At 41.5% G+C, this 72,089-nt stretch overlaps 2 protein-coding genes and 2 non-coding genes across 4 annotated transcripts in view; 1 reads left to right on the top strand and 3 right to left on the bottom strand.

Annotated features, from left to right (window-relative positions):
* TRNAT-UGU (transfer RNA threonine (anticodon UGU)) overlaps nt 1-69 on the top strand; it is a 73-nt gene extending 4 nt beyond the window's left edge. The window contains exon 1 of the tRNA in view: nt 1-69. This exon is cut by the window's left edge and continues 4 nt beyond it. This is a non-coding gene — a tRNA (tRNA-Thr).
* Nucleotides 70-3,580: 3,511 nt separating this feature from the next.
* TRNAL-AAG (transfer RNA leucine (anticodon AAG)) lies at nt 3,581-3,662 on the bottom strand. The gene has a single exon. It is a non-coding gene; the product is annotated as a tRNA-Leu (tRNA).
* A 25,071-nt stretch (nt 3,663-28,733) lies between these two features.
* On the bottom strand, nt 28,734-29,681 carry LOC133062819 (olfactory receptor 2V2-like). Its single transcript, XM_061152189.1, has one exon. It carries the CDS (start codon nt 29,679-29,681, stop codon nt 28,734-28,736), a length of 948 nt encoding a protein of 315 aa, XP_061008172.1.
* A 21,165-nt stretch (nt 29,682-50,846) lies between these two features.
* On the bottom strand, nt 50,847-51,794 carry LOC133062294 (olfactory receptor 2V2). The gene has a single exon (XM_061151130.1). It carries the CDS (start codon nt 51,792-51,794, stop codon nt 50,847-50,849), a length of 948 nt encoding a protein of 315 aa, XP_061007113.1.
* Nucleotides 51,795-72,089: the final 20,295 nt, after the last annotated feature.

Genomic DNA, 72,089 nt, shown 5'->3' with positions numbered 1-72,089 from the left:
CCATAGCTCAGGGGTTAGAGCACTGGTCTTGTAAACCAGGGGTCGCGAGTTCAAATCTCGCTGGGGCCTATATAAGTTTTTTTTTTTTCCACCACCACTCTCTCTCTGGAGAGGGGAAGATGCGCTTGCCAACACGACTTTCCGCCATACTGAAAGCCTAGACTTAAATTAAGCAGATCTGAGTGTTTTTGACCCTCAAGTGGCCGCCACTTATCGCTCCTTCCAACCCTCCTGTAGCCTTATCTCTTTAAGAACTAGACCCACTGCTCCCTTGGACTTGCGATCGCAGATTCCGCTGGCTCAGCGACCCTTCTCCCCAGCGACCCTTCCCTCGCTTCCTTCTGCACTTCGTCTTGGCAAGTTCATAGCGAGTCTTTTTGTTCCCCTCCCGTCACTCCACTCGGGCCAGAGGCTTTGCCGTGTTCTCTAATTCGGTCTCCTTCCTTGCTTGGGGAGCACTTGTGAACGCCCACACCCACCTCCGTACTCTGGGAATCTATAATTTTAGTTGAGAGTAGGGCTGTGTTTAAGACCCCGCGTCGTCTGCTCTTGGTCCCCGCGATCTGGCTTCTTCAATGAGGTGGCTTTCCGGTAGGGTAGTCACTTGGGGGTTGAAGAATCCCAGGAGTTCGGACCGCACAAATGCCCCATCTTGCCAGCGTGGGGCAGGTGTATTCCGCTCTTGACGCAAAGCGTGATTCTTTGGATGAGATCTGCCTTGTGTGAGGGAGAGAAGCGGGTCTCTCCTCTGTCACGCGCCCCACCCATCTCATTTACCCTTCCTGGGCGTCTACCCAGGTTCCCGCGAGCAGTTTTCTCTTCTCTGGTTATCCGGCCCGGGCTCTATTTTTCCAAAACTGATCCAAGCTAGACCTTACGTTGATTGGCGACTCATTCCGGGCTTTTCTGAGGGTCCTAACCCGCCGGATGGCGCGGCGGGATTAATCACGTCTCTGCCTCTGCCAAGACCCCCACCCCCTGCCATGGGTCATGCCTGCGAAGGCCACGGCGGGCAGGCACCCAAGACCTCCAGCGGGCCTGGTTCTGCCCATTGGGCAGGGCCCCCATTGTTCACTTAGGATTTAGGCTTATTTTGTGCACTTGATTTCCATTCACGGCATTAATAAATCAATCAGACAGGTCATCATGAATTACTGCTCTTGGTTTGTTAAAAGGAAAACCAAAAGTTTTTTTGACAGTCTAGCCCTCATCGTCCCCGACTCTCTTCAGGGACGCTCAGGCTTTCCCGGCTTCTGTGCCCCGCCTCCCGTTCTCCAGACTTGCGCCTTATTTGGGCTCCACTGGGAAAAGAGGAGTCCCCACAGTGGAAGGGTGCCCCTGTCTGCTGCCCGAGAAACCTTAGCAATGAGGCGCTCGTTGAGATTCCAGGGGATCTGAGGGGCCAAGAGATACCGAGAATTGATGCTGAGTGAACTATCTACAGCTGAGACGGCGGACGTGGATATCGTCGAACTGGGATAGGTCGGGCGTGAGAGAGTCCGAGATGCACAGAACAGTTTCAACGTGCCAGAAAGAAAAGTTGGTTTTCCCAGTGGGTAAACGAGTCCACATAGCATCATACCAAGGAATTCTTGAGCGGGGGGCAGGCTGTTTTGTCTACAGGTTACAGTTTTCGCCTCTGACGCGAGAGGTCCCAGGTTCAGACCCCAACGACCCCTTTTCTTCTTTTCCTTTGTCTCTTTCTTTCTAAAAATTTCTCATGTGGACAGTTTTGGTCCTGGACGGGTAATGGGCATTACCAAGTGTTCGGGGATCGGAAAGAAGTACGGGTAGAAGAAAGAGTGGGTGAGGCGTTTCAGAGCCCATGGTTCCCGGTGAGAGACTGGGGGTAGAGCCTCCCGCGGGTGTTTACATTGATCGGGTCGTGGAACATCCTTTCCCACCACAGAACTGTATATTCACTGATCCCACCAGTTTTCCTAAAAATCAATAGTGTCACAAAGATGACCAAGCTCAGACGTTTCTGTATTGTAGTAGTTATTACCTTCATCTAACAGGTGAAAGGTCTCCAGTTTGAAACTGAGGGGAAACAAAGTTGGTAGCATCCTGAGGGTTTTTTTTTTTTTTTCCCTACTATTGGAAATTTATTACTTTGAGGTAAATTTGGTCCTAGTCCAGGACGTCCCAGTCCAAGACATCCCATCATCACCTTTACCTGATTACAGAGGTGTACACTTTTCCAGGGAAGAGAAATTTAACATTTACACCTCTGGATTCTCATACTCAAGAGGCATTAATCCATTCAAGTGGTGTTAACCCACCCCACTTTCAGTTTGAGACTTTGCACTCACTGAGTTGGGTTATTTTGCTTGTTTTCAGTCACTCAGTCGCGTCCAACTCTTTGTGTCGCCATGGACTGCAGCATACCAGGCTTCCCTGTCCTTCACCATCTCCTGGAGCTTGCTCAAACTCATGTCCATTGAGTCAGGGATGCCATCCAACCATTTCATCCTTTGTCATCCCCTTCTCTTCCTGCCTTCAATCTTTCCCAGCATCAAGGTCTTTTCCAATGAGTCAACTCTTCGCATCAGATGGCTGAAGTATTGGAGCTTCAACTTGAGCATCTGTTTTTCCAATGAATACTTAGGGTTGATTTCCTTTAGGATAAACTGGTTGGATCTCCTTGCAGTCCAAGGGACTCTCAAAGTCTTCTCCAACACCACAGTTCAAAAGCATCAATTCTTCTGCATTCAGCCTTCTCTATGGTCCAACTCTCACATCCATACATGACTACTGGAAAAATCATAGCTTTGACTAGATGGACCTTTGTCAGCAAAGTAATATCTCTGCTTTTTAATATGCTGTCTAGATTTGTCATACCTTTTCTTCCAAGGAGCAAGCATCTTTTAATTTCGTGGCTACAGTCACCTTCTGCAGTGATTTTGGAGCCTAAGAAAATAAAATCTGTCACTTTATTTTCTCCTTTCTGTTTGCCATGAAGTGATGGGACTGGATGCCATGATCTTCCTTTTTTGAATGTTGAGTTTTAAGCCAGCTTTTCCACTCTCCTCTTTAACTTTCATCAGGAGGCTCTTTAGTTCTTCTTTGATTTCTGCCCTTAGGGTGGTGTCATCTGCGTATCTGAGAGTGTTGATATTTCTCCCAGCAATCTTAATTCCAGCTTGTGCTTCATCCAGTCCAGCATTTTGCATGATGTACTCTGCATATAAGTTAAATAAGCAGGATGACAGTATACAGCCTTGTCTACCCCTTTCCCAATTTTGAACCAGTCTGTTGTTCCAGCTGTTGCTTCTTGACCTGCATACAGTTTTCCAAGGAGGTAGGTAAGGAGGTTTGGTATTACCATTTCTTTAAGAATTTTTCATAGCTTGTTGTGATCCACACAGTCAAAGGCTTTAACATAGTCAATGAGGCAGAAGTAGATGTTTTTCTGGAATTCTCTTGCTTTTTCTATGATCCAAGGGGTATTTCGCTGAAAGCTGGCAAACGGAGTCTCATCCTCAGAATAAAGGGAAGGTCGCGATTGAGCGACCAATATGCATAATCTTTTTTTGTGAAGGACTGAGGGGGCGGGGGAAAAAGGTTATTATCAATGAGCTGGCAGCGGTGGGATTCGAACCCACGCCCCCGAAGAGACTGGAGCCTTAATCCAGCGCCTTAGACCGCTCGGCCACGCTACCGCACTGCGGTATGGGTTTTTTGGTATTGTTTTTCAATTTAGATAACGTCACCAGGCTCCTGAGGGAAATCATGTGTTCCGGTTCCTCTACAGGTCGGAGCGACCAACCACACCCCAACTAGCAGAATTAGACTGGCCAGAGTCACGGGGCGGAATCCGCACCCTGCGCTCCTCTGACAAAAGATGAGTCGTGAAGGCCAGACCACCGCACACAATGGTTTTGGGAAGAACACTCAAGTCACTCCGGCATTTCACTTTTGGCAAGTGGGCGTGGAAGTAGGGGAAGACTTCTACACTATCACTTGTTTTATTTTTATATTTTAACTGTGAACTTGTTGTTTTTATAAATTAAAAACAAACAAACAGAAAGGAACCCTGCACTACTTCTCCCGGTTCTTTTTTGTTTACCCAATAACATTTTTTGGTAATAACACAGACACATTCAGAAGTGGTTCATTGACGATCGCGCGGCCACCATCTCAGAAGCCTCCATCCTTGCAGTTTTGTTGCCTGATGTTTCCACCCTTGAAACAAATGTTCCACGTGGAGGTATAGTGCCTTGACAAAACAAGCTTGAATGCACACTGTTTGGAGACCTCCCCGCCTCCCCACCCCTCACCAATCATAAAAACACATTTCTTAAAAAATAGTAAATCCCAGAAAAATGTATAGAAAAAAAATCCCCTCACAAGCCCCAAACTCAGAGATAACCATCAATATTTGGTGAACTAATCTCCAGTTTGATTTTCTGTTGATTTTCACCTGCACCAGTGGAGAAGGAGGTGACAGAGGATGAGACGGTTGGATGGCATCACCGACTCTACCGACATGCGCTTAAGCAAACTCCAGGAGATAGTGTAGGACAGGGAAGCCTGGCATGCTACAGTCCATGGGGTCGCAAAGAGTCCGACAGGACTTAGAGACTGAACAACAGTGAGGCTATGTCTTTACTTGTGATCATGCTACAGATATAGATTTGAATTAAGCTTTTTTAAAAAATTATCTATCTCCAGGCCAGTGCATAACTTATGACAAGCTTAATTAGAGGAGACAGGGAGACTTCAGATACTGAGGTAGATTTCTGGGCAGGTTTAAAATCTTTAAGGGTTGACAGACATGAGTGTTCAGGAAGTCTCTTTTAGATGTACGGCTTTCCTTTCACTTGACAATTTTCACTTAACAGTTCTTACATTATGAAGTTGAAATAGTCTTTTACCTGTAGAGTAAATGAAAAACAGAGAGCGAGAGAAATAAACAATTTCTCTAGAGTACAAAAATGTTAGAAATAGTTTGTTTTCCTTTCACAAACATCTTAATGTATAAAATTTGAAACTTCATTAAGGAAGTCTTAATTTTGACTTTTAAAAATTGTCAAGACAATGAATTTTCTTGATTTATAGATCACAGTAGCTTTCTAAACGTTTAAGATACAAGTACACACAAAATCTCAGATGCTCTTGGAAACACATTTTTGGATATAGCACACACGATATATATGTCTTTGGGGACTTGATTATCTTTTTGAGATATTGAAGAATACTCAGTTTATCTTACATTACAAATTTAGCCTTTGATAACCACAACTTGGATGGATCACGAAGTGGAACCTTCAAAGGTTTCTCAATATACCCTCAGTCTGGGGAATTCCCTGGTGGCCTAGCAGAATTGCACTCATCTCACATGCTAGCAAAATAATGCTCAAAATTCTCTAAGCCAGTCTTCAACAGTAAGTGAACCATGAACTTCCAGATGTTCAAGCTGGATTTAGAAAAGGCAGAGGAACCAGAGATCAAATTGTCAACATCTGTTGGATCATTGAAAAAGCAAGAGAATTCCAGGAAAACATCTATTTCTGCTTTATTGACTATGCCAAAGCCTTTGACTGTATGGACCACAACAAACTCTGGAAAATTCTTAGAGAGATGGGAATACCAGACCACCTGACCTGCCTCCTGAGAAATCTGTATGCAGATCAAGAAGCAATAGTTAGAACTGGACATGGAACAAAAGACTGGTTCCAAATCGGGAAAGGAGTATAAGGCTGTATATTGTCACCCTGCTTATTTAACTTATATACAGAGTACATCATGAGAAATGCTGGACTAGATGAAGCACAAGCTGGAATCAAGACTGCTGGGAGAAATATCAATAACCTCAGATATGCAGATGACATCACCCTTATGGCAGAAAGTGAAGAAGAACTAAAGAGCCTCTTGATGAAAGTGAAAGAGGAGAGTGAAAAAGTTGGCTTAAAGCTCAACATTCAGAAAATTAAGACATGACATCTGGTCCCATCACTTCATGGCAAATATATGGGGAAATAATGGAAACAGTGATAGACTTTATTTTGGGAGCTCCAAAATCACTGCAGGTGGTGACTGCAGCCATGAAATGAAAAGATGCTTGATCCTTGGAAGAAAAGCTATGACAAATCTAGACAGCATATTAAAAAGCAGAGACATTACTTTACCAACAAAGGTCCATCTAGTCAAAGCTATGGTTTTTCCAGTGGTCATGTATGGATGTGAGAGTTGGACTATAAAGAAAGCTGAGCACCAACGAATTGATGCTTTTGAACTGTGGTGTTGGAGAAGACTCTTGAGAGTCCCTTAGACTGCAAGGATATCCAACCAGTTTATCCTAAAGGAAATTAGTCCTGAATATTCATTGGAAGCTGAAGCTGAAACTCCAATAATTTGGCCACCTGATGGGAAGTGCTGAATCATTGGAAAAGACCCTGATGCTGGGAAAGACAGAGGGCAAGAGGAGAAGGGGACGACAGAGGATGAGATGGTTGGATGGCACTGCCGACTCAATGGACATGAGTTTGAGTAGGCTCTGGGAGTTGGTGATGGACAGGGAGGCCTGGCATGCTGCGGTCCATGGGGTTGCAAAGAGTCGGACATGACTGAGTGACTGAACTGAACTGAACTAGCAGAAAGGACTCTTTGGAATTGCCACCAAAACCACGGGTTCAATTCTTGGTGCTGTGAGACCAAGGGGAAACTTCTTATTATTGAAGCACTGGCAGATAACTGTTTGGAATGAACCATAGAGACAATGGAATGCTGAGTCTTTTCCGACTAGGTTCCTCCTATAGCATCGTTTAACTACTATCATATAGATAGCCTAATCATCGTTTTTCAGTCAAACGATTGACAATCATGAGTGAAAAAAAGCTCTTTGATAAAAGCCAACTGATCAAATGAGGTCTTCTCATAATGCATCTGAAACCCGCCATCCAGAGCTTCTTCTCTTGCTCTGGATGTTCTCAGAAACATTTCATTGGCTTCTTCAAGGGCTGCTGAAATTCTGTAGTCTGCACCACTTGATTGCTCCCCTTCCAGATAGTCCTAGTCATCAAGTTCTCAGCCTTCCTCATGTCCGCCTACTCCCATCCACTCTTCTAGAAGCCAGGGCTGGCAATCTGGCCTGGCTGCTCCCCAAACTTGGATCAGTTAGCAAAACCCCAGTCCCTCTCTTGCTCTGCTGTTGGCTGTGTCTCCTCCTCCTGCTCAATTGGGCCTCCTGGTCAGCTGTGGCGGGTCTCCTTTGTGGGTGGTTCGGGGATGCTCCTGGCTCCAGCTGCCTACCTCCATCTGCGGGTCAGTCTTGCCATGTATCAGGTCCGTCTGCATGCCAGTACTCTCTTCATAGAGCTGGGACTGCTCGTACATTTCCAATATTGTGCAAGTGGCTCAACCACCCAAAAGGCGATTATAGCAAGAAGGGAGCTACGCTTTGAGACAAGTTTTTTTTAAACTCAGATTTTTGTCATTTAAAAAAATGACAGATTTTTGTGTCATTAAATATTCCAAAATCTCATTTGTCTTTTTTTTCCTGATTGTGAATATTCAACTTTAATTTAGAATCTAGAATCTAGATGGCACAGTCCTACATTTCCCAGAGTGCAAAACTTCACTTGAAAGCTCAATTTCTAGAAGACAGAAGTAGCCAGATTTCTGTCCCTGGCCCCTGACTTTGAATGGGAGATTGAAAGAAAGGATGGTAACCAATACTAGAGTAGAATACACTGAGATAACTGCTGTATTGTGTGGCCTTATTCTTGGTGCTTATGTTAAACCTTAATGTAAAGATTATGGTGTGATTTTTAGAACTGTATAGCTGTCTGTTTTTCAGCCAACATGTGTGTATTTCAGGCCTCATGGGCTTGCAGAGATATGGCCTTGGCTAAGTATTTTGTGTTTTAATATTAATAACATGAACTTCCACTCAATCATTTTAATAACAGGGCCTTCCTCTGCTCTACAGGGAGGTCCTCAGTGTGGATTAGAAAATGTGTCTGTAAAACTACATGGAATCATTAATTGACCACAGCCCCTGACAATAGCAGAGCTTTTGCTATCAACACATTCCTTCCCTGATGGCTCAGATGGTAAAGCATCTGCCAGCAATACAGGAGACGTGGGTTCGATCCCTGGGTCAGTAAGAATCCCTAAAGCAGGGAATGGCAACCCGCTCCAGTCTTCTTGCCTGGAGAATTCTATGGACAGAGGAGCCTGGTGGGCTACAGAGCTGGATGGGACTGAGCAACTGAACAGACTGACTGACAGTCTGAAAGACGGCCCTCACCAGAACTTGACTTCATTGGTACTCTGGTCTCAGTCTTCCAGCTTCCAGAACTGTGAGAAGTAATTTTTTTCTGTGTATAAGCCACCCAGTCTGTGGTATTGTATTACAGCAACCTGAACAGACTAAGACAGGCTTACAGCTACAAACAACAACATGAATGATTTCATTGACATTAATATTGAGCACAGTAAATTGGATGTAAAACAGTTTGTACGGGCTTCCCAGGTGGCTCAGAGGTAAAGGATCCACTTAACAAGCAGGAGACCCAGGTTTGATCCCTGGGTTGGGAAGATCCTCTGGAGAAGGAAATGGCAACCCACTCTAGTTTTTTTTTTTTTTTTAATTTTTATTTATTTGGCTGTGCCAGGCCTTTGTTGTGGCATGTGGGATCTAGTTCCCTGACCAGGGAACAAACTCATGCTCCCTGCATTGGGAGCTCGGTGTTCTACCCCCCTAGACCACCAGGGAAGTCCCCACTCCAGTATTCTTGCCTGGGAAATCCCATGGACAGAGGAGCCTGGTGGGCTACAGTCCACGGGGTCACAAAGAGTCAGACTTAGCAATTAAACAAAAACAACAAAACATGACTTTGTGACTAAACAGCAACAAAAAAACAGTTTGAATTCTGTTGATTTCATACATATGACACTCAAGCATGAGTAAAATGAATCAGTGGTGACAGAAGTTAGAAATTCTGTTACTGTGGGGAAGGAAGTACTGATACTGACAAGTGACATGAGGAAAGTATTCTGGGTGCTGGAAACGTTCTGTATTAATCTGGGTGACACAGACACAGACACTTGTGTATTCACTTAGTTGTGCACTTACGAGTTTTGCACATGTAAGAGTACACAATAAAGATGTCTTTGCACAAAAATTAAAAAGTAAATGAGTTAATTAATGAGAAAAACCACTGCAGTAGTTTTTTATTACTACATAACAAATTTGCACAAACTTAGTGGCTTAAAACCACACAAATTTATTACCAGATAGTTTTTGTGAGTCAGGAGCCTGGCGACAGGTTAGTAAGGTCCTCTCCTCATGGCTTACCAGGTAAAATCAAGGTGTTGGCTGTTGCTGCTAAATGGCGGAAGGCTCAGGTTCCATCCCAACCTCACTAGCTGTTGGCAGAGTTCAATTCCTTGCTGCTGTAGGACTGAAACCCCCATTTCCTTGTTAGCTGTTGGCTGGGGGCTCCTCTCAGAGCCCCTCTGCTGGTTCACTGGCCCTCTCACAGTAGGGCAGTTTACTCCTCCTTTGAGGTCATGGTAAGGCCTCTCTTTAAGACTTTACCTTCTTCTAAAGATTCCCACTGGTTAAGTCAGGCCCACCCAGATGATTCCCCTTTTGATTAGCTCAAAGCCAACTGACCAGTGACCTTAATTACCTCTGCAAAATCGCTGCTTCCATAAAACATAACATGATCCTGGGAGTGACAATCGGTCATAGCCACTCATGGGAAAAGGATTATACTAGGCATGGGCACCATTGTGGGGACCTGTATCTATAGATACATCACATTTTATCACATTTTCTTTATCCATTCATCTGTGAACAGACATCTTGGTTATTGTGAATAATGCTGCAATGAACTTGGGGGTATAGCTATCTCTTCCAGATACTGATTATAGTTTGGAAATATACTCAGAAGTGGGCTTGCTGAATCATATCCTAATCCAGTTTCAGGCAGCAGGATCCTGTTGGATAATGAACAAATCACCCAAAATAGATTTCCCTGTTGTTACCAGAGACCTTCATGTGGTTATACCCATGAGCACATTTTAGTTGCCGTCTTTCTCAGTTCTCTGAAGAATTGAAAGTATGATTCTTTCTGGTATTATTCTTCAATGAACTTGAAGTATGTCTTCACATCTGGTTTCCTCCATCTCCTGGGCCTCAGTGTCTCTCTTCCTCTATCTGTTGTAAATGTTGAAATCCTGCAGGACTTAGGCCCTCTGCTCTTCCCAGTCTGTTCTTCCCCCCGGAGACTTCATCCACTGTCGCCTCTCGGTTTTATCTCCAACCCAGATCTCTCACTTTGCTTTTGCTTTCATTTCCACGCTGTCGGTCAGGTGTACAAACTCCAGCTCCACCTCTTCATTTCTCCAACCAGCTACATCTGCACATAATACACCCCTCCCCACTTTGCTTTCTGGAAGTGCTGCCAGCATCCTCCCCGGGGTTCAACCCACAAGCCCACAGGGCAGCTCCACCCAACACTATTGCCTGCATCATCTCTCTCCAGGATTGTTGATACACCCTTCATCAGGAACCCTCACAACACCTCCTTCCAGAACATCAGAAAGTTGTCCATTTCTTCTCTGCTTGCTCCATTAACCAAGCTCAAAGGGATGTGTGGACAAAGCCCAGAATTTGCAGTAAGAAATAAAACACAATTGACACTGGTGATGGGTGTTAGGCAACAAGGGGGAAAACCAGAAAGTAATAGGTGAGCAGGTACCCAGCATGACAAACTCTCCTGGATAGAATCCTTTCAAACCGTATGGGTAATTTCTTATCTCATTGAAGAAATCATTTAGATGAATCTTTTAGATAAAATAATAATTTTAGCTAAATAACGATCATCTAGATAAGAGCATTCTTAGTTTTTCTAATAGTGATATTCACAATTTGACAGAAGGAAACTCTTCTGTCAAAGCTTGAGGACTCAATTCTGCGGGTTCTGGTTCTATTCCCAACAGACAGAGGGAACCCCTTGCTGTTGGCGCCCTCTACTGCCAATAAGCGGTAGTCGCAATCTTGGAAGAGAATTCTTTGGAGGTGAGGGGGCGGTTCTGTGAACCAGGATGGGAAAAAAGAACAGAATTCGTATTTTTCCTAATCACTAAGTGAAATAGAGTATTTCCATTCTTAATACAGGAAACAGACACAGTAGGAGTAACAGGACCTGTGACTTCACTGCCAATAGAAATTGCAGATGTTTTCACATCGCATCATAGTTGTTGTAAATACTCCTTATCATTTATGCTCCTTAGTATTTGAAAAAATTATGGTAATTATTAGATATGCTTCTGGATCTTGTTATTAAGTGTGTTTATAAAGCAGCATATTTATTTATATACTGAAAATTGATTTAAAAATATTTGGTAACTGGTGGCTCAGACGGTAAAGCATTTACCTGCAATGCAGAAGACCCTGGTTCGATCCCTGAGTTGGGAAGATCATCTGGAGAAGGAAATGGCAACAGTACTCTTGCCTAGAAAATTCCATGGATGGAAGAACCTGGTGGGCTACAGTTCATGGGGTCCCAAAGAGTTGGACACGACTGAGCAACTTCACTTTCTTTCTTTCTTTTCAGTAGAATTGGGTTCTTTTAAGATGCTATGTATTTTGTACATATAAAACATGATTCTGAGAGAAGGTCCATAATGTTCACCAGACTTACCAAGGGGTTCATGATTCCAAAAATGTTGAGACTCTTGGAAATAGTGCAAGAGAGGTGGAACGAAACCCCCTTTAATAAAAGAGCAGTGACTTTCCAAGAACCAGGAGGGCCCAGAACCCAGGGTGGTCAGGGAGAGTTTCACACTTGTAAAGTAGGAAAGAGGTGCTGGTGGTCTCCACTAGCACACTGCTGGGGAGAAGTTGGTGGAAACTGGCATGCCATCTGGGACTGGCCAGGGCTAGAGTTGAGTCTACTTCTGCAAGAAATGTCCCTCGTCAAGAGTATGGGCTGGTCAGGATTTGCTTGTTGAAGGAATGAAGGATTATTGCAGCCCACACTTTTACTTTTTATTCATTCATATACTCAATTCATTCATACATTTCTGTGACCTGCTCCTGTTCTAGGCCCTGCTCTAGATCTTAAGCATAAAGAGATGTGTGCCTTAGAGAACTCATGGACTTGTAGGGAAGATAGGGTTTCATACTGAGAGACAAGTAAATGTGTCCTAAATGGAGGGGGGAGAGGCAGAAAGCTGCAAAGGGAGAAGTACAAGTTTTCAGGCACATGGGACAGTCAGAGTGCAGCAGAGGCAGCATTCATGATTCTGGTGCACCCAGGTGCATTCTTACACCAGACCTCACCTGCGGCCCCAAGGTGGAGTCGGGTGGGACAGGGTGGGCAGAGGTGGGGGGTGGAGTGAGTATTGCTGGAGGTGCATACTCAGAGAATAATGGGTCACAGGTTCAAGGACAGGGTCTGCTACATAAATGCAGGGCACAGAGCACACAAAAAAGAAAAAAATGTAGGGACTCTTGTTCAAACAAGCAAGAAAGTTTAAGATACTAAAGCTAAAAGCATAAATGCAAGGCTTTCCTGTTGGGAGCCACCGGGATGTGCCCAATCCATCACAAGGTCAAGGGATGAGAGAGGAGCTTGCAAGGCAGTTCTTCTCCTTGGGGTTTTCCCGGAGACAAGGTCACGGGATGAGAGAGGAACCTGCAAGGCACTTCCTCCCCTCGGGGTTGTCCCGGGGGCCCGGTATGTCCCTTTCCTCTTTCTGTCCTACTGTTGTTGGGTTTTCTATTAATTCTTGGAAATGTAACATACAGTGATCAGGCCTCCCTGGAAAAGTCCAAGCCTATTTAGAAATGCTCGTGATTGCTCCGACTGAGGACACGACCATAAACATCAAGTCAAAAAGGAAAAGGCCACAGGCATAGTTTGCTGCTTGCTTGGAAGATTATAATGTTCTAGATTAGCAAAGAGTAGAAACATTTAGATTCAGAAGTAGATGTACTGCTTCAGTTTACTTGCTCTTTGGTCAAGAGGGTTTTCATTGTTGCCATTTCAGTGCTGCTATTTGTCCACTGTTTCCATTCCCTTAATAAACATAGAATATTATGGGTATTTTTGTAGAATTAGAAAATGTGTAACATAGGATTTCAATAGCATAAAAGATTTATATTAACCAGCCTCACTGCCATTACCTCACTATTAATAGAGGTGTTTTGCTGCTTCAGAGGTGTTTTGCTGCTTCATAGTTGAAGATTTTAGACTGACATTTCGTGGTCTTAGACAAAGAAAAATGTCAGGGTTCTCACATGGTACTATTCTCAGAAATGTCAAACATGTTTTTGTAACCCTTCCCATGTATTGTTTTATTATCCAAAGAATTCATACTATATCTGGAATCTTTGGAACATTGTTTTTGTCAGAGTGAAAATGTTAGGCCATTGAGGCAAGAAGACTAATGTACGGGACATTCTAGGAAAAAACCCTATAATCGGGAATGTTCCAGATAAATACATAGGGGAAAAACATGGGGAAGAAAAATATTGATGGAAGCACAAAACCAATATCTGATGTAATATGTGGTGACTTAAGGGGGAGGTAATGTTCATTCTATAAAAACTGAGCTGTCCTAAAAATCAAAAAGCCTTTCCTTCCACGCAACCTTCTGTGTGTGTCTGTCTCCTTCCTCTCACTCACCCCTTGGGTACTCCTGGACCCGCTGGGGCTGGACTCTGGCCACTCACCCCTTGGGTACTCCTGGACCCGCTGGGGCTGGACTCTGGCACTTTCCCTCTCTTCTGTGGTCTTTCTCATGACCTGTCATGGTGGATTTTGTTTTTTTGTTTGTTTTTTGTTTTGCTAGTCAATGTCATTCTAAGTAAAGAAAAATTAAAAACCTAAATTATTAGCATGGGCTTTCTATTCACCTTTTTATTATGCAATGCTGGTTTTAAATGCAGATAAAAGAACATTTCACTCAAATACAGAATTGCCAAAATCCCACATGATCCTCATTTGGTAGCTCATAAACGCACAGGTACTTCATTCTTATTGTAACAGTGGAAACACTACACCAAACTAGCTCAACTATTTTTATTTCACTTCTTGAAATGACATTCTACCTTCTGCTTACTGACAAGAAAGGATTGAAGGAGTAGTGGGTCTCCCTATCTTTCCCTTTCCTTGTCTCTCCTTACTCAGTCCTAAGGTAACAGCTTACCTTGAATTCAACTTTGAGTTTTACTGAATTCCCGTGCATTGTGGGCCCAAGAGATATTGCTGATTGTGTACAAATGGGATGGCAAGGAACACGGGACACATAACGCACAACAGTGCATAGATCTCTGTTCATAGGCATGCTTCATTGTCCTATTGGACTTCAAAGATCAAATCATAAAGAATTTCAACACTGCAGGGCCTTAAACCAAGCCACCCTCTTATCTGCTGTGGCCTTGAAGAGTCTTGTGAATAATGCTGAGTCATCTCTGGCACTGGGGAAGAGGAAGAGTGCTAGGATGCACGATATGGCCTTTGTGTCTGGCTTTTTTCACTTTTTTCTTTTTATGGCTGAATAATATCACACTGTATAGCTATGAGTGTGTGCTAAGTCACTTTAGTCGTGCAATCCTATGGACTATAGCCCACCAGGCTCCTCTGTCCATGGGATTCTCCAGGCAAGAATACTGGAGTGGGTTGCCATGCCCTCTTCCAGGCCCAGGGATCAAATTCACATCTCTTTAGATCTCCTGCACTGGCAGGCAGGTTCTTTATCTAGCATCACCTGGGAAGCTCTTTATAGCTGTACCACATTTTATTTATTCATTTGATGGACATTTGGGTTGTTTCCACTTGTTCGTTATTAAGAATAATACTAGTATGAGTATTACATGTATAAGTTTTTGCATGAACACACGCTTTTCATTCTTTTTGGTATGAACCTAGGAATGAATTGCTGGGTTGTATAGTAACTCTGTGTTTGACTTTTTGATAGCAGAGTTAAACTTAACACATGACAATTCCAGTGCTACCATTTATATGAAATCTCCAGAAAAGGAACATCCATAGAGACAGAAGCAGACCAGTGGCTGTCTGTGCCTAAAGGAAAGAGCAAAGATTAACTGCAAATGGGCATGCAGGAAATTTTTATTATAATGGAAAACTTCAAATTGGATTGTGGTGATAGTTGCAGAAATCGGTAAAAAAGATTGAGTAAAGAATCACAAAACTGTATACTTACAGTGAATGAACTTTGTTGCACATTAATCATACCTCAAGAAAGCTGTTACGAAATGCTGAAACAAAAAACCAAAGCCGGCACGGGTGACAATTGTAGTGTGCAAAATTATTTAAATGACCCAGAGACACACTGTTCATGTAACACTTTAATGTAGCTTAGCGGGTATGTATCTTGCACCTTGAAAGTTGAAATTTATTGATGGTATTGCTTGCGATGAAGCTAGAGTAGTTATATAAGTAACAAAGATATGAGTAAATGTAAAGAAATGTCAATTAAATGAAGTGAGCAGCCATTGTAAGATTGGAGAAGTTGAATGAGAGTGATGGAAGTCATCCAATGTGAAATCGCCAAAACAGAGAACTTACCATGAGATAGTTTAAAAAATGAAAACTGAATGTCACAGAAATCAAATAATCCAGTTTATGGTGAAAACGAGCACATCCACCCCATGGTGTGTCTGCATGAGGTGCCAGTTTATGTTGATGTTTTGTGCATGATGTGAAAGCTATTTACTGGTGCTTGAACAAATAGGAGATTTTCACCTTTTATATGCTATAACTGTCTTTTTTGGTTTTGGTTGTGTTGGGCCTTTGTTGCTGCACTGGGCTTTCTCTGGTTGCAGTGAGCAGGGGCTACTCTCTAGCTACGGTTGCCTTTCTTGTTGTGACTCTTGGTCTCCAGGGTGGGGGGTTGAGTAGCTGTGTACATGGGCTTAGTTGCCCAGTGGCATGTGGAATCTCACCAGAGAAAGGATCAAACCTGTGTCCCCTGCATTGGTAGGTGAATTCTAAACCACTGGAACACCAGGGAAGTCCCTGTAACTGTCTTTTTAAATTAAAATTCAAAGGGTTCTGTTTATAAGCACTCAGGACTGCAGAGAAGTTGTAGTGTTAAGAGTGTGTGTGACTTCTGGACTGCTCCCACCTGGGGTGGTGTCAGGCCTCCTCTCTGCATCGTCACTATCAGGGTGGATCCTGGGCAAATTAGCCATCATCTAGAGGCCCCAGATTTCTCATCTGTAGAACAGATGATAGTAGTGTCTTTCTTATAAGGCGATGAGGAGGGTTAAATGAATTAACAAGGGCAAAGCACATGTTGAGAAATGCTTACTGGATCAGCAGGTGTGCCAGGGTAGCTTTGTTTTAGATTCAGGGGATACAGCTGGAAGGCAAGGAGACAGAGGAGTACCCTGCTCTCCAGAGCTACAATCAGAGGGGTTGGGGGAGGGATGGTTGCACAACAGGAAGACACAATCTACAGACCAGCAAGAATGGAGGATGGCTGGGAGGAGGACATCTGAGATAGGACCAGAGGAAGCACTGGGAGGGATTAGAACAATGGAAGACAAAAGGGGGAAGTACTGAGGGGCCTGGGCTTCCCTGGTAGCTCAGACAAGGTAAAGAATCTGCCTGTAGTGCAGTAGACCTGGGTTTGATCCCTGAGTCAGGAAGATCCCCTAGAGAAGGGAATGGCTACCCACTCCAGTATTCCAGCCTGGAGAATCCCATGGACAGAAGAGTCTGGCAGGCTACAGTCCATGGGATCACAGACAGTGGAGGGGACTAACACACAGGGGCCTGACGTGGGTGGATGTGTGGGTGGGGGGCTGTTGGGCCCAGGTTTCTGTGTATTATCATCAAGGATACTAAGGAAAAAATAGAAGTGTTGTAGTTGCCCCATTTTCCTGCAGCTTAAGCTTCTGCTTTTCTACTGTTACAATTTATGTAAAGCAGATGGCCCTGAGCCTTTCACTCTGAAAGCTCTTTTAGGAGCTCTTTCAGGTGGGACATGGACCAAGGAGCGTTGAGGTCATCCTGGGGTCCCTTTGAAACCTGCTCCTCAGGCTTTAGGTATACCTGCTCGGAGTGCAGAGTCTTCTCTCTCCTTTTTCCTGCTCCTTGTGCCTCACTCCAGGCTCATTAACAGGAAAGTTTCAGCAAGCAAGCTTCTGGGAGAGGCAGGCGTCCCTTGGGACATAAAGGTCCCTGGTCTTGCTGAGAAACTTAACAAGGATGGAAGTTCGATAGAAGGAATCCCTCCCTGTCTTGGAGTCTTGGCTGCTCCCAGTGGGAAAGAACTCACGCATCTGGTGGAAGCCACATGTCCTTGGCAACAGCTCCAGGGAGATCTGCCAGGGCTCCAGGGTGCAGGACAGTTGCTGCTCTTCCCATCGTAGGAGCAGGGACTTCCCCTCTCTGTTGCCAGGCGAATGTGCCCCTGGCATTCCTTTCTCCCCTGACATGCCATGGCTTGCACTGCTCTCCTTGAAGGGCTGTTTAATGGGAGCATTGTCTGAATCATCCCCTCCTAGTGCTGGTTTGAGGATCAGAGGGAGCTAGGTGTGTTCACTGGTTTTCAAAACTTAACTGACTGTAAATATGATGTCCCAAATTAGGTAGGATAGGATAAGATGAAGCACATGACAAAAGAGGGATTGGGAAGGGGGTGACATCTTCCACCTGGGGACTGAAGACAGCTTTCTGGAGAAGGTTTCAGACTAGCTCCCCATGTACCCAGTTCATCTGACATGGAGGTGTTGACTTGAAAAATATTCTCAACCTGAATTTGAGAATCATGTTTTATTCGGTGGGAAGTTTTAGGACTTCAAGCCCTGGAGAGAGCATCTCAAGTAACCCTGAAAGAACTTCTCTGAGGAGTCCACAGGGGAGCTAAGTTATACAGAAGTTTTGCAACAAAGGGCAGGTAGGTGGAACATCAGAAGATGATTATTAGTTAAAGAAAACCAGATATCCCAAGTTAAGGAATGTTGTGCTTTTCTGTTCATTGGAAGATGCAAGAGTCTGAGCTCACTGAAATCATTTCTTTGATATGCTCCTCAGCTGTCTGGGGCCAGTATCTTGTGTTTTCATATTGGAGTTTCCTCAGGGTTCACCATAGGGAGTAGCTGCAGCCTGATGACCACTAGATGGCAGGCTTTCTTTGTTTCCTTTCTGAGTTCCCTCAGGGCTCACCCTTGGGATGACAACAATCCCTGATGACTGTGACTTCCTTTGTTTACTGATAAGGCAGGAAATATTCTGATGCTCAGAGATCAGCCTCTGGCTCAGGTTCCCTTGACGTTTTTCCTGGCCTTCAGCCACGCTGGAAAGGAACCTGAGAGCTCTGAGGTCTTTTTGACCCCCAGAGGTTGAACTGCCCCACAGAGGCACAGTCCAGACTTAGCGGGGGGAGCTTTGCTTTGGAAGTTTCACAGGAAAGGTCATTTCGGAGTCTGGCATCCATGGGACAACTATGTTGGATGGTCTCTGCCAATTTGGAACTCCATGTGGATTCAGTTCCAGGGCTGCATGGCCTTGGAGACCTGAGCAAGGGGTGTGGGGATATGCTCTGTGATGCCAGCCAGCCATCCCCATCTCTGAGCTTGTTTTCACACCTGTAAAATGAGAGGGTAGGATAAGTTGATCTTGAAAGGTCCCTTCTGGCTTTGAAATTCTCTGCTCTTGTGGCATTTAGATTTGTCTTATTTCCAATAATGTCTCTGCTGAGCATCCTGTCCATTATCGGGGTGAGTGAAAGGCCAAAATCAAGAGGTCATTTTCTGGACTGCCTGAGAACTGTTGGAAAAGTTGGCCTTGACACGTAATGAGGCACCACCCTTAAACTGCGCCCAAGCACCTCCCCACCATTGTTCTTCGGTTTACCCAGTCTGGGCCTGGGACCCAGTTCAGAAAAGAAGCAGTCTGTCACCAGAGCTGCTCCAACTACTGGTTCCTTTGCTCTGGGTTGGGACAAATCCGGCCGTTGTCTCAAAAGGATCCACATGGGGGTCCCTGAAGACAGGGAGGGCCTGGGACTGCCCTCAGGTTTTCTCACCCTACTCCCTTTAGGACAGAGTTGGGGTGAGTGTACCAGAAATGTTCTCATCAGTTAGTCCTCAAAAGCAAGAATTCAGGGGGCAAAATGTAGATGAATGGTGTAAAGTGCTGCAATGAACAGGAGGGAGCCTCAGAGGTTATATTTCAAAAACCCACAGCATTTTTTGGTGGGGTGGGAGTGTTCATTATCTGGGTTTTCTTTTCTTTTTTTTTTTCTTCGAAATTTTAAAAAAAATTGAAGTATGGCTGATTTACAATGTTGTGTTCGATATAAATCTCCTTTATCAGATTCTTTTGCATTATAGGTGTCAACTGGGAAACACACACAGCCTAAAGGTTGAGAGATATGTTTCATTCAGTAGACATTTTTAGGACATCAAGCCTGGGAGGCAGCATCTCAAGTAACACTGAGAAAACTTCTTTGCAGAGGCAAGAGGGGAGCTTGGACATATGAGTTTTGTAACAAAGAGCAGATGGTTGAATAAAAGGTTACTGTTAATAAAGATAAACTAGATATCTCAGGTTAAATATAACGTTTTTCTGGAGAAGACTATTGAGAGTCCCTTGGACTGCAAGAAGATCAAACCATCAATCCTAAAGGAAATCAACCCTGAATATTCATTGGAAAGAAGATGCTCAAGTCCAATATTTCAGCCACCTGATGTGAAGAGTTGACACATTGGAAAAGACCTTGATGCTAGGAAAGATTGAGGACAGGAGGAGAAGGGGACAACAGAGGATGAGATAGTTGGATGGCATCACCGACTCAATGGACATGCATTTGAGCAAACTCTAGGAGTTGGTGACGGACAGGGAAGCCTGGCATGCTGCAGTCCATGGGGTTGCAAAGAGTCGGACATGACTATGCGACTGAAATGAACTGAAACTCAGCTATCTGGGGCCAATATCTTATGTTTTCGTATCCTGAGTTTCCTAAAGCTGCACCCTTGAGGGGTAGCTGCAGACTGGTAACCCTAGAAGGCAGGCATTCTTTGTTTTTTTCCTGAGTTCCCTCAGGGCTCTCCCTCGAGGTGACTGAAATTGGTGATGACTGTGACATGCTTTGTTTACTGATGTGGCAGGCAGCATTCTTTGTCCACAGAGGTTATTACAAGATATTGAATATAATCCTATCTGGAAAAAAAAAAATCCCATCTGGGTCTTACCTGAAGCCTCTTTGCTTCTTGATCACTGACCTCTCAGTTCAGTTCAATCACTTAGTCGTGTCTGACTGTGGCCCCATGGACTGCAGCAATCCAGGCTTCCCTGTCCATCACCAACTCCCAGAGCTTGCTCAAACTCATGTCCATCGAGTCAGTGATGCCATCCAAGCGTCTCATACTCTGTCATCCCCTTCTCCTCTTGCCCTCTGTCTTTCCCAGCATCAGGGTCTTTCCCAATGATTCAGCACTTCCCATCAGGTGGCCAAAGTATTGGAGTTTCAGCTTCAGCATCAATCCTTCCAATGAATAATCAGGGCTGATTTCCTTTAGGATTGACTGGTTGGATCTCCTTGCAGTCCATGGGACTTTCAAGAATCTTCTGCAGCACCACAATTTGAAAAGTTTCAAGTCTTTGGTGCTCTGCCTTCTTTATGGTCCAACTCTACATCCATACATGACTGCTGGAAAAACCATACCTTTGACCGGATGGATATATGTTGGCAAATTGATGTCTCTGTTTTTTTTTAATATATTGTTTAGGTTTGTAATAACTTTTCTTCCAAGGAGAAAGTTTGTCTATCAGTAGGGAACAGTAAAATAAACTGTGGTTTATTCACACAATGGAACACATTGAAGTTCTCCAAAAGAATGAAAGAAATTGTTGCTTTGGGAGGTGAAATAGACAGCAGAAGGAGGAGGAGAAAAGGAGACATTTTTCACTGTATGTCTTTTTCTGTTTTGTATTACCTTTTAAAAATGCATACAATAATTTACATTAAAAATGCACTTGGGGAAATGGGACAACGAGTTGAGGGCTTCATAGAAAGAACAGACTCTTCTTTCTTTATGATGCCTTAGTGATTGTCGACGACAAAATGCACTAGAAAGCTAAATAGGTTATTTTATTCAGACCATTATAATACAGAGAATGTTTAGTAATGAGGAAAGTCTCAAAGAAGAGGGAGAAAACTGGGGTTTTATAAAACAAGAAAGTCATTGAGGAAGAATGGAGGCAGCTGTTACACTATATGAGAATGAAGTTGTCTTTCATGGTTAGTCCCTTAGCCATTTGTGGAAACACAAAAAGGTGGAGGGGTTGCTTAATCATTCTTAGTTTTAGGCAACTCATGAGCCATCTCATCCAGTTTCATGGCTTTAAATGTCATCTGAGCTCTGAGTTAAAAGTCATCTGAAGTTTGGAAATATGGCTGGAGGATAAACGCATATCTTTTCAATGTCGTTTTACAAGCTCATCTAAGGTTTATTTAATATTCTAGTCATATCCTTTCAATATCTGTGTTTCACAGGATTATCAAAGGATTATTTAATATTCTAGAATTTAATATTCTAATATGTATGTTTGACTTTGCTACTTACTATTTGATTGAAGTTTAGACATTGTGAGGTTCTACCCTGAACTTGTAAATTTCTGTCAGTTGGAAAAAATAATCTCAAAGATTTAACATATTATTCTGTAGCACACTGACTTTTTAAAAAACTCTTACTTTCAGTTCAGCTGAGTTGAGTCGCTTAGTCATGTCTGACTCTTTGCGACCCCATGGACTGTAGCAGGTCAGGCCTCCCTGTTCAGCACCAACTCCCAGAGTTTACCCAAACTCATCTCTGTTGAGTCAGTGATGCCATCCAACCGTCTCAACCTCTGTTATCCCCTTCTCCTCCAGCCTTCAATCTTTCCCAGCATCAGTGTCTTTTCTAATCAGGTGGCCTTTTCAAATCACCTCTTCACATCAGGTGGCCAAATTATTGGAGTTTCAGCTTCAACGTCAGTCCTTCCAATGGACCCTCAGGACTGATCTCCTTTAGGATGGACTGGTTGGATCTCCTTGCAGTCCAAGCAACTCTCAAGAGTTGTCTCCAACACCACAGTTCAAAAGCATCAATTCTTTGGCACTCAGCTTTCTTTATAGTCCAACTCTCATATCCATACATGGGGAAAAACCATAGCTTTGACTAGATGGACCTTTGTTGGCAAAGTAATGTCTCTGTTTTTCAATATGCTCTCTAGGTTGGTCATAACTTTTCTTCCAAGGAACAAGCATCTTTCAATTTCATGGCTGCATTCACCACCTGCAGTGATTTTGGAGCCCCCCGCGCAAAATAGTCTCTCACTCTTTCCACTATTTCCACTGTTTCCCCATCTATTTGCCATGAAGTGATGGGACCAGATGCCATGATCTTAGTTTTCTGAATGTTGAGCTTTAAGCCAACTTTTTCACTCTTCTCTTTCACTTTCATCAAGAGGCTTTTTAGTTCTTCTTCACTTTCTGCCATAAAGGTGGTGTCATCTGCATATCTGAGGTTATTGATATTTCTCCCAGCAATCTTGATTCCAGCTTGTGCTTCATCTAGCTCAGCGTTTCTCATGATGTACTCTGCATATAAGTTAAATAAGCAGGGTGACAATATACAGCTTTATACTCGTTTTCCTATTTGGAACCAGTCTTTTGTTCCATGTCCAGTTCTAATTGTTGCTTCCTGATCTGCATACAGATTTCTCAAGAGGGAGGTCAGGTTGTCTGGTATTCCCATCTCTTGAAGAATTTTCAACAGTTTGTTGTAATCCACAGAGTCAAAGGCTTGGGCATAGTCAGTAAAGCAGAAATAGATGTTTTTCTGGAGCTCTCTTGCTTTTTCAATGATTCAGTGGATGTTGGCAGTTTGATCTCTGGTTCCTCTGCCTTTTCTAAATCCAGCTTGAACATCTGGAAGTTCACAGTTCACGTACTGTTGAAGCCTGGCTTGGAGAATTTTGAGCATTACTTTACTAGTATGTCAGATGAGTGCAATTGTGTGGTGGTTTCAGCATTCTTTGGGATGGCCTTTCTTTGGGACTGGAATGAAAACTGACATTTTCCAGTCCTGTGGCCACTGCTGAGTTTTCCAAATTTGCCGGCATATTGAGTGCAGCACTTTCTTTTTTAAAAAAATTTATTTATTTTAATTGGAGGTTAATTACTTTATATTATTGCAGTGGTTTTTGCCATACATTGACATGAATCAGCATGGGTTTACATGTGTTCCCCATCCTGAACCCTCCTCGAACCTCCCTCCCTCATCGCATCCCTCTGGGTCATCCTAGGAGTGCAGCACTTTCACAGCATCATCTTTTAAGATTTGAAATAGCTCAACTGGAATTCCATCACCTCTACTAGCTTTGTTCGTAGTGTTGCTTCCTAAGGCCCACTTGACTTTGCATTCCAGGATGTCTGGCTCTAGGTGAGTGATCATACCATCGTGATTATCTGGGTCATGAAGTTTTTTACCTTACCTAGCATTTTATCCTGTCAGCTCTTTATTAGATAGCCCATACTGTCAACTCTTCAGTTACTCTTTGAACCGTCTTTACCATCCTGTTGCTTGCTTCATCAATTAATATACATGAAATAAAATACTTGACATGTTTCTTTTATGTTTATATTAGAGTCAGGTTTTTACCTTTCAAAAAATTATTCTTGGACAGCTTTGGAGGTCCCATATACTTGCTTGAGTGGACTCACCTGAGGGAGCAGGTAAACTTTGCTGAAGAAGTGTACCTCAGGGCTGCTTAAACCCAAGCATGGCTCCCAGAATAATGATTCCCTCGGGGCTAAGAATTTTTTCTTTGCCAGCTCTCTGGTTTTTATTTTCTTATTGTTCTTGATGTTCTGTATTTGTGTCTTTGCTTTTGTTTTAGTTCTTGGGAAAGATCAGTTCTGTGCTGTACATGACTGATAATTGATTCTCCATTGATGGCAGCAATAATTGAGAATCTGTTTCCATGCATTTGCTGATATATGCTAGATGGATGATAGGGAAAAATAATTCTTATTGTATGTGTTTGTATTTGCTGTTTAACTTAAGGCCAGGCCCTGTGAAGTTCCATGTTAACTTGTAGATTTATGTCTAGTAGAAAATACAGCTACAAAGGTTATGGTTTTATTGTCTTATAGGACTTTCACCATTTGTGTACCTTAGAAATCCTATTCTAATATTCTTTGATTTTTTTTAAAGGAAATTTTCTGATAACCCACGCAAACTCAGTTGCTTTTAGCACTGATTTTACTGTCTGATAGCTTCCCTGGTGGCTCAAATGGTAGAGTGTCTGCCTGCAATGCAGGAGACCTGGGTTTGATCCCTGGGTAGGGAAGATCCCCTGGAGAAGGAAATGGCAACCCACCCTAGTGGTCTTGCTTGGAAAATTCCATGGACAGAGGAGCCTGGTAGGCTACAGTCCATGGGGTTGCAAAGAGTCAGACATGATTGAGCAACTTCACTTTTCCCATTCACTAATGAGTTAAATAGAATTTCTGATTCACGTTCATCTGACATTGGATGAGAACTGTGAGTTTTTTTAATTAGAAAATACAAGCACCTGCTTTATAATACAAGAGCAGCAGAAAGGGTTTTCAGTTTTCTAGAAGAAAAGTAACATGTTTGCAAGATGAAATGTCTATATTTATTGTTCTGAGAGCTCTCCACCACACTGAAGATATTTCATCAAGGACAACTGCTATCAGAGCTGCTGTAAGACATGTGTCTCACTGCAGATAGTGTCACAGTCAACTCCTCAAACAGAAGATTGAAATGATACTTCTGTTTTAGAAGATTTTGGTGTTAAGAACTTTTCAATGTGGATAACACAGCCTTACTTCTTGAATTTAAGAAACACCGTGAAACTAATCTATCAGTTTTTCTCTGATACCGCCTGCCAGAATGCGCTGCAAAGAATCTTTTTTCCATTCTTACCACTTCTGAGTGAGAGAAGAGGGAAGGGTGGAAAGGTTCCAGTGTACTGATAGACAATTCAGCTGATGTTCTGTGTTTCACTTCCTTTCTGCTTGCAGTCATAGGCATTTGTCTTGGCAGCTGCAGCAGTTTGATGAGGAAAGGAAGAGGCAGCCCATCAATCGCCTTTTCTTGAAGCCATATTTTTTGCATCTAAAGAAGAGATTTGCCTTAGAGCTCCCCAAAGTGACAATCTTTGGGCAACCATCTCTATCTTTCTCTTGGGTGATGATCTCCAGTATCAAACTCTGGGCCTCTACCAATCACACAGCATCCCTGGTAAGAGCCATAGTTGCACACATTGCATATGCACATCAGGGAGCAGGATGCATAAAGGACTCACAGAGACTCACAGATCACACACTTGCCATCACATTTTCCACATGATTGTCCAATGGTTCGAGGTGGGGAAAGTGGTACCTTCGAGTCAAGACCCTAATGATGGGAACCCTGAACTCCTCAGGTCTCAATACCATCCCTACCCAGACAGTGGGGGACAGGAGGCTGTCTCACTGACACCAGCCTGCTTGCAACAAGAGCAAGAATTGTGTTTTTGACTGTACAAAAGCCCAAAACTTTGACAAGTTCATCCAGAAAAAGGATGCATGATTCAATCCTCCCCTTAACAGTTTTTTTTTTTAAATCATCAAGTTATCTTTTATATATTTATTTATTATTTATTTTCTATTGGAGGATAATTGCTTTACAACGTTGTGTTAGTTTTTGCTGTGCAACAATGTGAACCAGCTATAGTATAATATATCCTTTTCCTCTTGAAGCTTCTTCCCACCCACCCATCTTACCCCTTTACGTCATCACAGAGGACTGAGCTGAGCTCCCTGTGCTGTGCAGCAGCTTCCCACTAGCTATCTATTTTATACGTGGTAGTGTATATATGTCAGGGCTACTCTTTCAATTCATCTCATCCTCTTCTTCCCCAACTGTGTCCACAAATCTGTTTGCTATGTCTGCTATGTCTGTATCTCTATTCCTGTCCTGCAATAGGGTCATCAGTACCGTTTTTCTAAATTCCATATATATGCATTAATATACGATATTTGTTTTTCTCTTTTTGACTTATTTTACCCTATATGGGAGACTCTAGGTTTATCCATCTCCCTACAACTGCCTCACTTTCACTCCTTTTTCTGGCTAAGTATTTTGCTTATGTATCACAACGTCTTTATCCATCCATCTATTGATAAACATCTAGGTTGCTTCCATGTCCTAGCTATTGTAAATAATGCTGCAATGAACATTGGTGGGGGGTACATTTGTCTTTTTGAATTATGGTTTTTTCAGGGCATATGCCCAGTAGTGGAATTGCTGGGTCATATGATAATTTCATTTTTATTTTTTTAAGGAACCTCCATACAGTTCTCCAAGTGGTTGTATCAATTTACACTTTACTTGACAGTTTTTAAGATAATGAATAAAGAACACTTTAAAATATCTGATGACAGAGATGGTAAATGAATATATTAAAAAAGGGAGAATGTTTTGTAGAAACTTGCTAGTCAATAACACCAAGAAGTTCCGGAGGGTCAGGAGGCATTGTTCCAATCTAGAGCCTGGTGTCCTTGGTGAACTGACTCCACAATCAAGGGGGAGCTGCTCTGATCAGTCAGTTGGGTTTGCAGGGAAACCAGTATATCTTCATCACCTTGAAGAAAACGGGCCTGGAATGGAAGGAGGGGCCTAGGAAAGGTAGAATAGAGAAATTTCCAGGAGAAAGAAAGTCTTGCACAGTCAGAATTCTCCTAGAATATCTCCTCTTATCATTTGAAAATAAGAGTTGATGGAGGTGTTTGGGGTGCCCAACCACAGGGTTGTAGAAATGTTTTGAAGATATGTACTAATTGGTTAAAATGGGAAGAAAATAGATCTGAAAGAAGGAACCCAGAAAAACCTGAGACAGCTTCATGCTAAAACCCTGGCAGAATATTTAGGGGTTAAGAAAAAGCTTTCAGAAACAAAAATTGTAGCACAAGGAGGACTTTCATCCTCATCCATAAGGGGAGCACTGTGGGAGTGGACTGGACTAGGAGGGGGCGCCTGTTACTGGGAGCCATTGAGGAAGTGGAACAAATGCCTCACTGGGCCAGGTCCACCTCTGGGCTCAGAGATTTTATTCTTTGCCACTCCTCACTGCCATCCATCATTTCCCCCTCTTATGTGACTAAGGAAAGTTACTTCTGTTTTCACAAATTTCCAGAGACCCCACACAAGCTACATCATTCCCCTCAGTTTGCAAATTAAACTCCAACAGAAGGAAGCCTCTTGCAAAGTTCTCTTTTCATCTCATTTGCTCCAACAAACAAACTCTCCCTGGGGGATGTGGAGAGGAAAACTGGGGCATGAGGGCAAGGGACTTAACTAATCTGAGGTCCAGTTTTCTTGCCTGCAAAAAGTGAATGATGTTCACCATGAAATGTTTATGGTGACGTTAAACTGAGTCATCAAGTCAGCTCTCCCTGGTGGGTCCTAAGAATCATAATTACTATTAGTGTCATTACTCTCCATTCTCTCCAAGACTGAAAACAGAAAACAGAGCAAATGCCTTCCTGTGGCTTGGTCCAACTGCCAGAACCCAGTTCTATCCGCTCTCTTCTGTCTGCATGCAACTAAGAGTATTTTTTCCCCAGGAAAAGATGGTTTTATTGCAAATGTGTACAAGAGCTGGTCCAGAATTTAGCTATATGAATACAAATAATCCCAGTGGTTCAAATAAAAATGTGTGAAAATAAATTTGAAATAACAGATCAAATTCTTCCATTTATGTTTCAATCTTAATCCCCCAAAGAGAAATAATATAGCTAATTTTCCTCTTTTATTGATAGAAACTGAAATTATAAAATATGGCTGATTCAATGGAAATTTGCTATATGACTCAGGGAACTCAAACTGGGGCTCTAACAACCAAGAGGAGTAGGAAAAAGGGTAGCCGGGTGGGCGAGAGCTTCAAGAGGGAGGGGGCATATATACACCTATGGCTAGTTCATGTTGATGTGTGGCAGAAATCAAACCAATATTGTAAAGCAATCATCCTTCAATTAAAAACAAATAAATTTAAAAAATGATTTATTACATTGGAAGTTTGCATATGTATATATATAATATTTATGCATATTTTAATGTGAATATACCAATAAGCAAGTACTTACTTCTTTCATCATGAATCTAAAAGACTGCGTTTTTATTCTTTGAGAAAGTCATTATAATGATTCTAGTACTAGGGTGAAGCATTCACATTCTCTAGAGAATTTTACTAACTTCTTTTTTTGTCATCTAGAAGTATCTCATCTAAGACAGTAGTGTGAAGGTATATTTGTATTAGATATATAAATAAAAGACAAGTGATACCTGTGTAAACATATAAGAAACAAAGAACTGTGTTTGGCATATAGTAGGCTCTGACTCTATGGCGGAGATTACCAGTGAGGAAGTTAGGGTCAGGGCATTCTCTGATAGTATGAACAATTTCAATTTAAGAGACCAAAATCCCAATGTCTTATTTCCACACTGCTCTTGAGTTTACAGAATCCTGCATTCCATTTTAAACAATATGATCAGTCCAAAAAGAATGGAAGGTGAAAGCCTTTTTCTTTATTTCCCATCAGAGTCAGATAATAGTTCCTCGGGATTTAAAAAGACCTCTCCAAGGCTTCAGGTTTCATGATTCTCTCATTAATAAGATAATTGAGCCTCACATAGAGTTTATTTATCCAACATTACAGAGTCACAATATCTGGCCTGAAGTTCAGGTTTGGTTGCCAATTCTGCAATGGTCCAGCCCCTTCTTCAGGGCTCCCATCACCTCCTGGTTTCTCAAGCTATAAATGAGGGGGTTGAGCATAGGAGTAAGGACTGTGTAGAAGATAGATACCACCTTGTCATGGCTTGGGGCCCGGTAGCTCCTAGGTCTCAGGTAGATGAACATGGCTGCCCCATAGAAGAGAAACACAGCTGTCAAGTGGGAGGAACATGTGGCCAGAGACTTTTTACCAGCTTGAGCAGAGCGCATGTGGAGCACAGTTCTCAGGATGCGAGCATAGGAGGCCACGATAATGGAGAAGGGAAGAAACAGCATGATGATGCAGCAAACAAAAGCAAAGTTCTCAAAAATAGATGTGTCTGCACAGGCCAGCTTCAATAAGGATAACATCTCACAAAAGAAGTGGTCCACCTCCCTCAAGCCACAGAAAGGTAATGTCATTACTACCACCATCTGGATCAAACCATCTATTATCCCAAAGGCCCAGGAGCTCCCAACAATCTGGAGACAGGCCCTCTGACTCATGAGGATAGGATAGTGAAGTGGATGGCTAATGGCCACATAGCGGTCATAAGCCATGAGTCCCAGCAAGAGCCCTTCAGATCCCATGAGAGAGACAAAAAGACCCATTTGTATGCCACAACCCACAAAGGAGATGGACTTCCTGCCAGACAGGAGGTTGACCGCCATCTTAGGCACATTTGTGCAGACCAACATCAGGTCCATGAGGGAGAGCTGACTAAGAAAGAAGTACATGGGTGTATGAAGTCGAGAATCCATGTAGATGAGGCAGATGAGGAGGACATTCCCACAGAGGGCCATTATGAAGACCATCATGACTGCTGAGAAAAGAACAAGGTCAGTGGGACTGTGGGAAAAGATGCCTAAGAGGACAAAGTCATCTGAAGATGATTGATTCAACCATATCTCCATGGCTTAGTTGATGTTCCTTGTTACCTGAGAACATGGACAAAAAATATTGGATTGACTGAAATTTATTTATTGACCTCTATATTCCACATCTTCAGGCAGCTGTAATGTTTGTAACTCATGAATGTCTAACAACATAAGCTTTGGGACATTGAAGCAGGCAACCCTTCATATCCCTAACACAGCAACAGGAAAGTTTCTAGTTTACAGAATTGGACTGCATAGCTGTATTGGGATGTATATGTGCAACAAGAATGGAAAGAATTATTTTATCTTTCATAGGTTTTTTGGTAAATTTCCTTCAACAAAGTATTGGCTTTACTATATTACACTGCACCTTTGATCAGAGATCACGTTGACTTGGTAAATTATGTCTAACAGGGCTTGAATCATTTAATTCTTAAGAGACAATTTATATGTGTTATAAAAAGAAAGGGAATGAAGCATGAGTTGATCTTTAGTCTACATCTTTCTTTTTGCTCATAGAGTTTTGTTATAATAACCACTCTTTAGTACTTTAAATATATATAGAAAGGAAGGGCTCTCTAGTGCCCCACATGAGAAGGAAGAGTTGCAGCTGGATGCCATTGTTGTCAATTATATTGGGAGTGACAGAAAGGTCACAAGGAAGAAGCAGTGACTTGGTCTCCAAACCTCTTAAGAAGAATGAGAGCCTGACTGACTCCAGTATCGGGGCTTTAGTATAATGGTGCTGAAATTAAGGGCAGATAATCCTACTTTAGTATAATGGTGCTGAAATCAAGGAGAAGGAAATGGCAACCCACTCCAGTGTTCTTGCAGGGAAAATTCCATGGAGAGGAGCCTGACAGGCTACAGTCCCTGGGGTCGCAAAGAGTAGTGACTGAGCGACCAAGTACAGCGCGGCACAGCACAGTACAGCACATGTATATTTTCCTAGATATTTCCTGGTATTTGGTCCAGAGTTTTTTTTTCTAAATATCTTATTGTATAAAAGAACAGACATGGTCTGGTTTTACATGGACAAAAACCAAATTGAGAAAAGAAGTAATGCATAATATTAATAAAACGATAAAGCTTTCTTGGTGATATTCACAATATCTGAACCCAAGGCAAATAAAAGAATAAATGGGGGCTTTCCTGGTAGCTCAGACGGTAAAGTGTCTGCCTACAATGTGGGAGAACCAGGTTTGATCCCTGGGTCAGGAAGATCCCCTGGAGAGGGAAATGGCAACCCACTCCAGTATTCTTGCCTGGAAAATCCAGTGGACTGAGGATCCTGGTAGGCTACAGTCCATGGGGTCACAAAGAGTCAGACACGACTGAGCGACTTCACAACAATTATAAAACAACTGAGTGGGGGTGTTCAGGACAAGATGGCAGAGTAGGGAGACCCCTAAGCTCATCTCCCCTCATGACCAAATGAAAAAATAACTTTTAAGAGAGCAACTGTTGATGAGAAAGACCAGAATCTAGCAGGAAAGATACTCTACAAGTAAACATATAAAGAAGGAACCATAAGGAGACAAGTAGGAGAGGATGACACATGATATAATCAAGACCATAACCCCTGGGTGAATGACCCATAAATGGGAGGATAATTAAAACTGTGATGATTTTCCTCAAGGAGTAACAGGTTTAAACCCCACATTAGGCTCCTCAGCCTGCAGGTTCTGCCCCAGGAAGGCGAGCCTCCAGAACACTTGGCTGTGAAGGCCGTCAATGTTTACTTTCAGATGTCACAGAGGGTTGTGGGAAATAGAGACTTCACTCTTAAAGGATACACCAGAAGTTAAACAGACCAATGTCAGCTCTGAGATACTTTGGACTTGACAGCCAGCTGCTCTGGTATCTAGTCCAGATACCTGGGTCTGCACTAGTTCTGGGATATTTTAGAACCCACAGCCAGGAAGAAATAGAAAATTTTAACAGACCCAGCACAAGCACAGAAATCAAAACTGTAATAAAAAATCTTTCAACAAACAAAAGCCCAGGACCAGATGGCTTCACAGTTGAATTCTACCAAGAATTTAGAGAAGAGCCAACACCTATCCTAATCAAACTCTTCCAGAAAATTGCAGAGAAAGGTAAACTTCCAAACTCATTCTATGAGACCACCATCACCCTATTACCAAAACCAGACAAAGATGCCACAAAAAAGAAAACTACAGGCCAATATCACTGATGAACGCAGATGCAAAAATCCTCAGAAAAATTCTAGCAAACAGAATCCAACAGCACATTAAAAAGATTATACATCATGACCAAGTTGGCTTTATCCCAAGGATGCAAGGATTCTTCAATATTTGCAAATCAATCAATGTGATACCTCACATTAACAAATTGAAAGACAAAAACCATATGATTATCTCAATAGATGCAGGGAAAGCCTTTGACAAAATTCAACATCCATTTATGATAAAAAAAAAAAAAACCCTCCAGAAAACAGGCATAGAAGGAACATACCTCAACATAATAAAAGTCATATGTGATAAACCCACAGCAAATATTATCCTCAGTGGTAAAAAATTGAAAGCATTTCCCCTAAAGTCAGGAACAAGACAAGGGTGCCCACTTTCACCACTACTGTTCAACATAGTTTTGGAAGTTTTAGCCACAGCAATCAGAGAAGAAAAAGAAATAAAAGGAGTCCAGATAGGAAAAGAAGAAGTAAAACTCTCACTGTTTGCAGAGGACATGATCCTCTACATAGAAAACCCTAAAGACAGCACCAGGAAATTACTAGAGCTAATCAATGAATATAGTAAAGTTGCAGGATATATACACAGAAATCCCTTGCATTCCTATACACTAACAATGAGAAAACAGAAAGAGAAATGAAGGAAACAATATCATTCACCATTGCAATGAAAAAATAAAATACTTAGGAATAAAGCTATTCTAAAGAAACAAAAGACCTATATACAGAAAACTATAAAACACTGATGAAAGAAATCAAAGATGACACAAATAGATGGAGAAATGTACCATGTTCTTGTATCAGAAGAATCAGTATAGTGAAAATGAGTATACTACCCAAAGCAATCTATATATTCAATGCAATCCCTATCAAGTTACCAACAGTATTTTTCAGAGAACTAGAACAAATAATTTCACAATTTGTATGGAAACACAAAAAACCTCAAATAGCCAAAGCAATCTTGAGAAAGAAGGATGGAACTGGAGGAATCAACCTGCCTGACTTCAGACTATACTACAAAGCTACAGTCATCAAGACAGTATGATACTGCCACAAAGACAGAAATATAGATCATTGGAACAAAACAAAAAGCCCAGAGATAAATCCACGAACCTATGGACACCTTATCTTTGACAAAGGAGGCAAAATATACAATAGAGAAAAGACAATCTCTTAAAAAGTGATGCTGGGAAAACTGGTCAATCATCTGCAAAAGAATGAAACTAGAACATTTTCTAACACCATACACAAAAATAAACTCAAAATGGATTAAAGATCTAAATGTAAGACCAGAAACTATAAAACTCCTAGAAGAAAACATAGGCAAAACATTCTCTGATATAAATCACAGCAGGATCCTCTGTGACCCACCTCCCAGAGTAATGGAAATAAAAGCAAAACTAAACAAATGGGACCTAATTAAACTTAAAAAACTTTTGCATAATGAAGGAAACTATAAGCAAGGTGGAAAGACAGCCTTCAGAATGGAAGAAAATAATAGCAAACAAAGCAACTGACAAAGAATTAATCTCAAAAATACACAAGCAGCTCATGCAGCTCAATATCAGAAAAATAAATGACCCAATCAAAAAATGGGCCAAAGAACTAAACAGACATTTCTCCAAAGAAGACATACAGGTGGCTAACAAACACAGGAAAAGATGCTCAAAGTCATTCATTATCAGAGAAATGCAAATCAAAACCACAATGAGGTACCATCTCACGCTGGTCAGAATGGCAGCTATCAAAACGTCTACCTGGAGAGGGTGCGGAGAAAAGGGAACCCTCTTACACTGTTGGTGGGAATACAAACTAGTACATTGTGGAGAACAGTGTGGAGATTTCTTAAAAAGCTGGAAATAGAACTGCCATACAACCCAGCAATCCCACTGCTGGGCATACACACTGAGGAAACCAGAATTGAAAGAGACACATGTACCCCAATGTTCACTTCAGCACTGTTTACAATAACTAGGACATGGAAGCAACCTAGATGTTCATCAGCAGATGAATGGATAATAAAGCTGTGATACATACACACAATGGACTATTACTCAGCTATTAGAAAGAATGCATTTGAATCAGTTCTAATGAGGTGGATGAAACTGGAGCCTATTATACAGAGTGAAGTAAGTCAGAAAGAAAAGCACCAATACTGTATATCAATGCATATATATAGAATTTGGAAATATGGTAATGAAGACCCTATATGCAAGATAGCAAAAGAGACATAGATATAAAGAACAGACTTTTGGACTCTATGGCAGAAGATGAGGGTGGGATGATTTGTGAGAATAGCATTGAACCATGTATATCACCATATGTGAAATAGATCACTAGTCCAAGTTTGATGCATGAAACAGGGCACTCAAAGCCAGTGCACTGGGACAACCCTGAGGGATGGGGGACTCATGTACACCCACGGCTGATTCATGTCAATGTATGGCAAAAACCACTACAATATTGTAAAGTAATTAGCCTCCAATTAAAATAAATAAATTAATTAAAAATTATAATAACTAATCATAAACACCATTAAATATATACCACTATGGAAAAAAAAAAAAACCCACAGCCAATCATGTTATAAACAGACCCTACACCAAAACAAGCCAACATTAGATCCAGAATCCACTAGATCCCTGCCCCAAAACGACCTCAGAATCTAGTTCTCCCTCAAATGAGCCAGTACTAACCCCAGAAGAAGAGAAAAATGTCTAGAGGACATATTTTAAGATATAATAGCTGAAAACTTCCCTAATCTTAGAAAGGGAATGGACATCCAAGTCCAGGAAGCACAAAGGATGCCTAATACAGTCAATCCAAAGAGTACCACTCCATGACACATTGTAATTAAAATGGCAAAAATTAAGGATAAAGAGAGAATATTAAAAGCAGCAAGGAAAAAGTAACACGTTACATATAAAGGAACTACCATTAGGCTATCGGCTGACTTTCAGCAGAAACTTTACAGGCTATATTTAAAGTGATGAAAGGTTAAAACCTTCACCAAGAATACACTACTTGGACAGGTTCTTATTCAGATTTGATGAATATTTCAAAAGTATTACAGATAAAGGAAAGATAAAAGCCCCTGTTGCAGCCTGATGGAGCAGAGACCAGAACCTGCCCCATGACTCAAGGGTGAGGCAAACTGCACCCTCCTGACTGTCCTAGTAAGCATGCCAAAAGGACATACTTGGGGTGGGACGTGCTCTCCTCCACTTCACTGCCTGCCCCTGTGTCTGTTCCCATGGAAACAAAGCAAGATGTTCCTGATTAACCGAAGAGTGTTAACTTTACTCCCGCTTTATGGTGTGCTGATCAAACTCCCCAGTATAGCTATTTCTTAATGATGTCACGTGATTTCTATCAATAAAAGTGTGGGCTGAAAGGAGCCATCTGGTCTTCCTGCCACGGAGAGCAGGAGGGCCCTCTGACTCCTCTTGCCAGATTATATGTGAATGTCTTTTCGTTACGTGCTCGCCTGGGTTTCAGGTCTTTCTCACCCACTGTGCTGGACGTGGCAAGCCCCTTCATAGATCACAGCCTAGTCTTCACAAACGGGCTTGCATAACTCAGTGAAGTTATGAGCCATGCCATGCAGGGCCACCCAAGACAGACGGGTCATAGTGAAGAGTTCTGACAAAACATGGTCCACTGCAGAAGGAAATGGCAACTGACTCCAGTATTTGTGTCTGGAGAACCCCATGGACAGTATGAAAAGGCAAAAAGATATGACATCAGAAGATGAGCTCCCCAGGTCAGAAAGTGTCCAGTATGCTACTAGGGAAGAACTGAAGGCAGTTACTAATAGGTCCAGAAAGAATGAAGTGGCTAGGCTAAAGTGGGAATGATATTCAGCTGTGGATGTGTATGGTGGTAAAAAGTAAAGCCTGATTCTGTAAAGAACAATATTGCATAGGAATTTGGAATGTTAGGTCTATGAATCAAGGTAAATTGAAAGTGGTCAAGCAGGCGATGGCAAGAGTGACATTGACATCTTAGGAATTAGTGAACTAAAATGTACAAGCATGGGTGGATTTAACTCAGATGACCATTACATCAACTACTGTGGGCAAAAATCCTTTAGAAGAAATGTAGTAGACCTTATAGTCAACAAGAGTCCTAAATGCAGTACTTAGGTGCAATCTCAAAAATGACAGAATAATCTCAGTTCATTTCCAATGGCAAACCATTCAACATTACAGTAATCCAAGTCTATGCCTCAACCACTAATGCCAAAGAAGCTGAAGTTGACCAGTTCTATGAAGACTGACAGCACATTCTAGAACTAACACACACAAAAATGCGCCCTTTTCATCATAGGGATGCAAAGTAGGAAGTCAAAAGATACCCTGAATAACAGATAAGTTTGGCCTTGGAGCACAAAATGAAGCAGGACAAAGGCTATCAGAGGTTTGCCAAGAGAACTCACTGGTCATAGCAAACACCGTTTTCAAACAAACCAAGAGACGACTCTACACATGGGCATCACCAGATGGTCAACACTGAAATCAGATTGATTATATTCTTTGCAGCTGAAGATTGAGAAGCTCTATACAGTCAGCAAAAATAAGACTTGCAGCTGACTGTGGCTCAGCTCATGAGCTCCTTACTGTCAAATTCAGGTTTAAATTAAAGAAAGTAGAGAAAACCACTAGGCCATTCAGGTATGACCTAAATCAATCCCCTGTGTGGATCAAATAAACTGTGGAAAATTCTGAAAGAGATGGGAATACCAGACCACCTGACCTGCCTCTTGAGAAACCTATAGGCAGGTCAGGAAACAACAGTTAGAACTGGACATGGAACAAAAGACTGGTTCCAAATAGGAAAAGGAGTACATCAAGGCTGTATATTGTCACCCTGCTTATTTAACTTATATGCAGAGTACATCATGAGAAATGCTGGGCTGGAAGAAGCACAAGCTGGAATCAAGATTGCCAGGAGAAATATCAATAACCTCAGATATGCAGATGACACCACCCTTATGGCAGAAAGTGAAGAAGAACTAAAAAGCTTCTTGATGAAAGTGAAAGAGGAGAGTGAAAAAGTTGACTTAAAGCTCAACATTCAGAAAACTAAGATCATGGCATCTGGTCCCATCACTTCATGGGAAATAGATGGGGAAACAGTGGAAACAGTGGCTGACTTTATTTTGGGGGGGCTCCAAAATCACTGCAGATGGTGATTGCAACCATGAAATTAAAAGATGAAAAAATAAAATAAAATAAAAGATGCTTACTCCTTGGAAGAAAAGTTATGACCAACCTAGATAGCATATTAAAAAGCAGAGACCTTACTTTGACAACAAAGTTCTGTCTAGTCTAGGCTATGGTTTTTCCAGTGGTCATGTATGGATGTGAGAGTTGGACTGTGAAGAAAGCTGAGAGCAGAAGAATTGATGCTTTTGAACTGTGGTGTTGGAGAAGGCTCTTGAGAGTCCCTTGGACTGCAAGCAGAGCCAGTCAGTCTATCCTAAAGGAGATCAGTCCTGGGTGTCCATTGGAAGGACTGATGCTGAAGCTGAAACTCCAATAGTTTGGTCACCTCATGCAAAAAGTTGACTCATTGGAAAAGACCCGGATGCTAGGAGGGATTGGGGGCAGGAGGAGAAGGGGACGACAGAGGATGAGATGACTGGATGGCATCACCAACTTGATGGACATGAGTTTGAGTAAATCCGGGAGTTGGTGATGGACAGGAAGGCCTGGCATGCTGCAATTCATGGGGTCGCAAAGAATTGAACACGACTGAGCGACTGAACTGAACTGAACCAATGATTATACAGTGGAGGTAATGAATAGAGTCAAGGGATTAGATCTGGTAGAGAGAGTGCCAGAACTATGGATGGAGGTATGTATCGTTGTACAGGAGGCAGTGACCAAAACCATGCCCAAGTAAAAAGAAATGCAAGAAGGCAAAGTGGTTGTCTGAGGAAGCTTTACAAATAACTAAGGAAAGAAGAGAAGCAAAAAGCAAGGGAGAAAGGGAAAGATATATTCAACTGAATGTAGAGTTCCAGAGAAGAGCAAGGAGAGATAAGGCCTTCTTAAATAAACAATGCAAAGAAACAGAGGAAAGTAATACAATGGGAAAGACTAGAGATCTCTTCAAGAAAATTGGAGATATCAAGGGAACATTTCATGCAAGGATGGGCATAATAAAGTACAGAAATGGTAAGGACCTAACAGAAGCAGAAGAAACTAAAAAAAGGTGCAAGAATACACAGAAGAACTATACAAAAAAGGTCTTAATGACCCAGATAGCCATAATGTTGTGGTCACTCACCTAGAACCAGACTTCCTGGCCTGTGAAGTCAAGTGGGCCTTAGGAAGCACTACTATGAACAAAGCTAGAGGAGGTGATGAAATTCCAGCTGATCTTTTTAAAATTGTAAAAGATGCTGCTGCTAAGTGCTGCACTCAATGTCAGAAAAAATGGAAAACTCAGCAGTGACCACAGTATTGGAAGAGGTCAGTTTTCATTCCAGTCCCAAAGAAGGGCAATGTCAAAGAATGCTTAAACCAATGTGTAATTGTACTCATTTCACATGCTAGCAAGTTTATGCTCAAAATCCTTCAAGCTAGGCTTCAGCACTATGTGAACTGAGAAATTCCAGATGTACAAGCTGGGTTTAGAAAAGGCAGAGGAACCAGAGGTCAAAGTGCCAAAATTCACTGAATCATGGAGAAAGCAAGGGAGTTCTAGAAAAACATCTACTTCTGCTTCATTGACTACACTAAAGCCTTTGATGGTGTGGATCACAACAAACTGTGGAAAATTCTTAAAGAGATGGGAATACCAGACCACCTTAACCTGTCTCCTGAGAGACCTATATGTGAGTTAAGAAGCAACAGTTAGAACCACACATGGAACAACTTATTGGTTCAAAATTGGGAGAGGAGTATGACAAGTCTCTATATTGTCACTCAGCTTATTTAACTTATATGCAGAGTACATCATGTGAAATGTCAGACTAGATGAATCACAAGCTGGAATCAAGCTTTCCAGGAGAAATATCAACAACCTCATATATGCAGATGATACAACTCTAATGGTAGAAAGTGAAGAGGAACTAAAGAACTTCTTGAGGGTGAAAGAGGAGAGTGAAAAAGCTAGCTTGAAGCTCAACATTCAAAAAATTAAGATCGTGGCATCTGGTCCCATCACTTCATGGCAAATAGAGAAAAAGTGGAAACAGTGACAGTTTTATTTTCTTTGGCCCCCCAAATCACTGCAGATGGTGACTGCAGCCATGAAATTAAAAGACGCTTGCTCCTTGCAAGGAAAGCTATGACAAACCTTTTTGTTGTTGTTCAGTCACTCAGCCATATCTGACTCTTTGTTACCCCATGGACTGCAGCATGCCAGGCTTCCTGTTCTTCACCATCTCCCGGAGTTTGCTCAAACTCTTGTCCATTGAGTCAATGATACCGTCAAACCATCTCATACTCTGATGTCCCCTTGTCCTCCTGCCTTCAATCTTTCCCATCATCAGTGTCTTTTCCAATGAGTCAGCTCTTCACATCAGGTGGCCAAAGTATTGGAACTTCAGCTTCAGCATCAGTCCTTCCAATGAATATTCAGGATTAATTTCCTTTAGGATTGACTGGATCTCCTTGCAGCCCAAGGGACTCTCAAGAGTCTTCTCCAGCACCACAATTCAAAAGCATCACTTCTTCAGTGTTCCGACTTCTTCATGATACAACTCACCTCCATACATGACTACTGGACAAACCATAGCTTTAACTATGCAGACATTTGTCAGCGAAGTGATGTCTCTGCTTTTTATTACACTGTCTAGGTTTGAATTGTGATGCTGGAGAAAACTCTTGAGAGTCCTTTGGACAGCAAGGAGATGAAACTAGCCAATCCTAAAAGAAAAGAGTTCTAAATATTCATTGGAAGGACTGAAGCTGAAGCTGAAGCTCCAATACTTTGGCCATCTGTTGCAAAGTGCTGAATCATTGGAAAAGACCCTGATGCTGGGTAAGATTGAAGGCAAAAGGAGAAGGGGGTGACAGAGGATGAGATGATTAGATGGCATCACTGACTCAATGGACATGAATCTGAGCAAGCTCCAGGAGATTGTGGAGGACAGGGAAGCCTGGCATGCTGCAGTCCATGGGTCACAAAGAGTCAGACATGACTTAGTGAATGAACAATAATAGTAACAAGATTTATCTTGAGGTGGCTCCACTCCGAGATTACCCATGTAACTGTGTGAAGTCTTGCTGTCTCTTTACAGGGCTACTTCACAATGTGACAGTTGGTTTCTTCCAGGGTGAGTGGTGCAAGAGAGTGACTACAAGCACTCTAGATAGAATATAACCTAATATTAGAAGTGACATCCCAAGAGTGCTGCTGAATTCTATTCATTATAGGTGAATCACTAAATCTAGCTCCAAGTTACTGGGAGAGCAATATACAAGGCATGAATATCATGAATCAAGGACCACTGAGACCATCTTAGAGGCTATGTACCTTAGCCTTTCACAGTCCATCTCAAATCTTGACCACTGATATATATAGACTCATTAATTTTAACAAGTGATCTCTTCATTAAGAAGAATGGTGGTTTGCAACTTTTCTAGAAAATAAAGAATCAAAGATGTTGAGTTTGTCCATCTATCTCTCACCTGGTGAGAAGAAAAAGGCTCTCTGTCTGGTTCTAGTTTCAGGCTATTCACAAGCAGTAAAAATAAATTCATCTGTTGCATCTTACAGCACTCATATTCATTTTCATTTGCCCTCATAGTGATCTTGCAATGAAGGTACAGTGATTTTATTAAAATAGACCCTCTTTTACAGTTGAGAAAGTTGAGGAATAGGCTGGATTGCTCAAGTTTGCATGGCTCATAAATGCAAAACCAAAACATGAGATGGAAAGTTCTGGAAAATTTAAATCATATGCTGTTTTTGAGAAAAATGTCTTCACAAGGAGAAGCTGTCTAATCTTGGAAAAAATATTATTTAGGAGCTTCTATTTTCACCTTTCTCTTATTCTTTGTTTACACAGCATCCTTCAGATCCATAATACAGTCTCTAAGAACTGGAGATTCTTTTGCTCAAGAGCAGTACTTGTTTCTTGTCAGATATAGTTCTCATCACAGATGAATGCATGATCACTTATGGTTATTAAATTCCCATCTTGTGAGTTGGTTAGTATAAACAAAATTCCCCCAACCTAAGTGAAATTACATTTACATTTATGACCCTGTGAAACTTGGGGAAATACACTGGGGTGATGATCAGTAGGGTGAGGTGGAAGAGTCAAGAATCCATCTGCCTGCCTGTCTCTCCAATGGACACCAAAATTTCTAGTGGATCCCAGACCCTCATCCCCATTCTCAACCCTAGATTTCCAGTTCCCTGCAGAATATATACAATTCCTGATACTCAAACAAAAAACAACCAAACCCATCTGCATATCCTAAAAAAGTAATATCTCCTTCTCTTATCTTATTTCTTTAAAATACCACTGTCCCAATTATTCAAGCTCAAAATGACCCACGTTGGATGCCCCATGCACCTTAATCTAATCCCTTACCTGTTTCTGTCAATGTGCCCTTAATGGAGACTCTTGCTTTTTACACACCTGGCCTCTATTTTCATCCCTTGCATTTCCACTGTCTTCTGAGTATCAAAGTTTTGCCAGCATTCATGTAATATCTCCAACCTGAGTGCCTCTTTGTCACCACAGGCCACAGGCACTTCACAGTGTACCTCTCTGTGATCACTTCACTTCTCAAGACTGTGAGCAGAGATCCCCTTCTATCCCACTGAAGGTCTATGTGGTTTGCTTTCCCTTTCTAGCTTTTCGTGCTAAACCACCTCTTAGGTGAGCCTTACATTCCACCTGAACTTACACCTGCATCTTGCCTAACACTACTTTTCTTTGCCCCTTTTGATTTTACACATGCTGTTCCATTCATCTGGCACATCATCCTTCAAACTCTTCCTCTGAAAACATTGTTTTTCAGGGTTCAGCTCAGATTTGCATCTGCTATGACGATGCCCTGATGGCCCGCATACACCAGGTGATTCCTTACTCTGTAGCCTCCCACATCACATTCATTGACCCAAGAATGCACTCCTTAGGTTGCATAAGGTGTCTTTGTTTCTCCACTCAACAATCAGAGGGTTAAACTATCGCCTGAAACTTAATCACTCAAGATAATGTCACTCTTGTGCTTATGATATGCCAATGGCTTGGCTGTGCTACATTTTATTCATATGGATTTGTTTGTTTGTTTACCTCTTCTCCAACTAAAATCTATGTTCTTTATACCACTTTTTCCCAACAGGGTGATCTCTGGTTTCTAGCATAGTGACTGGTATATATTATGTTCTCAGTAAATACTGTTGAATGATTAATTATAATATGCAGATCCCTCAAGAAACTAGTGTAGTTTCTCTCATGCTTATCTTTTTCTGCTCTCTAACTTCATCCCTTTCTCTGGGTGTTAAATTTCTTTAAAATAGAAAAATCCTTTCCCTGGGATTTTAGTTACTGTCTTGACTTTTCTTCCTAGAAATGACACTGTAAAGAAGAAATCTTGTGTCTGTGATATTCTTTCAGGGATGGGTTGACTCTATGTCTCATACCAGCCCTCCCCTTGAGCCTCTTCCCCAACTCACCTTTTGTTTTCCTGCTTTAGACCACTCTTCCACTTAGGAACCCTTTGCTGAGCACCCCAATCCAGACAGAAAGAGGAAATGAAAAAAAACAATGAGAAATCAAAGAAAGAAAAATAGAAGTAGATCAAAGAAAGAAAACTAGAAAAAAAGGGTGAGGAAAGACATACTATTACATAGTGAATGCCTACCCTCCTTTAAAAAATAAAAAAGTCACCTCTGCCTGAGGAAACAATAAGATGAAGAAATTCTGATAAGAAAGTAAAAATGGGGCAAAAAAAAGGTAGCAATCAGCAACAGAAACTGCAAGAAAGATAGGGGTGGATGACAGGAGAAAGACCCTCACTATTCTCCAGGTGGATTCCCTGGAAGAAAAAGTATTCAGCAGGTTCCCTGTGGAGATTTCAGCATCAAATTCATTTTATTGTCCTCCTCTTGTATGTTTGCAGTTATGAAGTCAGAGAGGACAGGGAGGAGCCCCCAGCTCTGACTTCTTTCCTCAGCCTCCACCAATCTCTTGGCCAGGCTGTGGGTGTCCTTGTCACCCTCAGGCTCCCTACAACTTTCTAGCTTAGATAGTGAGGCTCAGACAGACAACAGTCTCTGCTCAGCAAAAAGAGAAGGGAAAAATGGACTTAGTCAAGGAGATGGTGTTGGGCAGATGGAAACAGAGTCAGGATCTGGGTATCTGAGCTCACCCTCTGATGTCTGTCCACCTGCCATAGGTTGCCTCCCAGGCTGGGTTGTAGAACTGTCTTCCACTGCCCATGAGGTACTTAACACAAAACCTAAGTGAGGAAGGTAAAACTGTCCACTCCCAGGGGAGCCCTCAAACTCCAACCCAAGCATAGGAGCTCCCAAGCTTGCAATTAAAAAAACTCAAACAGGGAGCTTGGGGACAGGACCAGAAGAAGGGGCAGAGGGACAGTGTGAGGAACCTTGGTCATGAGATGGGCACAGGGCAGCCAGGGCACAGGAATGAGGGGCAAATTCCTTGGTGTTCTACTCCCACCACAAACATATACCAATGGTTGCTCAGTGACCTCCAGGGTCCACATGGAATCTCTACCTGTGACTGTCTCCCTGCCATCCACACTTGTTCTTTACCTGTCCCATAAAATCAGCCCAATCTGACTGAGGGCCAATGATAAGCAAGAGCTTGGTGAGCTGTGCTTGAATCAAAAGTGAAGACTTAACACAGTCCTGGCCCTTAAGTTTTATAACCAAGTGAGAAGGAAAGAAGAGCACCTACCTTCACTAGAGTCAGATGATAATGTGGAAGCTGAGTGTCTTCTCACACTCTGTCAGATATTTCTGTGAGCTCATTGCCCTTCCCAGTTTCCTGTGGTCTAATTATTATGTCTGTCATCCCAGTATAATCATGGACAGCACTTCCTTTCACTCTCAGGGGTGTCCCAGGCTGGGTCATAATTTAGTCACTTTGATTTTTGCCTTATGTCCCATGGAAGTAGATGAATTTTCAAAATGATCAGTTCGTGGGAAATCAAATGATCAGGCCATTAATTTGTGTCTTTCTTTTTAGTCTTTGGTATATGACTTTTTTTAGTCTTTCATTTTATTTTTAAAATTAATTTTCATTGGCATATAGTTGTTTTGCAATGTTGTGTCAGTTTCTTCAGTAAAGTGAATCAGCCATATGTACACACATACCTCTTCTTTGGCTTCCCTGGTGGCTCAGCTGGTAAAGAATCTGCCTGCAATGTGGGAGACCTGGGTTTGATCCCTGGGTTGGGAAGATCCCCTGGAGAAGGGAAAGGCTACCCACTCCAATGTTCTGGCCTGAAGAATTCCATGGACTGTATAGTTGCAAAGAGTCAGACATGACTGAGTGACTTTCACTTTCACTCATTTAGGCCACCATAGAGCTTTGAGTAGAGTTCCTTGTGATATACAGTAGGTTGTCATTAGTTATCTGTTTTATACATAGTAGTATGTATATGTCAATCCCAATCTTTTAATTTATACCACCACCCCCTTTTCCTGTTTGTATTCGTACGTTTGTTCTCTATGTCTGTCTCTATTTCTGCTTTGCAAATAAATTCATCTGTATCATTTTTGTGGGTTCCACATATAAGTGATATTATAAAAAATTTGTTTTTCTCTTTCTGACTTACTTCACTGTGTATGACAGACTCTACGTTCATCCACGTCTCTGCAAATGGCACAGTTTTGTTCCTTTTGTGGCTAAGTAATATTCCATTTTGTGCTTCCTTGGTAGTTCAGTGGTAAAGAATTGGCTGCCAATGCAAGGGACAAGGGTTTGATCCCTGGATCTGCTGGAGAAGGAAATGGCAACTCACCCCAATATTCTTGCCTGGAAAATCCCATAAACAGAAGAGTCTGGTGGGTTACAGTTCCTGGGGTCACAAAAGAGTTGAACATGACTTAGTTACTAATCAACAAACAGCAAAACAAATATTCTATTTTATATATGTACCACATCTTATTTATCCATTCCTCTGTTGATGGTCATTTAGGCTGCTTCTGTGTCCTGGCTATTTTATTTTATATTGAGTGTTGTTGATGAACAATGTGTTAGTTTCAGGTGTGCAGCAAAGTGATTCAGTTATACATATACATGTATTTATTCTTTTTTTTTTTTCAAATTCTTTTTCCATTTAGGTTGTTGCACAATATTGAGCAGAGTTCCTTATATGACTGGTTTTATTTTCACAAAAACAATAAAACATGTTTTACCTGCCATACAAAGTTCTTGGGGCCTTCAGTTGGAGGCTGATATACAGATAGGACAGATTAGTTCAGAGGGCTGAGAGATGTTTGAAAGAAGAGCTGGGAAGACTCAGGGAGATGGAGACAGAGGGACGTAGAAAAAAATTGGCCTCTGTCAGACTACTGCCACGCAGAATAAAGTGGCTTCTGAGGAAACCCCTAAGAGTCAATTCACACTTTCTGTTTTAACCTCCTCTGCTCACTCTGCACTACCTGGTGACCTATGCCAGCTCCCCCATGAGTACCTGGTGTTTTCCCACCTCCACACTCTTGTTCAAGTTAATCTCCCACTGGAAGTTACTCGGCCTGCTTTTCTTTTTTATTGAAAATTTTTTTTCTGTAAAGACCCATTTAAATCTCATTGTTACTATTTGTACCTTTCAAAGATTCACTCCACATCCCTTCAGTTTTTGTTATCTCTTACATCCTATTGTCTGTTGTTCATTTCTGAGTCACTAAGTTGTGTCTGTCTCTTTGCAACCCCATGGACTGCAACACACCAGGCTTCCCTGTCCTTCACTATCTCCCAGAGTTTGCTCAAACTCATGTCCATTGAGTCAGTGATGCTATCTAACCTTCTCATCTGCTGCCACTCCCTTCTCCTCCTGCCTTTAATCTTTCCCAGAATTCGGGTCTTTTCCAATGAGTCAGCTCTTTGCATCATCAGGTAGCCAAAAAAATGGGAGCTTCAGCTTCAGTATCAGTCCTTCCCATGAACATGCAGGGTTGGGTTCCTTTAGGGTTCACCAGTTAGATCTCCTTGCTGTCCAAGGGACTCTCAAGAGTCTTCTCCAGTGCCACAATTCAAAAGCATCAATTCTTAAGCACTCAATCTTCTTTATGTTCCAACTCTCACATACATACATGACTATGGGAAAAACCATAGTTTTGACTACATGCACCTTTGTAGGCAAAGTGATATCTCTGCTTTTTAATATGCTGTCTCTGTGGCATAGCTTTCCTTCCAAGGAGTAAACATTTTTAAATTTCATGGCTGCAGTCACCATCTGCCATGATTTTGGAGCCCAAGAAAATAAAATTTGTCACTGTTTTCACTTTTCCCCCATCTATCTGCTATGAAGGTCAGGATGCCATGATCTTAGTTTTTTGAATGTTGAGTTTTAAGCCAGCTTTTCACCTCCATCAAGAGGCTCTTTGGTTCCTTTTCTCTTTCTGCCATTAGAGTGGTATCCTCTGCATATCTGAGGTTATCTATATAATTGGCAATTATTCTATTCTACCATGTGAAATCTGCTATGCATGCAGGCTCAGTTGATTTAGTCATGTCCAACTCTTTGTGACCCTGTGGACTGTAGCCCGCCAGGCTTCTCTGTCCAGGGGGATTCTCCAGGCAAGAATGCTAGTGTGGGTTGCCATTTCTTCCTTCAGGGAATCTTCCTTACCCAGGGATCGAACCTGTATCTCTTAAGTCTCCTTCATTGGTAGGCGGATTCTTTACCACTAGTGCTACCTGGGACACCCTGGGAACTCTGTCAGGTTACTATTTATTTTACCTACAGAGTAATCAGGTGAAACTTGATTGCCTACAGCCAAGAAACAGCTTTTTTTTTTTTTTTTTTAAGAAACAGCTTTATGTTTAGCTGGGACTAAATTCACTCCGGGAAAATCTTTCTCTATGTTTTATGGAGATAAGACTGACACCAGAGCTGTCTGGGCAGCTCTAGGTTAAGTCTCATCCCATTTAGTTAATAAAGACTAGCTTTCAGGTAAGCTATGATTCAGCCTGACACAGGTCACAGCTTAGATCTTCCACCAATCCAAAATTTTCACATGGCCCCCGCCTAGCTCAGGCCTGATTGGGAGTTTAGGGATCCACCATAGGAAAGAGGAGAAGAATGACACTTCACTCATTCTCCTACCCTTCTCATTCTGAGACTTATGGATCTCTTTTCCTTCTTTTGTTTTCTGGGTTTGGAGAAGAAATCCTACTGGTGGGGCAATCTGTTGAAGAATATACATCAGTGTCATGGGCTGTTTAAATCAAAGATGATGTAATATGCTGAATTATATTTTTTCTTTTTTGGTGCTCAGTGTTTATGTTTGTGTCTTTGTTTTTGTACTTAGCCAAGTGAGAGACTTTATTTTTGGGGGCTCCAAAATCACTGCAGATGGTGACTGCAACCATGAAATTAAAAGACACTTACTTCTTGGAAGAAAAGCTATGATCAACCTAGATAGCATATTAAAGAGCAGAGACATTACTTTGCCATCAAAGGTCCATCTAGTCAAAGCTATGGTTTTCCTAGTGGTCATGTATGTACTGAAAGTTGGATTATAAAGAAAGCTGAGTGCCAAAGAATTGATGCTTTTGTTTTGTTTTAGAATTGATGCTTTTGAACTGTGGTGTTGGAGAAGACTCTTGAGTCCCTTGGACTGCAAGGAGATTAAACCAGTCAATCCTAAGGGAAACCAATCCTGAATATTCATTGGAAGCCTGATGCTGAAACTGAGACTCCAATACTTTGGCCACCTGATGTGAAGAACTGACTCACTGGAAAAGACCCTGATGCTGAGAAAGATTGAAGACAGGAGAAGAAGAGGATGACAGAGGATGAGATGGTTGGATGGCATCACTGACTCAATGGAAATGTGTTTGAGCAAGTTCCAGGAGTTAGTGATGGACAGGGAAGGCTAGCATGCTGCTGTCCATGGGGTTGGACACAACTGAGTGACTGAACTGAGCTGAAGTTTGGTTCTGTCTCTGTGTTGTATAAAAAGTGAAGTCGCTAAGTTGTGTCCGACTCTTTGCGACCCTGTGGACTGTAGCCTACCAGGCTCCTCCGTCCATGGGATTATCCAGGCAGGAATACTTGAGTGGGTTACCATTTCCTTCTCCAGGGGATCTTCCTGACCCAGGGATCAAACCCGGGTCTCTCGCATTGGAGGCAGACGCTTTAACCTCTGAGCCAGCTGGTCAATTATTCTTTTTAGTAGCTGCAATGCTTGAGAGTATGTTTTTATTTTTTGACCACTTGTTGATAGCTATTGGAAAAATAGTGAGCAAAAATTTACCCTTTTTGTTTGAGTTTCAATTTATCTAGATGAATGGACAAAAATGTGGCACATATTCACAACGGAATACTACTCAGCCATAAAAAAGAATGAAATAATGTCATTTGCAGCAACATGGTTGGACCTAGAGATTATCATACTAAAGTGAAGTAAGACAAAGACAAATACCATATCACTTATATGTGGAATCTAAAAATGATACAAGTGAACTTATTTATAAAACAGACACAGACTCACAGACATAGAAAACAAATTTATGGTTACCAAAGTGGGAGACTGGGGGAGGGATACATTAGAATTTTGAAAGTAATATATTTACCCTACTGTTTATAAAATAGATAAACAGCAAGATCTACTGTATAACAAATGAAACTATACTCAATATTTTGTATTAACTGATGAGGGAAAAGAATCTGAAAAAAGAATATGTCTGTATATATATATATATATACATATATGAATCATGATATATATAATGTCAGTAAATAAATAAATATTAAAAAGAAAATGCGTTCCAGAAACAAAAGTTATAACACAGAGAAAACATTCATCCATCAGAGAAGAAGTTTGGGAGAGGGCTGGACCAAGAGGGGAGAGACCTGTCACTGGGAGTCAGTGGAGTTGTCTCATCTGAGAAAGAGACCAATGGCTGGGTCAGGTCTAGCTTTTGGCTGAGAAATTTTATTCTCTGCCACCCCTTGCTGCCACTCATTGCTCTCCTCTTTGATGTGACTAAGGAAAGTTGCTTCTGTTTTCACAAATCCCTGGAGACCCCTCCCCTGCCATATCTTTGTCTTCAGTCTGCAAATTAAACTCCAAGGGAAGGAAACCTCTTTGCAAAGTTCTCTGTTCTCAGCTGCTCCAGCAAACAGTCTTCTAGGGTGACATGGAGACAAAAACTGGGGAGTAAGAGCAAGGGACTTCACCAATCTAAGCCCCAGTTTCCTGGCCTGTGAAAGGGATGTAATCTTGTTCACTATGAAATGTTTGTAGTAATATTAAATTGAGTAGACAATCAAGTCATTTCTCCCTGGCAGGTTCTCAGACTTGTAGTTACTATTAGGGCTACTGCCTCCCATTCTCTCCAAGCCTGGAAACAGAAAACAGCAAATACCTCCCTGTGGTTTGGTCCAACTTCCAGAACCTAGTTCTTTCCTCTTTTTTCTCTGTGCATACAACAAAAGCATTTTGTTCCAGGTAAAGATAATTTTATTGCAAATGTGTAAAAGAACTGGTATAGAGTTTAGCTAGGTGGATACAAGTAATACCAATAGTTCAATTAAAAATGTTTAAAAATAAGTTTACAAATAGCAGATCTAATTCTCTCATTTATTTCTTCTTAATCCCCCAAAGGAGAAATAGTATAGTCAACTTTTCTATTTTAGAAATTAAAATAAAAAGTGGCAATTTTGTTGGAATATTTTATATATACAGCATTTAAAAATGACTTTTCTATGTGTCAGGCACTGTGAATATACAAATGAGCCAATATTTACCACTTTCCTCATGAATCTCACTTTATTCTTGAAGAATATGACTTTAAGAAATCTTTATAAAGTTCTCGGTTACTTAGGGTGAAGAGTGAGATTTCATTAGCTTTATTTGGTCATCTAGAAGCATTTCATCAAAGACACTAGTGTGAGACAATATATTAATAGGAAAAAATTGATATCTATGTATACTCATAAAGAATATATGTGCCTAGTACATAGTAGGCTATAAATCAGTGGTAGAGATTAGCAGTAAGAGTTAAGGAGTTCTTGTTTTATATATATATATATATATATATATATATATCTCCAGTTCATTTCAGCCTCTCAGTCAGGTCTGACTCTTTGTGACCCCATGGACTACAGTACACCAGGCCTCCCTGCCCATCACCAACTCCCAGAGCTTGCTCAAACTCATGTCCATATATACAACAGACTTGTGGTTGCCTTGGAGGAGAGGGAGAGAGTGAGACATAGCTGAGGAGTTTGGAATTATCAGATGCAAACTATTATATAGAGCGGATTAACAGCAAGATCCTACTGTATGGCACAGGGAACTATATTCAATATCCTGTAATAAACCATAATGAAAAAGAACATACACACACACACACACACACATATATGTACACATGTATAATTGAATCACTTGGCTGTACAGCAGAAACTGACACAACTTTGTAAATCAGCTATACTTCAATAAATTTAAAAAAATAGTTAAGGAGTGCAGCTTGAGGCATTCTCTGACTGTAGAAGTAAATCCAGTTTTAAATACTAAGTGATAGCAATCCCAGAGCCTACTTATACACAGTACTTAAGTTTACAAAGTTCTGCACTTCATTTCAACGTATTCTCAAAAAAAAAAAAAAATAATAATAATCCAAAAAGATTGAGAGGAGGGAACCTGGTGTTTTACCAGAGATAGAAAGTATTACTTTGGAATTTAAAAGACATCTGAAAACTTCAGGGTCATGAGCCTCATTATTAATGAGAAAACCAAGACTCAGGTAGAAAATGTATGTAACATCACAAAGCCAGGAGTGGCAGTCAGGCACAAAATACCCTAACTCTTCAGTGCTGGTTGACAATCCTGCAACGGTCCAGCCCTTTTCTCAGGGCTCCCATCACCTCCCGATTTCTTAAGCTATAAATGAGGGGGTTCAGCATAGGAGTAAGGACTGTGTAGAAGACAGAGACCACCTTGTCATGGCTTGGGGCCCGGTAGCGCTTAGGTCTCAGGTAGATGAACATGGCTGCCCCATAGAAGAGGAACACAACTGTTAGGTGGGAGGAACAGGTGGCGAGAGCCTTTCTGACAGCCTGAGCAGAATGCATGTGGAGCACAGTTCTCAGGATGCGAGCATAGGAGGCCACAATGATGGAGAAGGGAAGAAACAGCATGAAGACACAGCAGGCAAATATCACATTCTCAAAAATGGATGTGTCTATACAGGCCAGCTTTAACAAGGATAACATCTCACAAAAGAAGTGGTCCACCTCCCTCAAGCCACAGTATGGAAATGTCATTACTACCACCATCTGGATCAAACCATCTATTATCCCAAAAACCCAGGAGCTCCCAACAATTTGGAGACAGACCCTCTGACTCATGAGGATGGGATAGTGAAGTGGGTGACTAATGGCCACATACCGGTCATAAGCCATGAGTCCTAGCAACAGCCCTTCAGAGCCCACAAGACAGACAAAAAGACCAATTTGCATGCCACAACCCACAAAGGAGATGGACTTCCTGCCAGACAGGAAGTTGGCTGCCATCTTGGGCACATTGGTACAAACCAACATGAGATCCATGAGGGAGAGCTGACTAAGGAAGAAGTACATGGGTGTATGAAGTTGAGGATCCATGAAGATGAGGAAGATGAGGAGGACATTCCCACAGAGAGCCATTATGAAGACCATCATGACTGCTGAGAAAAGAACAAGGTCAGTGGGACTGTGGGAAAAGATGCCCAAGAGGACAAAGTCATCTGTGGATGATTGATTCAACCATATCTCCATGGCTCAGCTGATGTTCCTGGTCGCCTGAGAACATGGACAAAAATTATTGAATTGACTGACATACCTTTATTGGCAGAAAAGTCATAAGACCAATGGGGAAAAGAAATGATTGGTGCCCAAACCTCAAAAGAACAATGAGGTCTTAGATATAGAGAATAAACTAGTGGTTACTGGTGGGGAGAGAGGAGGGGCAATATAGGGGTAGGAAGGTGAGAAGTACAAACTATAGGTATAAAATAAACTACAAGGATATATTGTGCAACATGGAAATATAGCCAATATTTTATAATATCTACAAATGGATATAATCTTTAAAAGTTGTGAATCACTATATTGTACAGCTGTAATTTACATAATATTGTACAGCAACTATACTTCAATTAAAAAAAGAAAACCAGTGTGGTCTTCAGTTGCAATGAGATTTTTAAAATAACCCCAGAATCAAGGCCTCGATAAAAGTTGGCTGATAAAAATTCAAAGTAATACCCTCAGTTATCCTCAGTAGAAATCCAAGAGCTTGGAGTATTGGATTTCTCTTGATTTTGGACAGGACTTTTTTTTCTAAACATGTTATATGGAAGGGAACCAGAGACATGGCCTGATTTTATACTGACAAATTTCAAATCAAGAAATAAAAATTGTGCATATTTTAAAAGACAACACTGCCTTGATGATAATGACAATATCTAAACCCAAGGAAAATAAAATAAATGATTATAAGCAACTGAATGAAAAGCATTATGATATTCTGACCACAACTTTGTTGTCCTCATGTTCTCACCAGGATAACCTTGTCTTCATTTTCAGTCATTTCCAGCTTTTAGATTTCACCCTCTTCTCTCTCATCAGCCACCTTCTTTGTAAAAAATTTATTTAATTTTAATTGCAGGATAACATCAGCATGAACCAGCTGTATGTATATATATGTTTCCCTCCCTCTTGAACCTCCTTCCCACCTCCCAGCCATCACACCCCTCTAGGTTATCAGTCACCTTCAAATACCACCTGTGGCTTTGTCCATCCAGGGCTGTACATCCAAGGCAGGCATTTTCATGGCCCTACCAACAGCAAAACAGTGCAGAATTTTCTCTTTAAATTTGCATTAACTGTATCGTGCCATGTAGCAAATAACCCCAAATTTACAACTTGAAATAATATAGGAAACAATGATTGTTTCACAGTTTCTGTGGGCCAGAAATGAGGGTGCAACTTAGTTGTCTCTGACATAAAAGGTTTCATAAGAGGTTACCCTGAAACTGTTAGTCAGGCTGCAGTATTCTCAAGACATGTGTGGAGGAGGTTCTACTCCAAGGTCACTCATGTGGCTGTGTCAGGCCTTGCTCCCTTTTCACAGGGCTGCCTCACAGCATGGCAGTTGATTTCTTCCAGGGTGAGTGGTGCAAGAGAGAGTGACAGCACAAGCACCCTAGATAGAAGCCATAGTTTTATAACCAAATATTGGAAGTGACATCCCATGAGCTCTGCTGAATTCTGTTCATTATTAGTGAGTCATTAAATCCAGCCCCCAGTTACTAGGAGAGTGACACACAGGATATGAATATCATTGAGACCATCTTAGAGGTTGTGTACCATGACCGTTCACATTCCACCTCAAATTTTAACCGTTGATATAAATAGACTGGACTCATTAATTTTAACAAGTGATCTCATCATTAAGAACTATGGTAATTTGTAATTTGCCTAGAGAATAAAGAATCAATGATGTTAAGTTTGTTTGTCTCTCATCAGATGAGAAGAGGTCTCTCTGCCTGGTTCTAGTGTCAGGCAATATACAATCCACAAAAATAAATTCATCTGTTGCACCCCACAGTGCTCACATTCATGTTTCATTTGCTCTCACAGTGATCCTGCAATGAAGGTAGAGTGGTGTTTTTTTAATGATAGACCCTCTTTTATAGATGAGAAAATTGAGATTCTGAGGAGTTGGCTGGATTGCCTGAAGTTGCAAGGTTAGAAAACATGGAACCAAGACTTAAGAATGGACCTTTATAATATAAGTTCTGGAAAGTTTATATCACATCACACTGTCCTTGTGCAAAAATATTCTTAGGAGGGCAAATTACCTTGTCTAGGAGAAATTCTTAGTTATGAGCTTCCAATTCCTTTTTTAAATCCAATTCTTGGGTCATTCTAATAAGCCAAATGTTTAAGTACAGTCAATCATATTTCTTTGCTTTTCTTCTGCTTTTACACTATAAAAGTCTTTCTGCTGGTTCCTGTCCGCAGAGCACACCTAACCACTTCTGGTTTGGCATTGCCTGATTTGAATAGACTTTTGCTCAAATAAATTGTCTGACTCTTTATGACCTCACAGTCTGTAGCCTTCCAGCCCCTTCTATCCATGGAATTCTTCAGGCAAGAATACTGGAGTGGGTAGACATTCCCTTCTCCAGGGGATCTTCCTGACCCAGGGATCAAACCCACGTCTCCCGCATTGCAGGCAGATTGTTTATGATCTGAGCCACCAGAGAAACTTTTCGCAAAATAGGTGAATATATGATAACATAGTTAAGTCCATGTCTTATGAGTTGGTTAGTATAAATATAAATAGAATTCCCTATGGTGATTGTTGTTTAGTAGCTAATTCGCGTCCTACTCTTGCAACTCCGTGGACTGTAGCCCACAAGGCTCCGTTGTCCATGGGATTTTCCAGGCAAGAATACTGGAGTGGGTAGCCATTTCCTTCACCAGGGGATCTTCCCAACCCAGGGATGGAACCCAAGTCTCCAGCATTAGCAGATGAATTCTCTTCCACTGAACCACCTTAGAAGCCCAGAATTCCCTATACCTAGATGAAAATTAAATTACAGTTCTCAGCCTGTGAAACTCAGGTAAAGACCTGGGCAGAGGGCAGTGATGATCATGAGGCTGAGGTAGAGAAAGCAGAGAATTCATCTGCCTGCCTGTCTTTCCAGATGACAACAAAATCTTCACTGGCTCTCAGACACCCTTCCCAAGACCCAGACCTAGCCTTAGAGCCAAAATTTCAATTCCCTACAGAATTTATGCAATTACAGTTCTTGCTGACAAACAAGAAACAGAAAACAACTAAGCATTAATTCTTATGTACGTACCCCAGAAAAGTAATATCTTGTCTTTTTTTCATATTTGTTTAAAATGACACCTACCATCCTAATTACTCAAGTGCAAAAAAACCCGTGCTGGATGCCCAATGGGCTTCAGATTGAATCACTCTCCAGGTCCTGTTGATTTCCCTTTAATGGAGATGCTTGCTTTTTGGGCTCCCAGGTTGTGCTAGTGGTAACGAACCCACCTGTCAATGCAGGACAGAAGAGATGCGGGTTCAATTCCTGGGTTGGGAAGATCCCTTGGAGGAGGAAATGGCAACCCATTCCAGTATTCTTGCCTGAATAATCCCATGGGCAGAGGAGCCACAGGCTACAGTCCATGGGGTAGCAAATAGTTGAACATGACTGAAGCAACTTAGCATGTACACTCGCTTTTTACAGCTGCCCTCTACTTTCCCCCCTTGTGTTACCACTGTATTCAGAGCATGCAATGAATGATCTGAATGTACTAGGTGTTCACTACTAGATACCTTTCTCTGAGGAAGAGTGAATGATAACATAATTAGTATTTTCAGATATTTACAAATGACAAGTGTGCTCTCTGCAAATGCATGGTAGTCACCTTTAGGAGACATTTATGAAGGGTATATCCATCTACCTTACCTTATTATAAAGACAAACCAAAAGACTCCATGGGATGTGCTCTTTGTTCAAAGACCCAGGATGATTTCCTAAACTAAGATGGACCTGCTCAGATCCATGACCAGGGAGGCAAGTTGCTAAGCTGTGTCCATAGAGGAGGGAACATGTGTGACTCATGCCCAGGTGTCCTTGCCAACAATAACATCCAGGAACTTAACTATAAGTTATGATATATTCACTTATTTTTCTAAAAGATAAACTGTGGCATACTAAAATTTTTAAGTTTATTTGAGCAAAAAATCAATTCCAATCAAGCAGTGCCAAACCAGAAGTAGTTAGGAATGCTCCATCGATAGGAATCAGTAAAAAGAATTTTATAGAGAAAAAGCAGAAGAGGGAATTCCCTGGTGGCATAGTGGTTAAATATCTGCCTTCCAATGCAGGGGACAACAAGTTTGATCCCTAGTTGGGGGGACTAGATCCCACCTGACATGGGGCAACTAAGCCTGCATTCCACAACTGCAGAACCACGCACACCGGAGCCCATGCACCACAACCAGAAAGCCCGCATGCCACAACTACTGAGTCTGTGTGCTCCGAAGCCTGTGCACCGTGTGCCACCACTAGAGGGAAGCCCGTGGGCTGCAATGAAAAATCCCACATGCTGCAAGGAAGATTCGGCGTGCAGCAACTAAAACCCAACACAGCCAAATAAAGAGATATTTTTTAAAAGCAGAAGAAAAGCAAAAAAGTTATTTGATTGACTACATTTGAGCATGTTGTGTGGGGTGGGGGCGGGGTTTGCAGGAACAAATTGCTGTTCCAATAGCCTTTAATTGGTCTTGGCTATATCAAGCTTAACCAATAAACTGAAAAGTCATGTTCCGCCCCCCCTCCCACCCCCCCCACCCACCCCCCCCCGCCGCCCCACAACTCCCACCCAGACTTTATAGCTGAAGTCCTGTGCTGAGGATGCTCAGCTCTACCCACAGTGAGCAGAGACACTCAGCTACATGTACCTTCAAAAAGATGCACCACCAAACACCTCTTCTTCCTGCCCCCAATACAATACTATATAGTTGATTAATGACATTTATCTCTCTATCCTGGAGGGCTCCCTTGAACTCTGATTCTCATATTGACTGTGAACTCGACATCTTTCTTCGAAGTCCAGTGGGTTCATCCTGCCTAAAGTGGTCAACCTGAGCCCTTGGTCTCCCTTGGAGAAACACTCTTCCCAGATCAGTTCATGGAAGATCTGTTCAGTTGCCTAGGGAAAACACACAATGTATCCTTAACTCCTCTCCCCCTCTCACATGCATCCCAACATCAGAAACTCCTGGCTCTTCTTCCAAAATATGTCAGACCACTTCTCACTCCTGCCTGTCCCACCTGGACACATAATCGTCACTGCTCCCCTACAGAGGAAATGGAAATGGCCCCTAACTGGACTTGCCTTCCCATTCCTTCCTTGCCCCGATTCTATTTGCCACTGGTGTCTATAGCACTGGGGTGAAGACATCTCCCTAAGAATAGAAGACAAAATGCTTGAAGAATGAAGCAAGACTTTCATATGGCTGGGCCCCTCCACTACCCAAACCTTTCATTCTGCTCTCCCTGGAATTCCCTCTGCTGAGGTTTCACTGGCCTCCCTTCTGTTCCTGCCAGAGTTCAGTTCAGTTCAGTTGCTCAGTCGTGTCCGACTCTCTGCAACCCCATGGACTGCAGCATGCCAGGCTTCCCTGTCCATCACCAACTCCTGGAGCCTACTCAAACTCATGTCTATCACGTTGATGATGCCATCCAACCACCTCATCATCTGTCATCACCTTCTCCTCCTCCTCCTTCAATCTTTCCCACAATCAGGGTCTTTTCCAGTGAGTCAGCTCTTCACATTAGGTGGCCAAAGTATTGGAGTTTCAGCTTCAGCATCAGGCTTCCGATGAATATTCAGGACTGATTTCCTTTAGGATGGACTGGTTGAATCTCCTTGCAGTCCAAGGAACTCTGGTGCTCAGCTTTCTTTATAGTCCAACTCTCACATCCTTACATGACTACTGGAAAAACCATAGGTTTGACAAGATAGACCTTTGTTGGTAAAGTAATGTCTCTGCTTTTTAATATGCTGTCTAGGTTGATCAGATTTCCTTCCAAGGAGCAAGTGTCTTTAAATTTCATGGCTGCAGTCACCATCTGCAGTGATTTTGGGGCCCCCCAAAAATAAAGTCTGTCACTGTTTCCTTTGTTTCCCTATCTATTTGCCATGAAGTGATGAGACCAGATGCCATGATCTTAGTCTTCTGAATGCTGAGTTTTAAGCCAGTTTTTCCACCATCCTCTTTCACTTTCATCAAGAGGCTCTTTATTTCTTCGCTTTCTGCCATAAAGGTGGTGTCATCTGCATATCTGAGGTTATTGATATTTCTCCCAGCAATCTTGATTCCAGCTTGTGCTTCCTCCAGCCCAGAATTTCACCTGATGTACTCTTGATAAAAGTTAAATAAGCAGGGTGACAATATACAGCCTTGATGTACTCCTTTCCAGATTTGGAACCAGTCTGTTGATCCGTGTCCATTTGTAACTGTTGCTTCTTGACCTGCATACAGATTTCTCAGGAGGCAGGTCAGGTGGTCTGGTATTCCCATCTCTTTAAGAATTTTCCAGAGTTTGTTGTGATCCACACAGTCAAAGGCTTTGGTGTAGTCAGTGAAACAGAAGTTGATGTTTTTCTGCAATTCTCTTGCTTTTCCAATGATCCAATAGGTGTTGGCAATTTGATCTCTGGTTCCTCTGCCTTTTCTAAATCCAGGTTGAACATCTGGAAGTTTACAGTTCACCTACTGTTGAAGCCTGGCTTGGAGAATTTTGAGCATTAGTTTGCTAGTGTGTGAGATGAGTGCAATTGTGTGGTAGTTTGAACATTATTTGGCATTGCCTTTTTTTCAGAATGGAATGAAAACTGACCTTTTCCAGTCCTGTGGCCACTGCTGAGTTTTCCAGATTTCCTGGCATATTGAGTGTAGCACTTTAACAGCATCATCTTTTAGGATTTGAAATAGCTCAACTGGAATTCCATCACCTCCATTAGCTTTGCTCATAGTGATGCTTCCTAAGGCCCACCTGACTTCACATTCCAGGATGTCTGGTTCTAGGTGAGTGATCACACCATCGTGATTATCTGGGTCATGAAGATCTTTTTTGTATAGTTCTTCTGTGTATTCTTGCCACCTCTTCTTAATATCTTCTTCTTCTGTTAGGTCCATACCATTTCTGTCCTTTATTGTGCTCATCTTTGCATGAAATGTTCCCTTAGTATCTCTAATTTTCTTGAAGAGATATCTAGTCTTTCCCATTCTGTTGTTTTCCTCTATTTCTTTGCACTGATCACCAAGGAAGGCTTTCTTATCTCTCCTTGTTAGTCTTTTGAACTTTGCATTCAAATGGGTATATCTATCCTTTTCTCCTTTGCCTTTAGCTTCTCTTCTTTTCTCAGCTATTTGTAAGGCCTTCTCAGACAACCATTTTTGCATTTTTTTTCTTGGGGATGGTCTTGATCCCTGCCTCCTGTACAATGTCATGAACCTCTGTCCATAATTCTTCAGGCACTCTATCAGATCTAACCCCTTGAATCTATTTGTCACTTCCACTATATAATTGTAAGGGATTTAATTTAGATCATACCTGAATGATCTAGTGGTTTGACCTACTTTCTTCAATTTAAGTTTGAATCTGGCAATAAGGAGTTCATGATCTGAGCCACAGTCAGCCCCTGGTCTTGTTTTTGCTGACTGTATAGAGCTTCTCCATCTTTGGCTGCAAAGAATATAATCAATCTGATTTCAGTGTTGACCATCTGGTGATGTCCACGTGTAGAGTCTTGTGTTGTTGGAAGAGGGTGTTTGCTATGACCGGTGCATTCTCTTGGAAAAACTCTGTTAGCCTTTTACCTGCTTCGTTTTGTACTCCAAGGCCAAATTTGCCCATTGTCCAGGTAGCTCTTCACTTCCTACTTTTTCATTCTGGTTCCCTATAATAAAGAGGACATCTTTTTTGGGTGTTACAAGAAGGTCTTGAAGGTCTTAAAAGAACCATTCAACTTCAGCTTCTTCAACATTACTGGTTGGGGCATAGACTTGAATTACTGTGATATTGAGTGGTTTGCCTTGGAAATGAACAGAGATCTTTGTGCTATTTTTGATATTGCATCCAAGTACTACATTTTGTACTCTTTTGTTAACTATGATGGCTACTCCATTTCTTCTAAGGGAATCTTGCCCACAGTAGAAGATATAATGGTAATCCGAGTTAAATTCACCCATTAAAGTCCATTTTAGTTTGCTGATTCCTAAAATGTCAATGTTCACTCTTGCCATCTCCTGTTTGACCGCTTCTAATTTAGCTTGATTTATGGACCTAACATTCCAGGTTCCTATGCAATATTGCTCTTTACAGCATAGGAATATACTTCCATCACCCATCACATCCACAACTGGGTGTTGTTTTTGCTTTGGCTCCATCTCTTCATTCTTTCTGGAGTTATTTCTCCACTGATCTCCAGTAGCATATTGGGCACCTGCCGACCTGGGGAGCTCATCTTTCAGCGTCCTATCTTTTTGCCTTTTCATACTGTTCATGGGGTTCTCAAAGCAAGAATACTGAAGTGGCTTGCTATTCTTTCTCCAGTGGACCACATTTTGTCAGAACTCTCTGCCACGACCCGTCCATCTTGCATGGCCCTACACAGCATGGCTCACAGTTTCATTGAGTCAGACAAGGCTGTTGTCCATGTGATCAGTTTGGTTAGTTTTCTGTGATTGTGGATTTCATTCTATCTGCCCTCTGATGGATAAGGATAAGAAGATTTTGGAAGCTTCCTGATGGGAGAGACTGACTTAGGGGGAAACTGGGTCTTGTTCTGATGGGCGGGGCATGTTCAGTAAACCTTTAATCCGATTTTCTGTGATGGGCGGGGCTGTGTTCCCTCCCTGTTGCTTGACCTGAGGTCAAACTATGGTGGAGGTAATGAAAATAATGACGATCTCCTTCAAAAAGTCCCATGCATGCACAGCTGCACTCAGTGCCCCCAACCCTGTAGCAGGCCACCACGGACCCACGCCGACTCCTGGACACTCATGGGCATGTCTGGGTCAGCCTCTCATGGGGTCACTGCTCATTTCTCCTGAGTCCTGGTGCACACAAGATTTTGTTTGTGCCCTCCATGAGTGTTTCCCCAGTTCTGTATAAGTTCTGGCAGTTCTACGGTGGGGTTAATGGCAACCTCGTCCAAGAGGGCTTATGCCATACCCAGGTCTGCTGCACCCAGATCCCCTGCCCTTGTGGCAGACCACTGCTGACCCGTACCTCCACAGAACACACTCAGACACAGTTCTGGCACAGTCTCTGTGGGTTGGGCATGTATTTTGTTCCCTTCCCAGGTCTGAGCAGCTCAGGAAACCTGGTGGTTGATGAGTGTATTGTCCCAGCTGGTCCGTGCATCTTAATTACCTCGCTGGTCCCAGCCACTAGGTTTCCTGGGTGTGCTGCGAGAGCACTGCCTCAGGAGTGCTGTATGATCGCAGGCTGCAACCCTCCTGGTGGATGTCAACTACCGAGGATCTCAGGAAGACGTGGTTAGCAACTGGGAGCCTGCTCACGGTTTGGTGGAATACGCCGCCGTCTCTGGGGCTAGGACTGGAGCAGCTCCTTGCATTCTGGCTCTGGTTGTCGCAAGCCTGCCTCTGCCTCCAAGTGGAGAGGGGCTGGTACACAGCCTGCTAGCTCTCCTTTGGTATTTGCTCAATCCTTTGTTCTGTGAGCAGGCCAGGCTGTGCGTTAGGTTGTTAGGTTAGAGCTTTTTGAGGGAAAGTTCTCTTTCCTGCAGTTGCAGTTTGGCGTGTATTCTGTTTCCCTGCCCCGCCCCAGTTATGTTGCCTTCTGAGATTCCAAAACTTCCCACAGACCCACCTGTGAGAGGGTTTCCTACTGTGTGGAAACTTCTCCTCCTTCACAACTCCCTCCCCAGGATAGGTCTCCATCCCTAACTCTTTCGTCTACCTTTTTGTCTTTTATATTTTGTCCTACCTTTTTTGTTAGAGAATGGGCTGCCTTTCTGGGTGCCTGGTGTCCTCTGCCAGTGTTCAGAAGTAGTTTTGTGGAAGTTGCTCAGCATTCAAATAATTTTTTGATGAATTTGTGGGGGAAAAAGTGGTCTCCCCATCCTATTCCTCCACCTTCTTTTAGACACATCTACAAAGTGGACACATCTTATAGACACATCCACAGAGTAAGAGGTTTCTGCAAGGCTTTGCAGAAAGTTCTTTCCAGATATACTCCACCTTGTTCCCTTACGTGCTCTTCACTGTCTTAGCCAGATCTTCCTCCACATCTATTTAGAGTTGAATTTCTTTTTTCCTTCTCTTTGTTTCCCTGCCTTTTGTTTCTCACTGCATTAAACACCATCTGGCATACTACATTTAATTCACATGGATTTGAGACACTCTTAATTTCCCAACTAGAACCTGTATTCCCTGATGCCACTTTTGCTCATGGTGGGATATCTGGCTCTTAGGACAATACCTGGCATATATTTTGTTCTCAGTAGATATTTGTTGAATGATTAATTGTATTATGCAAAACAATTCAAGAAATTAGTCTGGCACCTCACATGCTCTTTTCTTACACCATAACATCATTCCTTTCTCTGGGGTGTTTGGGTAGTGGCTTCATTTATCTCCTTAGAAATGACATAATAAAGCAAGTCACCTTTTGGGGAAAAAGTGACTCTATATCCCTTATCCTCCCTGCCCTTTTACCTGCATCTATCTCTATTCATCTTTTGTCTCCCTGCTTTAGAAAACTCTTCAAGTCATCAATGTGCCCCTCAATCCAGACAGAGAGAAACAGGAAAGAAAAAAAGCTAATGAGATGTTAAATTGGGGAAAAGGGAGAAGTAGATCAAAGGATAAGATTAGAGGAAAGAATGAGAAGAGACATAACACTGGAAGGTATGTGCCTATCCCCTCATCTGCCAAAAAGAAAATAAAAACTAATAGAGACAGAAAATAGCAGAAAGAGAAACTGCTGATAAATAGAAATGCATAAATGAACAGCAATTATAGTAGATATTGCAAGGAGAGAAGGAGGTAACAGGAAAAAGACCCTCACTCACCTTTAAGTGGGTTTCCTGGAGGAAAACAAACTCAGCACACACTATGTGGAGTCGATTCCAGCATGAAAATTATTTCATTCTCCTTCCTTTGTTTGCGCTTACTGAGTCAGAGAGGACAGAGAGGAGCCCCCCAGTTCTGACCTCCTTCCTCAGCCCCCACCAACCTCTCAGCCAGGCTGTGGGTTTCCACGTCAGCTGCAGACTCCCTGTGACTCTCTAGCTCAGACTGGGGCTCAGACAGACAATAGCTCCTCTTAACAAAAAAAAGATGTGGAGAAATTGAACTTAGTCAAGGAGACAGTGGTGGGTAGATGGAAACAGAGTCAGGATCTGTGTATCTGAACTCACTCTCTGAATCCTGTCCACCTTCCATGGGCTGACACCCAGGCTGGCTTGCAGAACTGTCTTCCACTGCCCACGAAGTACTTAACATTGAACCTGAGTGAGGAAAGTAAAGCTGTGAAGTCCTAGGAGAGCCCACATACTCTAGCCCTGGAGTAGAAGCTCCCAAGCTTACAATTAAAGAAAACTAAATAGGGAGCTTGGGGACAGGACCAGAAGAAGGGCCAGTGGGACAGTGTGATGAAACTCAGTCATGAGAGGGGCACAGAAGAGTCAAGGTACAGGAAATTGAACAAGTTTCTTGATACTCTTTCCCCACCACAGGCACACTTCAGTGGTCCCTCAGTGACCTCCAGGATCTACGTGGGGTCTCTACTTGTCCTTTACCTGACCTTTAAAACCAATCTGTATCTACCAAAGGCCTATGATATACATAGTACTGGGTGAGATGTTGTGCTTGAATCAAAGATGGAAACTGAACATAACCCTGTCTTTCTGGTGGGAGGAAAAGAAAAGCACTCAATTTCAAGAGAATCAGATGATGGCATGGGAGTTGAGTGTCTTCCCAAACCCTGTCATAAGTTTATCCAATCTCAGTGCTCTTCAGTGTGGTCTAGTTATTATACCTTTCATCCCAGTATAATCATGGATAGCACTCCCTTTCACTCTCAGGAATGTCCCAGGTTGGATGATAAATTTTTAAAATTTTGTCTGTTTATTTGGCTGCATTGGGTCTTAGTTGGGACATGAGGTACCTTCCTTGCAGCCTGTGGGATCTTTCATTGCAGGCCATGGGCTGCTCTCTGGCTGTGGCATGTAAGCTCTAGAGCATGTGGGCTCAGTAGTTGGCATAGGCTTAGTTGCCCTATGGCATCTGAAATCTTGGTTCCCTGACGGGGGATTGAACCTGCATCCTCTGCATTGGAAGGTGGATTCTTAACCACTGGACCACCAGGGAAGTCCCTGGACAGTAAATTTTATAGTAACTCTATTTTTGGCTTTATGTCCTGTAGAAATAGTTCATTTTCTCACTGGCCAATATGGTGACAATTCACCTGTCAAATGGCTAAGTTACCAAAGTTATTTGTTTCTTTAAAAAATTTTTAAAAACTATTTCTTTTAAATCTTTATACTTTTAGGTGTCTGTATTATAAGCTCTGACACTGATTATTTTGGCTGTTTGTGGTTTTTCTTCTTTTTCTGTAATGTGTGTCTGAGTTAAGCTTTGATTGCCAAGGCATCTACTTCAAAGAGGACTATATGGAATGAACACATTGCCAGCCATACTGCCAGATAAAGAGCCAGAGCCAGGCTGCCTCTCCCCTCTGAGGTGCCTTTGTTTTAGAAATCCTGGTTGATTTCCATAATTGGTCATTTGGGCTACTTGTTTTTTTCTCTTCTTGTGACTTAAATTAATATTCTTCTGTTTAAATTAATTAATAAAGAATGAGCCCCTAAAGCCTTAGGCCCCTACTCTTTACCCTAATAAAAGCAGGACCCCGGGCCTGTGCACGCTCCCTCTTTCTCTACATCCTGCCTTGCTGTGTGTTCCCACATGTGTTGTATAAGTAATAAAACCTCTATTTTCTCAAAGTTTCCTGACACTTATTGCTGAAGGATGTGTTGCAATTATAATAGGAACCACAAGTCTTGGTCCACCCACAGCATCAGTTATTGATAAGATGAGGCCATATATTTTTTTAAAAAACTTGTTTTTGGTATTGAAATATAGCCAATTAACAATAGTTTGATAGTTTCAAGTGGACAGCAAAGGGACTCACCATACATATACATATATCCATTCTACCTTGAACTCCCCTTCCATCCAGCCTGCCACATAACGTTGAGTAGAGTTCCCTGTACTATACAATAGGCCCTTGTTAATATCCAATTTAGACGCGATGCGGTGCATTCAGGGTGGTATGACCATAGACTGGTTATCCATTTTAGATACAGCAATGTCCATCCCAAACTCCCTAACTATCCCTTCTCCCATCCTTCCTTCTGGCAACCATAAGTTCATTCTCTAAGTCTGTGAGACTTTTTCTATTTGGTAAGTAAGTTCATTTGTATCATGTCTTTTTAGATTCTGCTTATAAGAGATGTCATACAATGTTTCTGCTCCTCTGTCTTCTCTGTTCTTCATACTTCAGTCAGTATGACAATCTCTAGGTTCATCCATGCTGCTGTAAATTGTGTTATTTCATTCTTTTTGATGGCTGAGTAATATTCCATTGTATATATGTACCACAACTTCTTTATCCATTCCTCTGTCAAGCTGCTTCAAAGTGGCTCTCTCAGCATAACTGCAGTGCCACCAGTCCCTTACTTGTCCTTGGGAATCATTGCCAGTGCTTCTGTTCCTCTGTCCTGCCCTGCACTGCTGGCTGAAACTTGCTAGGTAGAAGCTTGTGTGTATCCTTCTGCGTTGCAGCAACTTGTGTGGGCTTCCCTCAGTCCCCTAAGCTCACCCTCTATGTCTCAGGGCTGTGCACACCTGTTTCAGCTCCCCTGGCTGGTCTCTGCTGAATGGTGCTATTGTGGACTTGTTTTGGCTCCCTGTGCCCGCCCTCTGTGTTGTGGGGTTGATGTGCACTTGTTTCATCTCACTGTCTGCACTCTCTGTCCTTTTTCTTACTTTTATAAGTATCTTTCAATAGCATTATAGTAAATATAAGATTCCATTCCAGTTTTAGAAGCAAGAAGTCCAAAATTCAGGAATCTGCAGGTCTGGCATCTTCTGAAGCATCCCCTTGGCTTGCAAATGGCTGCCTCCTGCTACCTCCTCACACAGTCTTCTCTGTGCAGAGGTGATGATATATTTTTTATTATTCAGTTTGTTGATATTGTATACCACACTGATTGTTTTGCAGATATTGAAGAATCCTTGCATTGCTGTGATAAATCCCCCCTTGATCATGGCATATGATCTTTTAATGTATTATTGAATTCTCTTAACTTTTGCTTATCTGCAAAGTTTTTGATTTCTCCATTAAATCTGAATGAAAATCTCACTGGATAGAGTATTGTTTATTATAGTTTCTTTCCTTACATTACTTTAAATATATTCTACCATTCCCTTCTGGCTTGCAGAGTTTCTGCTGAGAAGTCAGCTTTCAACCTTATGGGAGTTCCTTTGTATGTTGTCATTTTTCCCTTACTGCTTTTAATATTTTATCTTTGTCTTTAATTTCTGTCAATTTAATTACTATGTGTCAGACACATAGTAATTGTTCCTCCTTGTATTTATCCTGACTGGGACTCTCTGCACTCCTTGGACTTGGTTGACTGTTTCCTTTCTTATGTTAGGGAAATTTTCAACTATAATCTCTTCAAATATTTTCTCTAGGCCTTTCTCCCTTCTCCTTTTGGGATACATTTAATGTGAATGCTGGTGTGTTTTCATTGTCTCAGAGGTCCCTTAGGCTGTCTTCATTTCTTTTCATTCTTTTTTCTTTATTATGTTCCATGGCGGTGATTTCCACCATTCTGTCTTACAGGTCACTTATCTGTTCTTCTGCCTCAGTTATTCTACTATTTATTCCTTTTAATGTATTTTTTATTTAAGTTATTGTATTATTCATCTGTTTGTTCTTTAGTTCTCTTAAGTCTTTTTTAAAAACCTTTTTTGCATTGTCTCAATCTTTGCCTCCATTGAATTCATTCTTTTATCCAAGACCCTGAATCATTGTCACTATCATTATTCTGAATTCTTTTTCTGGTAAGTTGCCTATTTTCACTTCATTTAGTTGTTTTTCTGGGATTTTATCTTGTTCCTTCATCTGGGACATAATCCTCTGTATTTTCATTTCAATTAACTTTCTGAGTGTGGTTTTCATTCTGGAGGTGGCAGGAATGTAGTTCTTGCTTCTGCTGTCTGCCCTCTGGTGGATGAGTCTATCTAACAGGCTTGTGCAAGCTTCCTAGTGGTAGGGCCTGGCCACGGGTAGAACTGGTTCTTCCTCTGGTGGTCAGTGTTGTGCTCAGTAAAACTTTGATCCACTGGTTTGCTGATGGGTGGGGCTGTATTTTCTCCCTGTTAGTTGCTTGACCTGAGGTAACCTAGTCCTGGAGTTTACAGGCTCTATGTAGGGCTAATGGCAATGGCCTCTAGGAGGGCTCATGCCCAATGGGTGTTTCCTGGGACTTCTGCTGCCAGTGCCTTTGTCCCCATGGTGAGCCAGAACCAACCGATGCTTCTGCAGTGGACCCTTCAATGCTACAAAGTAGGTTTGGTTCAGTCTCCTGTGGGGTCACTGCTCTCCTTTCTTTTGGGTTCTTCAAAACATTGTCTTTGTTATAGCTCTAAAAAACGTACCCCTTTTTCTTCTCTTGCTTCTAGCTCCTACATTGAGGGTGATGTTCAGAAGAGGCAGGAAGACCTGGGAACAGAGAAGAAAATTGGGTTTTTGCAAATTGATTTTCAGCACATTGGCTATTAAGGAGTTGAGTTAGAGCAGTTACTACTCTCCTCCCTTTTCAGTTTTTCTCTTATCCTCCCTATCCTTCTCAAATTTTTCTAAAAATTTGCAGAGGAAGGAATATCCCCAAATTCATTCTATGAGACCACCATTACCCTGATACCAAAGCCGGACAAAAATATCACAAAAAAGAAAATTACAGGGCAATATCACTGATGAACATGGATGAAAAATCCTCAACAAGATATTAACAAGTTATAAAAGAAACAAAGTTGTAGGAAACAAAATTAATACACAAAAATCTGTTGCACTTCTGTACGCTAACAATAAAAGATCAGAAAGAGAAGAGACAACCCCACTTACCACCACATAAAAAAGAACAAAATACCTGGTATAAACTTCTCTAAGGATACAAAACACCTGTACTCAAAAACTATAAGACACTAATGAAAGAAATTAAAGACAACCCAAATCAGATGGAAAGATATACCATGTTCTTGGGTTGGAAGAATCAATATTGTCAAAATGGCTATACTATCCAAAGCAATGCACAGATTCAACACAGCCCCTCTCAAACTACCAAGGGCATTTTTTGCAGAACTAGAACAAAATATCTTAAAATTTGTATGCAGAAACATAAGACCTCTAACAGCCTTGGAAATCTTGAGAAAGAAAAATATAGCTGAAGGAATCAGGCTCCTTGACTTCAGACTAGACTACAAAGCTACAGTCATCAAAACAGTATGTTACTGCCACAAAAACAGAAACATAGATCAATGGAGCAGGATAGAAAGACCAGAAATAAAACTTTGAAAATATTTGCAAATGATGCTATGGACTAGTGATTAGTCTCCAAAATTAACAAACAGCTGATGTGGTTCAGTACCCAAAAAGCAAACAACCCAATCAAAAAATGGGCAGAAGACCTAAATAGACATTTCTCTAAAGAAGACATTTAAATGGCCAAGAGACTGATGAAAAGATGTTCATCATTGCTGATTATTAGAGAAATTCAAATCAAAACTGCATTGAGGTATCACCTCACACCAGTCAGAATGTCCATCATCAAAAAATCTACAAACAATAAATGCTGGAGAGGGTGTGGAGAAAAGAGAACCCTTTTGAATTGCTGGTGGGAATGTAAATTGATTTAGCTACTGTGGAGAACAGTATAGAAGTTCCTTAAAAAACTAAAAATAGAGCTGTCATATGGTCCAGCAATTCCACTCCTTGGTGTATATCTGGGAAAAAAATATGGTTTGAAATGATACAGACACCCCAGTGTTTATTGCAGCACTGTTTACAATAACCAAGAGATGGAAGCAACCTAAATGTTCATTGACTGATGAATAAACATGTGGTACATATATACAATGGAATAATAATCAGCCATAAAAAAGAATGAAATAATGCCATTTGCAGCAAGATGGATGGACCTGGAGATTATCATATCAAGTGAAGTAAGACAGGTAGAGAAAGAGAAATATTATATAATATCACTTATATGCAGAATCTTAAAACTGATACAAACAAATCTATTTTACAAAATAGAAACAGATTCAAAGACTTAGAGAATGAATTTATGGTTACCAGGGGACAAAATTTGGGGGGGAGAGAGATAGATTGGGAGTTTGGGATTGACATGTATGCATTGCCATATTTAAAATTTATAACCAAAAAGGACTTACTGTAAAAAGTTAAAAACTAAAGAAGATGAAAAAACTATATGTACCTAATAATGTGACCTTATGTAAAGTGAAACTTGAAAGAACTAAAAATAGAAGTAGACAAATTCACAACATAATGTGAGATTTTAGCACACTTTTCTTAGAAAATTTAGAATACAATAATAAAATACCAGTAAGGATATGGAGGACTTGAACAACTAGAGTGCCAACTTGACCTAGTGAACCTGTGTAGAACATTCCACCTAATTACCACAAATTACACATTCCCTTCAAGTGCACACCCAACAGCTGCTAAAATTGATCACATGCTATTCTATAAAGCAAGTCTTGAAATATTTCAGAGCATTGAAATTAGACAAATTTCAATATTCTTCTAATATTTTGCCAGAAGTTAATTGAAAAAGTATAAAATTCATTCATATGTATTATAAAGAATTAACAAACAGAAATCTCAGTTAGATAGAGTTGTGAGACAAAAAGGGAGAACTTTCATGCTATGGCATGATAGCAAAGCCCAACTGGAAGAAGAAAAACTTTCTTGACAATGACTTGGTAGATGAAAAGCTGTGAATTCTCTTTTCTCTACCCCTTCCAATTTCCTTTTCCTCTTTTAAAAAGTGTTCTTCTTCCCTTTATGTTAGGACACTTGCATATGGCTCCTCATGATTGCAGACCTTGAATTGCAATTTTCTGTTGATCATGAACAAATCCATCTTTGCTAGAGAAATATCTGGAGTTTATTTTCTCCAGGTCAACAGTATATTCATATATATAGAAATTAAGGGATAAGCTTCTAAGTAAACTGCAAATTAAATAAGAAAGCAAAATGGAAATTTAAAAATATTTTGAAAAGAGATAATAAAGATATGACATATCCAAACTTGTGGAATAGATAAAGCCATGTTTAGAGGGAAATTCATAACCTTAAGTTACCAGACAGGAAGTTAGCCAATAGCAATGAGAGGCAGCACCTGTAGCTAAATGTCCAATGGTCATCTAATATGACCGAGCAATTTACCAGCCCTGCCCCAAATATGCCATTAGTACCCTGAAAGAGTCAGGGGGCTGGAAAAATCCCCCATCTGCTGATTGGCAAGACTTTTCCTACTCCAGCATATGCACACACCTCACACCGTCAAGTACTAAAGTAACATTTGGTGGCCATTGGACTCATTAACTGCTCATAAATATTGCGTGAATTGTTGTTCAATTGCTCAGTCGTGTCCAACTCTTTGTGACCCCATGGACTGCAGCAAGCCAGGATTCCCTGTCCTTCACCATCTCCCAGAGCTTGCTCAAACTCATGTCCATTAAGTCAGTGTTGCCATCCAGCCATCTCCTCCTCTGTTATCCCATTCTACTCCTGCCTTCAATCTTTCCCAGAATCAGGGTCTTTTCTAATGAGTTGACTCTTCGTATTAGGTGGCCAAAGTACTGGAGCTTCAGCTTTAGCATCAGTCCTTCCAATAAATATTCAGGATTGATTTCCTTTAGGATTGACTGGTTTGATCTCCTTGCATCCCGAGGGACTCTCAAGAGTCTTCTCCAGCACCACAGCTCAAAAGCATCAATTTTTTGGTGTTCAGACTTCTTTATGTTTCAACTCTCACATCCATACATGACTACTGGAAAAACCATAGCTTTGACTATATGGATCTTTGTCAGCAAAAAATGCATACATCTAATTATAGCCGACTGAATAATGGGGAAGATAAGCATAGTAGAGCATCTTGCTACACAACCTGCAGCTGTCAATCAAGACTCAATCAATGACCCCCTGGATTATGGAAATGACCTTGCTTTAAAAACTCTGTACCCCAGCTCTCCAGGGCCATTGCCTCCCTTGGTATGGCCTACCTCTCTCTTGAGGTGCTCTTTCTGTTCTTTCTTTCCTTATCATCAACAAATTATCTTGCAATGGATAAGACTTTAGATTTTTTTTCATCCTTACCAAGAATCAAGGCCAATGGAAGGAGGGGTTTCCAGACTCCCCTCCACTAAAAAAGTGGATGTATTTAAAAATAAAAAAGGCAGAAGATGTCTAATTTTCTTCTCAGGAAGTTAGCAAAGAAGCATTACATATATAAACCTCTTGTATGCCTTTATATATATTTTAAAATAAAAAACAAAGATTAGCAAATCAAGGTGTAGAAAAGTAGTGTTCTAACATGTGTAAACATGGGGGAGAAATTCACTGTCACACTGGTTTTTAAGCGCATAAAATATACCAAGAAAAATACATTAAATATTTGGGAGAGAATTTCTCTGTACATCCCTTTTTAACTTTTGAATTTTTAAACTCATTACTACCAACTCAGAACAAAAAAGCTAAACATGAAACAAAATAATTACAGATGCAACTTGGTGTTATATGGTGTTCTCTCTGTCTCAGAATTTTAGCTGAAACAAAAAGTTGAGGACAATGGATGGTTAATTCCCAACATTCAAAGAAGAATCAAACTGTAGGGGCAGGATTTATCCATGTGTGGTTCCAGATAGGCTCCATCACACAAGTTAGTGACAATTCCTTCAACCTGTGTCCCACAGGGGTTGATTGATCAAGTGGAGAGACTGGGTTACAGAGACACTGAATATATCTCTTTGAGACAACTTCTGATGAAGGAAGAACCTGTGGATGGAAGTGGTATGATATTTTCCAAGAGTTGTCTACACTAGTTATTGGCTAGACTTGAGTCATCTTGAAAGGGAAACTGGCCCTAATGTTTATTAAAGCCACAAAATTTATTTATTTCTTGCTGTTCAGTCATTGTGTCCAACTCCGTGACTCCACGAACTGCAGCATGCCAGTCTTCCCTGTCCTTCACTCTCTCCTGGAGTTTACTCAAAATCATGTCCATTGAGTCGGTGTTGCCATCCAAAAGATGTTGAGCATCTTTTCATGTGCCTATTGGCCATCTGTATGTCTTCTTTGGAGAAATATCTAGATCTTTCACCCATTTTTTTTTAATTGTTTTTCTGATATT

This window comes from Dama dama, chromosome 9, assembly GCF_033118175.1.
Source record: "Dama dama isolate Ldn47 chromosome 9, ASM3311817v1, whole genome shotgun sequence".
In the NCBI taxonomy this organism is placed as follows: Eukaryota; Metazoa; Chordata; class Mammalia; order Artiodactyla; family Cervidae; genus Dama; species Dama dama.
Note: the sequence above shows the minus strand (reverse complement) of the source record. Positions and strands in the feature narration are given on the sequence as shown.

Coding starts and splice junctions, on each gene's coding strand:
- LOC133062819 (XM_061152189.1), bottom strand. CDS start 29,681: ATGGAGATATGGTTGAATCAATCATCTTCAGATGACTTTGTCCTCTTA.
- LOC133062294 (XM_061151130.1), bottom strand. CDS start 51,794: ATGGAGATATGGTTGAATCAATCATCCACAGATGACTTTGTCCTCTTG.